The sequence below is a fragment of the Juglans microcarpa x Juglans regia genome, chromosome 2D (genome assembly GCF_004785595.1).
Source record: "Juglans microcarpa x Juglans regia isolate MS1-56 chromosome 2D, Jm3101_v1.0, whole genome shotgun sequence".
Classification (NCBI taxonomy): Eukaryota; Viridiplantae; Streptophyta; class Magnoliopsida; order Fagales; family Juglandaceae; genus Juglans; species Juglans microcarpa x Juglans regia.
In genome coordinates, this window is record NC_054596.1 from 35,341,908 (window position 1) to 35,412,624 (window position 70,717).

The 70,717-nt window shown below is 39.4% G+C and overlaps 5 protein-coding genes across 9 annotated transcripts; 3 read left to right on the forward strand and 2 right to left on the reverse strand.

Annotated features, from left to right (window-relative positions):
- The first annotated feature begins 2,692 nt into the window (after positions 1-2,692).
- Positions 2,693-8,837, forward strand: LOC121251021 (histone acetyltransferase type B catalytic subunit). 2 transcript variants are annotated; one of them, XM_041150312.1, is made up of 10 exons: positions 2,693-2,943; positions 3,088-3,132; positions 5,010-5,119; positions 5,274-5,342; positions 5,483-5,521; positions 5,605-5,681; positions 5,793-5,892; positions 7,530-7,611; positions 7,705-7,865; positions 8,005-8,837. In XM_041150312.1, exons 1-10 carry the CDS (start codon positions 2,865-2,867, stop codon positions 8,638-8,640), a joined length of 1,398 nt encoding a protein of 465 aa, XP_041006246.1. In that variant the 5' UTR covers positions 2,693-2,864; the 3' UTR covers positions 8,641-8,837. The 2 variants fall into 2 exon arrangements, with proteins under 2 accessions (XP_041006246.1, XP_041006247.1); XM_041150313.1 differs by having other exon boundaries at positions 2,696-2,943; positions 3,091-3,132.
- A 264-nt stretch (positions 8,838-9,101) lies between these two features.
- Positions 9,102-14,116, reverse strand: LOC121251023. 2 transcript variants are annotated; one of them, XM_041150314.1, is made up of 8 exons: positions 14,079-14,116; positions 11,777-12,263; positions 11,476-11,561; positions 10,610-10,688; positions 10,411-10,470; positions 10,092-10,213; positions 9,797-9,868; positions 9,102-9,437 (listed from the first exon to the last, which is right to left on the reverse strand). In XM_041150314.1, exons 2-8 carry the CDS (start codon positions 12,191-12,193, stop codon positions 9,335-9,337), a joined length of 939 nt encoding a protein of 312 aa, XP_041006248.1. In that variant the 5' UTR covers positions 12,194-12,263; positions 14,079-14,116; the 3' UTR covers positions 9,102-9,334. The 2 variants fall into 2 exon arrangements, with proteins under 2 accessions (XP_041006248.1, XP_041006249.1); XM_041150315.1 differs by having other exon boundaries at positions 11,777-12,260; positions 14,074-14,103.
- Positions 14,117-25,186: 11,070 nt separating this feature from the next.
- On the forward strand, positions 25,187-42,382 carry LOC121251024 (zinc protease PQQL-like). Of its 2 annotated transcripts, none has more exons than XM_041150316.1 (21): positions 25,187-25,487; positions 33,990-34,236; positions 34,314-34,439; positions 35,170-35,307; positions 35,409-35,543; positions 36,387-36,644; positions 36,831-36,968; positions 37,054-37,123; positions 37,222-37,435; positions 37,656-37,761; positions 38,685-38,918; positions 39,250-39,414; positions 39,495-39,644; positions 39,728-39,819; positions 39,991-40,072; positions 40,190-40,273; positions 40,354-40,470; positions 40,564-40,674; positions 40,911-40,991; positions 41,498-41,692; positions 41,914-42,382. In XM_041150316.1, the coding sequence occupies exons 1-21, from the start codon at positions 25,279-25,281 to the stop codon at positions 41,989-41,991; spliced, it is 3,030 nt and encodes a 1,009-aa protein (XP_041006250.1). In that variant the 5' UTR covers positions 25,187-25,278; the 3' UTR covers positions 41,992-42,382. The 2 variants fall into 2 exon arrangements, with proteins under 2 accessions (XP_041006250.1, XP_041006251.1); XM_041150317.1 differs by having other exon boundaries at positions 25,350-25,487; positions 33,995-34,236.
- A 13,023-nt stretch (positions 42,383-55,405) lies between these two features.
- Positions 55,406-57,519, forward strand: LOC121251025 (60S ribosomal protein L31). Of its 2 annotated transcripts, none has more exons than XM_041150319.1 (3): positions 55,406-55,558; positions 55,877-55,991; positions 57,126-57,519. In XM_041150319.1, the coding sequence occupies exons 2-3, from the start codon at positions 55,909-55,911 to the stop codon at positions 57,403-57,405; spliced, it is 363 nt and encodes a 120-aa protein (XP_041006253.1). In that variant the 5' UTR covers positions 55,406-55,558; positions 55,877-55,908; the 3' UTR covers positions 57,406-57,519. The 2 variants fall into 2 exon arrangements, with proteins under 2 accessions (XP_041006253.1, XP_041006254.1); XM_041150320.1 differs by having other exon boundaries at positions 55,507-55,646.
- Positions 57,520-65,319: 7,800 nt separating this feature from the next.
- On the reverse strand, positions 65,320-68,882 carry LOC121251026 (asparagine--tRNA ligase, cytoplasmic 1). Its single transcript, XM_041150321.1, has 6 exons — positions 68,307-68,882; positions 66,741-67,331; positions 66,163-66,419; positions 65,958-66,087; positions 65,791-65,849; positions 65,320-65,723 (listed from the first exon to the last, which is right to left on the reverse strand). The coding sequence occupies exons 1-6, from the start codon at positions 68,802-68,804 to the stop codon at positions 65,540-65,542; spliced, it is 1,719 nt and encodes a 572-aa protein (XP_041006255.1). The 5' UTR covers positions 68,805-68,882; the 3' UTR covers positions 65,320-65,539.
- Positions 68,883-70,717: the final 1,835 nt, after the last annotated feature.

A 70,717-nucleotide genomic window follows, 5' to 3' on the forward strand; every position in this document is an offset into this window, starting at 1 on the left:
CTTACCTCCAACTGCTAAGGGACTAGGCGGCCTCTTCTGACCCTGAGGGATGGAAGACTCCCTTAGAAAGTGTTGACCCAAGACATAAGAGCGGTCTGGTGTAGAAAGGTATTAGGTAATGTTGGCGTCAGTCAATAGGGCATCCATCCAAACATCGTTGGGATGATCTTTGACCCAAGCATTAACTACCCTAACCGAGCCTCTTCCTGCTCGAACAGAGCAATGGAGATGCTCTTGTCATCCAGGACGACTCCCTAAACATCGCAGACTGGGAATTCCTGATGAGTGGCTTCACCCTTAAAAAATTCCCAATCCAGGCCCGACACAAAAAAGAAGCGCATGCTCCAATCTTTGATATGAGAAAAGTGTGACTCTAAATGGGCGATTTGTTTCTTACCCCGTGCCTGAAAACTACTTAGGTTTCCCACAAGATGCAACACTCCATGGGTAAAGAGAAATTCCCTCGCAGTCAGATCGGGGTACTCCTCCGTCCCGACTCCCAACGTCATGCGAGAAATCATACAGCACGAAACCAAAATCCACCAAGCGTTCAGGTGAAGCTGGGTAGTAACCAACAGGAGGTAATCGAGAACGTCACGAACGGGCAGGCAAAAAGGCAACTACAACCCATTCGCAAACATTGAAGGAAAGAGGGCCACCTTCGCAGTGAAACCTTTTGAATTGACGGCCCCAGAATGAGGTTTAGGAGCCTCCAGAACCACGGAATAGGGAACGTCGTAGGCCCCCCTTAACGAACGGAGGTCTGTAGGAGAGGCCTTCGATGACTAGTTGTGCCCCTCAAAGAACGATGGGCTCCCACAAACCTCAGGGAGAGCTGATCCCTCAAGTTCCCCATAAGGGCCTTTAGGATGGGCATAGCGAGATTTCTTAGGATTGAGGCGTGAAGTGTTCTTAGGAGCCATTGACAGGAAGAAGATGAATGGAGAAGTGCTTGGAACGGCTGGCAATGGAAGGAGGAGGCGAAGGGGCAAGAACTGAAAAGATAAGGCAAGAAAGAAAGTAAAAAGTGACCAGGGGACTGGGGTTTAAATAGGGGCTCGCGCCAATTGGACTACCCAATGCATGGAAGGGATAGGAGCCGCTAGAGAGGAAGCGTCGGAAACGGATCCCGAGATCCTCGCTACATGTAATGATGGAAAACTGAGCCATCGCTCAACCCTCGACACAAAAGAGAGAAACTCACGTGCGTGGTAGACATGGACCAGTCCCTTACCAAGAGTTGGGGTTGGCAGTTGCTTGGCCCAACAAAAGGATATTTCCCTTTTATCGGGACGAGCATATTCCCCTCCTCAAAGGCCCACCTAACTCATGGACGGCCAACCTCTGTGTGCGTAAAAGAGGAAGACCAGGGCTCAGCCCACGAGGTACGTGTGAGGGAGGAAGGGGCTGTCACATCACTTGTGTGTACTGCAGCCCACACGCCCAGTAGGAGGTCATGCCACATTAAATGCGCAGAGACAGCAGTAAGCAACGATCACGGTTAGAGCCTCACCTTTTCCAAAAATTTCGATAGTGGGCGCCTTCCCCCACCTACCATAGGGAGCATACGTGAAAAGGAGCATGATTGCATTCAAAGTAGCGACATGGTGTATGGGGCGGCAAGTAGTCGCCCTGTCACAAGTGCGGCACCCAGTACGGCACACAAACATCTCGCTGATAGTAAGTGGGGCCACTTTAGCCGGGTACATAAACCCACCTCCAGGCTTAGGTAGGGGATCTTTTTTGGCTCTATGAGTTTTTCTTCTTTCATGCACCATCATACTTTATACTAATTTAAGCATCGGAGGTGTCACTCACCACCCCTCACCTCACCCTCAAGTGTCTTGCCGGTCCGTTGGATAGGTCGGAGAAGTTGCCCAGGATATGAAACACGTCATTAACAAGATCCATTAACATTGGGTAATGCCTCAATATCTTCTACTTCATTCACATCATTTCCCTTGGTTCTTATTATTATTGGCCAACATTAAATAAACCTTTTATGGAACAGCCTTCATGAATATACAAAATCCTTCTATGTCAAAACCCCTATGTTTGGAAAATATATGGTAAAGTGTGACGAACAATGAATTAAATTGTGATAAAGAATATTATATATTCTATAAATATTATAAGACTCACTTTATATTTTTATATTTTTATTTCTCTCAATTTATACCCCAATCTTTTCATTCAAATCTAGTGGAAGAATAACATCATTTCCCGCAAAGAAAAATCCCATCTTCTATGGATTATTTTAAATTTTTAGTTAATGATGCACCTATAATTTTTTTTACAATCCCTTCACAATCAATCAATCAATGCAATCATTCCATTTCATTAAAGCTCAATTTTACAAAAGTATGTTACATTTCATCTTAATGTTATAAAATAAATATATCTAAATTTGTAACATAATTATAAAAAAAAGTTGGACAATGTAAAGCCCCAACAAACCAATTTGTTTGAGGTAGATGATGTGTACAACCTTAGAATATGTAAGTCCGTGATATTTAAGAAAAAAAAAAAGTGAATAACTCCAAAATTTACGTGAAAAAATTTATAGTTTGACTTATAATTCAGATTTTTCTATATTAATAAGTCATAATTATAATTTTAAAAAAAAAACTTTATACTCTGTGAACTAAACAATAATCAAGTCCTAATTGCGGTGGGTCTTCGTAGACAAGCGGCTTTTTTTTTTTTTTTTTTTTTTGTCATGTGCAAGTGCAATGCCAATGGGGAATAATCTTCTCCTGCTTGTATAAAAAACCCATCCCCGATTCCTTCACGGTTCGTACAGTATTATTTTCCCGCCTCTCTTCCTCCCATTTCCCGCTCTGGAAAACCCTAAGCTCCCAAGAATGGGCCAGAAGCAGCAACCCACCGCCGATCCCATCGCCGAGCCCAAGAAACGAAGGCGCGTCGGCTTCTCCAACATCGGTGAGTCATCTCAGTTCCCATTTTCGTTCTTCCGGAGCTTCTTCACGGGCTTTCATTTACGTGGTTTTGTTTCCATTCTTTGTTTTCGGAAGCAATTTCATCATTTTAGCTCATTTCCACTGTTTCTTTTGTGTTTGTTCTCAGCAGATGCTGGAGTTGAGGCTAAGGAGTGCATTAAAATTTACCTGGGTAAGATTGAATTATGGATGTTAATTAAGAGTACTAGATTGATTTTGGTTTAACATTTATAGTAATGCAAGATTAGAGTTTTTTTCGTTGATATTATATCCTGGTTGCATAAGGAGTTAAAAAAAAAAAAAAAAAACATGTTCGGTTCTTATCGTGGTTTGTATAAAAAAACTCGGGTATATAGAATTTGAACTTAGACAAAAAAAAAAAGTTGGCTTTGGGGGTTAAATGCTCATGGGCATTGATTTTTTCGGTTTTTCTTAGTGAGATAATGTGGGACAATTAAAATGGTATGGATTTTGAAGATTATGTTCTTTCATTTATCTTTCCCTTTATTTTGGGTTGATGATTAATGTCCTCAATAGAGTCAACAGCAAAATCATGGTGAATAACAATAACTTGATTAATATTATTTTTTATTGGACTGTTAAGTTAATGTTATCAAGGATTGAAAGCTACAATTTTATTAGCTCAGGTTCTTTGGGAATTAATGTGGTTTCTTGAGAACTTGGAATCTGATATGTTGAGTCCATCCTGCTCTGTGGAAGTGAGAGATATAAAGAGTCAGTTGGTGAAATGTGGTTTCTTTGACTATTGTATTCAATGGAACTAGTGTTCATGGTTTCCTTGTATATTTTTCTAGTTCCTTTTTTTTTTTTTTTTTTTGATGTTGGGGAACCTCTCCAAGGTAGGGCCCTTCGGACCCACCCCTGCAGAGTAAACCCTGGTGTGCACCACACCCTCAGAAGTTTTCCTACACTGAACTGGTTAAATCGCTAGCTTTTCAACAGGGGATGTGGTCCCAAAGGATTGTTTGCACCCATGAGGTATTGAACCTTGGACCTTGAAGGGAGTGATACCCCAAGACCAAGGCCTTCACCACTTGGGCCAACCCCTTGGGGTTAGTTCCTAAATTGTAACTAGGTGTTCACTTTTGTATACTTCCTCAATATTTGGGTTACACCTATTTACTTAAGTAAATAAAATCTCATTCTTACTCATCAAAACAAATATCATATCCCTATTATTTGTAATATCTTATATTGTTATCTTTAGGAATTTTCTCTGGGTTAGTTGCTTGGTCTAAAAAAATTGGTAATCTAAAACCTGTTAATGCTTGTGTTAACGTGGTCAATTTGCAAGCAATTGATGCTTGTGCGCATAAGCATGTGTATTTGTGCATGCTCAATAATCTTAATATACTCTGATATTTTGTGGGGCGAATCAAGGTTAGATCCACTTCTTGAGGGCACTTTTTTAATGCTTTGAGGTTATTCTTATTTAAAAGTGTTGGTTCCGGTGAGAAATTTTTCTTATGATAGGAAAGGGCTTTCCAATTCAAGCTCTTGATGGATACCTTGCCTCCCTTGGGAAGCCTCTTTCAAGCCCAAGTCTATTTGGGATGGTGTGGTTGAAAAGATGGAGCACAAATTGACTAACTAGAAAAGGATGTATTTGTCTTAAGGTGGAAAGGAATTATGTAGCTCATACATTTTACATAATTTCCTTGTATTTACTTCTTTTAATTAGGCGTTTTCTTTTGTACACATACTGTGTATTTGGGCTATGCCTCTTGTTTTTATCAATAAAAATCTCGATTACTTGTTAAAAGAAAAAAAAAATAACTGTAGGGCAGAGAAATACCACCCTGGCATGGTTAATGCTCTTATGATAACAATCTTGATATTGCATCACCTTGATTCTTTACAAGTCAAGCTTCCAATTTGTCCTTGTAACTTATCACATAAGCAGCTCAAGATCAGATTTTTTGTCTATTTCCTCTCTAATTTATTTTTTTCTTTCATTACATGTTATCTTTCTTGATTGGTTTGAACTTCATGTCTTCTTGCTGATATAATTGATTGTTTGTGTCATAGTTTCAAGAAAAGAGGAGGTGGATTCTGCAGACAGTTTCTGCATCGACCCTATTGACTTGAGCAGCTTTTTTGATGAAGATGGGAAGATATATGGTTACCAAGGTTTAAAGGTAATTAAAATTTTGTAATTGTGGCATATTGAAGCTTGCTGGTGAAAGATGAATGGTGTCAAACCAATGTTTTCCTTTTTGAGTATATAAGTAGAATGGTAAGTTCTCTACAATGGCCCTTTTGTTAATGCATCTTTTAATGCATTTTATGCAGATTACCATCTGGGTTAGCTGCATATCATTCCATGCATATGCCGACATTACATTTCAGAGCACAGCTGATGTAAGTATCCATGTCTGCTAGAATTGTTTTTGGATAAGCAAGAAGAGTATATCTGTATGGGAACAATATCTTTTACTTGAAGAATCGAAACTACTTTTACTCTTCATCCACATTTAATAATTGGTCTTGTTTGTTGTAAGGGAGGAAAAGGTATCACAGATCTGAAAGCTGCTCTTCAGGTATACATTAATTGTCTGCTGTGAATTATTGCTTCTCCTCATTGTTCCCATAGATCTGCTGATCAGTTGGTCATTTTCTACAGAGAATTTTCGCCGAGACTATTATTGAGAATAAAGATGACTTTGTTCAGACTTTTTCAACAGAGACTAATCTTATTAGGTACCATTTCATGCTGCAAATTATATGTTCAATCTTTTTTTTTTTTTTTCTGCATGCAGTGTTTGGTTTTGGTTCCTTGTACTTTTATTTCCATCTTTTAATCTTTCACAGATCTATTATCTCAAGTGGGGAGATATTGAAGTACAAAGCCTCAAATGGGCACATCAACAATTCTAACAGTCATTTGGAAGCAGCTAACTCAGATGTTGAGGTTCTTTTTGTATATCTTTGTGATTCATTCTCATGAACAAAATATAGTTGCTTGTCTAGAAGTCTGTAATCACAGCCACTGAATGTGGTTTTTTGTCGATAATGGTGGTTGATACCTTATTGTTTCAATACCAAGATTTTCCAATGTCCAAATTATATGACCTAAACCATTAAGAGGTGACCATTATATTAGTAAAGCACTAGATTTGCTTCTGTGGTAAGCAAAGCTTCTCTTCTGCAATACTTCTTTTTTCAGAAGATTTTTGCATTCCCTGGTTTGTGTTTTGTCAGTTGGTTACTGTGCAGAGTTTCCAAAATGTTAGGTTATGCGCTGCCATCCCATAAAGACATTTAAAATACTTACAATTTCTATTTCCAGTTCCCTCCAATGATGCGGCTTCTATTTTTTCCCTGTTGATTTTCTTTATACTTTTTTTGGGTTTTGGGGGGGGGGGGAATGCCAATATTGACAGTTGACCTCAATAATGTAGATGTTTTTGTTTTTGGAGGATATATATACTAGGGGTGAAAACCGACGTCGGTGCAGTTTCAGTCCAAAACCAACGCCGCACCGACAGATTTTTCAAAGGTTTAGAACAGGCCGATTAAGGGGGAGCAAACCGGCAGTCTCGGTGTCGGCGTGATTCCGGTTGGTTCTTTAGTTTCCCATCGGTGGCGCTGTGAATGAGGAGGGGAGCGGAGGGCGGTGGGGCTACATGTGAATGTGTGAGAGAGGATAGATATTCTGAAGAAAGAAGAAGAAGAGGGAGGGGAGGGGAGGGGAGGGGGTATTAAATCACAGTCGAAACGGTGCCGTTTTAAGCCAAATGACATCGTTTTATATAATTTTTTTTTATAAACATCAGGTCTAAAACGACGCCGTTTCATTCACTTAAGTGAAACGTCGTCAATTTATATACGTAGAATATAAAATATATATAATTGGCCGATTCGGTCCTAGGACCGAACCAGCTGACGTCGGTTTTCATTTTTTTTTGCCGCCGGCCGATCAGTTTCAGCCGGTTCTGGACTCTAGCAGCCAGTTCGCATCTGTGATGGCCGGTGTGGTCGGTTATTGTACAGCCCTAATAAATACACCTAATGTGTCCCTTTGTACTGTTATGATACCAACCTGCCCTGGTACACAGAAATATCCATTTATTTTTTGTCATGTAATCGCAGCATGACAAGGCCTTTCAGACCAACCCCCAAGGAGTAAACCCCTGATGCACGATCCTACTTGCCAGAACTCTACATCAGTTAATCCATGGTAACCCCTAGCGCGGAATTGAACCCGAGGTGTCTGAGTTCACAGCTCATCTCAAGCCCGCTCTTTGACCACTAGGCTGCATCCTGATGAGTAGTGCATATAGAAAAGCAATTGTCTTTTTGTTGTTTCCCTTGTGGTCAGTATGACATCAAGGTGCACTTGTGGGGAACTCCTTACGGAGGGCCTGTGCACCCCCGGGATTAATCGAGACGCTATTTCTTGACACCCGGTGCTAATAAAAAAGAAAAGTATCACATCAAAAAGGGTTTTGGAATGGCCATTTCCTTTCATGCTCCTGTTTGCATGTGTATATCTAGGCCTGTTTATTTGAGACTAAGTACCATAGTTGATGTGCTTTCCTGGGTCAGGTTGTCCGAATGGTAGTGGGCAGTACAGCTGCTGGGCACCTTTATAGTTGCTTGATACCTCTTGTTCTTCTTCTTGTTGACGGTAATGCTCTTGCTTGTCTTGGCTGTTGCTACCTTTGAACGTTTTTTTTTACATTATAGCTTCAGGATTTAACAGTGCTATTTTCTGAATTAGGTAGCAGCCCTATTGATGTTATTGATCCACGATGGGAGTTGTACGTCTTGATTCAGAAGAAACCTGATCAGCAGGGCGAGATTCAATGCAGATTGCTTGGTTTTACAGCCATTTATCGTTTTTTCCATTATCCAGAAAGTTCTCGCTTGCGACTTAGTCAGGTTTGCTCTTCTTTATTGTCGTTAATTGAATCTTGCCTTGCATGATACAGAGAATCCAATTTTGGTGCCCTTATGTGAGCGGGATTTGTACTTCATTGGCTCATCTATTTAGCATTCATTGAGATTTTGCTTGTTGCAGATATTGGTATTACCTCCTTACCAACACAAAGGTTATGGCCGTTACCTTCTGGAGGTGCTGAACAATGTTGCAGTGTCTGAAGATGTTTATGACTTGACAGTTGAAGAGCCGCTAGACTACTTCCAGCATGTGCGAACTTGTGTTGACATCCCACGCTTGCTTGTTTTTGACCCAATCCAGCATGCAGTTAGTTCAGTTGTTTCACGCATGAAGGAAGGGAAACTGTCAAAGAAAATCCACATCCCTCGGTTCATGCCACCTCCAAGTGTCATTGATGATGTTAGGAAAAGCTTGAAGATTAACAAAAAACAGTTTCTCAAGTGTTGGGAGGTTTTAATATATCTTGCCCTTGATCCTGTTGACAAGTACATGGAAGATTATGTGAGCGTCATTTCTAAACGTGTGAAGGATGATATTATTGGGAAAGATTCTGGGACTGCTGGAAAGCGACTAATTGAAGTTCCAGGTGATTATGATCAGGAGATGTCGTTTGTAATGTGTAGGTCTCAAGCTGGTGAAGCTAGTAGCGTTCAGATGGATGAAAATGAGACAACTCAAGAAGAGCAGCTCCGGCAATTAGTCGATGAGAGGGTCAAAGAAATCAAGTTAATTGCACAGAAGGTATCTTTGCATTGAGTGAATCGGGGCTGAGGCATCCTAGTGAACTATCTGTGAAGTTCCTTAGTATTATCAAATGATGCAATCATACGAGAGGTCTCAGTGATGCTATTCTTTTTTTAGAACGGAGGATTTTCTGTAGATGATTTGGCTCTACTGTACTTGGAAGTTCTAACTTATGTTAATTTAGAAAATTTATTAAACTATTCGCTGAATTCGAGCATCTAAATGGCTACACTTTGTTGTGGTTAGCATGTATTCTATATGAAGTGCGCTACTACACTTTTTAACTCCAAAGCGAGTAGTGACAATCATTCTAGTCATTTTCACATCGCCCACAGTTGCAGAGGATATGCTTGAGAAACACTGGGAATGAAAGTTTTGAAGATTTTTGTGAAAGTCGTAGGTTTCACCAAAAGCCCAGTTCTAGTTTACTCTACTCCCTTGTGTTATGTCGATGCAATTCCCCAATAATTTTGATAAAGCTAGTTCACTAATTGATTTAAAACTACAACCAAATTATACACCTTCTCTCAATGGCTCCGCCGGATTACTCTTCTCAAGTATGCATTTATAACAGAGGCACATGTGCCTAGCCACTGGCTTTATCCTACAATATCTTCATTCATTGGTCTTTTGCACCCAAATCTTCCCGTGAAATCAAGCGAGTGGAGAAGGTAGCTCTATCTGAGACAAGTAGCTGCTAAGTGCACTAAATCTTGTGGACGCTGAAGCCTGCATCCTCTGATGTCAAGTTCTCTTTCCAGTTCTCAAATTCGGATCCACCAAACATCAGTTGCTTGATTCCAATTATGCTGTTAAATCAAAAGACAACAGGGGTAAAAGAATAGACAAATGTGAGTTCTTTTTTTTTTTTTTTCAAGTCCACGTAAAAATAGGGCCTAAGACCAACGAAGAAACATCAGATTCAAAAGTATCCAATTAAGACCAAGCCAAGAACAATTAAGGAGCTGAAAGAGTGAAAAAAAAAAAAAAAAAATGGGAATTCTAGCCATTAGCGTATGCATGCCTGTCTTAACCTCACATTCCTATGTAGAAACACAAAGATGCAGAGATAAGTTAATCAGTACTTCCTGGCCCAAACCTTAATTGGTGAGTCACTACAAACTAAGAAGATAATTTGAAAAGAAATAGAGAGAGATGCAGAGCTTACTCAGAACTTAGTTGTGTCAATGAATTTATCAGAACATCCAGAAGCAGCGGTTCACGGGTCCCAATATCCACCCTGTTAAAATTGAATTTTTTTATAGTCTGTTAAAATTGCTACCATTTCTATTAGCAAGATCTCTCTCTCTCTCTCTCTCTCTCAATGTATGTATATAAATACTTCCATTGCCAATTACCAAAAACAATCAGCACACCTATATTGAGCATTATCCAGAAAAGAATATTAAAAAAACATAAACACACTCGCATCCATTATCCATAATTTCAAAATGGTTCCCTACCAGAATCGTGCCAAGTTGTCTTGAATCTCAAGATCCCCAATATTGTAAAATGTAGTTGGTGTCGCATTTGCTCCCTGAACAGCATCATAACTAGGTCTTTTATCCGACTGAGATTGTGACAGCTGCAGGAACAACATTGTGTACTATGTAATTAACAAAGAACTTTTGTTTTTGATGGGTAGTGTAATTAAAAAAGAACCTAGATGGCTTAAAAATTCTCCTTTAAGTTTCCAAGTAACTTGCCATCCATCCATGTCCACAACTTCCTATAGGGTATGGCATGAAATATATATCAAAATGTTACGAGAATCAAACTTACTTGCATATTCATGGAATTGCATCCACCAAGACGTCCAATAATGTGCCACGATCGGATGGTCTGAAAATAAACCAAATCAAGTCAGGCTTCAAACTAGGGAAAAAAAAAAAGGGGGGGGAAGGTTAAAGAAAGAAAAAGAAAAGGTCAACAACCTCATCTTGTGAAGAGGTCACTGTTAAGTTGAAGAGCAGTCACTTACATCACAAATTAGGGTAATATCTTTCCCCAATGGAACATTGTAGAACTCGAACCATATGTATGAGTTTGAGAAATCAAATCTGGATATGTCAGTCGACAAAGAGTAAATTGACACCAGAATACTGATTAATTGCACACCTATTGGAAAGCTCAATGAAAGAGACCAAGTATAATACAAGAAACAGCAAATGATGAAACAGTTGTAGTCACATCTATTATAGGGAGTTGATGAAAGATACCGTCTCCAGAAACAAGAAACATGTACTTAAAATATTTCGGCCCTCAAGGAAAATTTAGGTTCAGCTACAAACATGGTGGACTCTGCAACCATTCATGCGAATGCAAAAACACTTATGGACTCAATTTATCACTTTGAATTCAATAAGTCCAATTGTATCTGGACCCTATCCGGTCTAAAATGAAAAAGATGAAATAAAAAACTAATTGTTAAAACATTTACATTGGAAAAAAAGATCAGTGAACATTGAGTTGCGGTCCATAAAGCTTAAGTAGGGATAAAACTGTGTTTGAACATGGGGATCTCTCCTAAATTCTGCACCCATAATATTGGTAACAATGCAAACTTGCAAATGTCATCCTATACAACCCTTTTCTTTGCTGAATCAGTAACACAGAAGAGCATTGCTCTTATGAAACAAATTGAAGTGATATCTAACGTAGGTTCAGGTTCAAACAAATTGAAGAACAAATTAAAACTCGCATATTCTTATGAAAAGCAATCACGTGAGGATAATTAGCATATATAAAACTATTAATGCATTCTGCATTTCATTACGCACCACAAAGTTGCATTAGTTGAATGTCCCATTATGCACTACATAATGTCCCATTGTACTCCAAACTTACTTGTTGAATGTCACTTTCATTGGTATTGCTGAACCAGTCTTTGTCTGCAAAATTTTGTTCCTCTTCTTCCTCAACCTCTCCTCCATCTGCGACTCGACAAATCCCCTTTTAAGTCACACACGAAAAATCCCAAAAAGCTACTACTAACAGCTCCAAAACCATACCCCCTATCCGCACTATATCTCAACCACTTCCACCAAAACTAACACTCAAAACTTTAACTTGATAGTTTGTTTTTTTATTTTGGAAAAAAAAAAAGAACAGGAATTGAGCAAAGAAATTCCGACGATGCATTGCTTACTTTGGACCGTGCCTTTTGCGGGTCGTCCAGACAACTACCGAGGATTTCAGCGAACTCGGGGTCTCTATCGTAATCTTTCTCTTCTTCTCTCCCTCGGTACCCACCGCTGGCTGAGAATTCAAATTCATTCTCATCTCTATCGTCATCTTCGTCGTCGCCTTCTACTTTTTCTGGTTCAGATTCTCTCTGCAAGTTTTGGGTATTCAGTTTCTGTGTTCGACTCGATTTAGCGGTACATAGGAATGTTCTGGTTCGAGTACAGGCCGGATTGGAAAGATTAAAGGCCGGGAAGCGGCGGTTGAGTGAAAAAATGGGGTACGGGATCGGAATGTTTGGCAGTGAAGGGGATGGTGGGTAGGGGCGTAGGATAAGCATCCTTTTGGGGAGCTGGCCGATGTTTGCAACAGATGATTCCATGTGCTGTGAAGGCTGGTGTCATCGTTTATCCATCTCCTGCCGGCTTTCCTTAACCTGCGCCTCTTCACTCTTGTTAGGCACCCCGATCTTATCTCTAATATTAAGGACCACAAGCTTGTCTTAGTGAGAATGATTATCGAGTAAACTTATCAAATTGTTTGGCCTTTAACAATGGGATAGTGTTTGAGTGATGAAATAATAGAGATGATAATGAAATCGAATGTTCTAAGAGATGAATAATGGTGTTTGATGCTAGGTGAAGTGGCTTGAAGGTTATCCTTGATGTTGGGACCACTTAGAAGATGATTAGAATTGGTATGGTGAAGTGTAACTATGGTTTTTTATGGTAGCCAATGATGATTTCAAGATTGAGAAGAGATGGATTAAGGTTGGAGTCTTAGATAAGATGCTAGGATTTAGAAAGTGTTTGAATGAGTCTAGGGTTACTCCTTGACTTTAGAGATTATGAGATGGAAGATAGGATTTGAATATGGCAAGATAGAATTGGGATTTTTGGTTGACTTGAGTGATTATAATGAATGAGAGATTTGAAAGATTGGATATAGTAGATGAGATGGAGTTTAAATGAGTCAATGATTGCTCATTGACTTTAGGGATTGGCTAAGATAAGATAAGGAATATATGATTTGGATTTGAATATGGCAAGATGATAGAGTCTTTGGTTGATTAGGTCTATGGAAGGAGTTGAGAAATTTAAGGAATTGGATGAGTAATTTGAGAGATTGAGTGATTCTAGGGAAGTTCCTAGAATCAAGCGATTGGCATGAGATGAGTCAACTTTCCTTGAGTTAAGGAAGTTGCCAAATAGGTCTCTTGATGGACAGCTATGGTTTGTGTGAGTGGATGGAGGCAAGACTCCTAAAAGGAATGAATTACCTTTTAGAGATTTGAGGTGAACAGTTAGGATTTTATGGATGGAAGTATTTGGTGTGGCCAAATATGTAAGTGGAGTATATGGACTAGGGTTTTATAGATATGGAAAGATTTACAGGCAAACCACTTATGGTAAGTATGACTCACGGCTAGGGTAAGTTGGATGATGGGAAGTGGCAATTTCGGTTAGGTCAATGAATATGATGGATGAAAGATAATTATGGGATGTGGCCAATTATGGAAGGTAGGGCAAACAATGCGGTAGTCGAAATTTGTGGGTGACAAGGATCAAATGGATGAATAATATGGATGAACACGTATGAACATTCAAGAACACAATGATGAACAACTTCACCACAAAGTCAAGAATGCACAAAGATGAATGGACTCAACAAAGGAATAAGAAGACCCTTTTTTATTTATATGGATATTTAGATATGCAAGAAAATGTAGATGAACAAGATGGATAATAAAGATAATGGAATGAAACAAAAGATAGCCAATTCAAGTATGATTCACGAATTGCACATAGATGAAATAAACCTCTTTATTGATGAACTTGAAAATAACAAAGGTAACAACAACTTGGATTCACGAATTGCACCAAGTTGCAAGAACAAGATAAGTTGAATCACACCTATTCACGAATTGCAAGGTGATGATTCTCTATTAGGGATTCACGAATTGCACCCAAGTAGCCCAAATGGCTAGCACCGAAAGGGTGATCTCAAGAACAAGTCTACCCACTTAGGAAATTTGCCAAAGGTTCAAAAGATGTAAACTAAATGCCTAAGGATCCTATTTATAGATAATACAAAGTGGAAACCCTAAAAGGTCCCTTGGTAAATAAAGATAAATAAATAAATAAACAAGTGATAGTGGAGTGGAACCCATGGGGGCCCACGACATTGGCCCTTGGTGGCCTTGGTTGGTCCATGCATGCCTAGGACCATGTCCTAGGCCGGTTTTTGATAGGGTCTTGACAACTCTTCAGTCCTCATAGCGTAGTAAGCCGAATTATTATTACAAAACCGCTTTGCACGGGTTCGGCTGTTTCAAAGGGATTACCATTCTCCAATAATAATCTGCCACGTCAGCCATTCCGCACAATTCACATGAGGATCATCACAGTCGAATGCCCCTGCAAACTAGATATCTTCTTCAGAAACTCAACCTAGTCGAACGCCGCGTCACAAATTTCAAATTCGTCGCTTAGTTTAGTCAGCCACCAGCTTCGGCGCCAACAATTCTGTCGGCCACCATCTCCTATTATACATATCCCACCACACCATAGAAAGTGTCTACAATTATGCGAAGAGCAGCCTTTTGATTATGAAGCTGTCGATTTTCGATTGCCTTTTTCTTTTCGAGTTTTGTCTGTCTATTCTGATATCTTCTACTGATTTTCACCTAATAGTGATCATATTTGTATCAATTTTCATACACAATTTGTACTATATTAACTCTCAGTCTGCTTTTAAAAATTGAATTTTCGATTTTGGGGTTGGGGTCGTAGTTTAAAAGTAAATACAAGAAAGAAAAAAGAAAATTGACTCTCGATGTTGGGTGTTGTGGTTTGTATTCTGGATTTGTTGGTCAAGGTTTGTATTTCTTGTATTTTTTAGTTTTATTTTTGATTGAAAAGAGTTGTGGTTGTGAATCACATGGTGGCAGGGCGAGTCAATGTAGGATAACAGACTTATATAAGCCCTCCGAAAGAGAGTATGACTATTACAGGAATGATTCTTGTGGTGTGGAATACAATAAGGCCTGTGATCGTGTTGCCAGCGATAAGAACGGGCACAATTATTCATCAAAAACTTGTAATTCGGGGTTTAGAAGAGACAGGTTTGGCTTTAGGACTGAAGACCGAAAATTGGATGAGTTTTCTATGGGTAATGAGCTCATGGCTCACAAAGATGGGGTGTAGATGCCTCCATTCGTTGGCTAACAAGATGAAGATGAGGGTTCGCAAAGGAAGGAGATGACTAAGACGAAGGTCTACGACGCAAATTGGAAGGGGCTACAAGGCTATCTCCTACAATGCAGTCACATTGGTGTTCCAATGAACCACCTATGTGGCCCTCATTTATTGGTGAGATGTTTTTTAGTAGAAGACAGACGGACCGGTTTGAAGAGTATCTCTTATTATTATTATTTCGAGCGTTCTCGTATGAAAATATGTATTACAACTTTTTGTACAATTACTTATTAAAATAGAGAAAACCTTAGCACCAATCCATCCAATATTATCCAATTAACAGCCCACCAATAATTAAGTGACACGTAGGCATCCCACCACAACTATCATGGAGATGTTATGCATCTCAGCCCCCACTCATTTCTCCATTTACACTCGTTTCTCCCTTTGCATAAAAGCTCGTCTCCCACCGCGTCCTAGAAAACATCTAATGGAAACATAGAAGTGCTGTTGTGATAGAGAACACGGTGTGCATACAAGGTGTTTGCTAAAATGTAGAAGAGAAAATCACAAGTGTATTGTATTGCTACGGGATTTCACTCTGTCTCTCTCGATAGATCCAGCCATGCCCTAGGGATGCAAAGGGGCAGCCATGCAACAGGGATGCGAAGGGGTGACGGTGGTGCGAAATCCATGTGGGCGACGCTGGTGGGAAACATCAAGGTAGGCAATGGATGGTCAATCGATGTCGGACTGAGATGGTGGCGGTGGAATTGACTTCGCTTTTGGGTAGTGGCATCAGACTAAGATGGTGGCGGTGGAGCAAATGAATTTCTGACAGAAGAGATGAAAGGGATGGGCTTATAGGTGAAACGTCTTTCTTCTATTGTGTGTGGTTGAGACTATTGATGCTTTTGTGTTTCTGACGTGGTAGCAGTGCAGAGGGCTGGTATACTTCAAAAAACAGCCTGACCACTTAGAAGCAGGATTGAAATATTAAATATTTAGGATCCGTTCTAAAAAATTGATAAATATACAATCATTTTTATAATACTTTATACAACTATATTTTAAATAAAAAGTATTTATAAAGAAAAGACTTATAAAAACAACATCAATTCACATAAATACACACATTTTAAAATATGGTTATATTAAGAATTAGATTATGCGTGCATCGTTACTCAAAAAATTAATCAAAAACTAATTTAGGTTGCGGGTGGGAAAATAGGACACTATCCCTTGTTTTAAAAAAAGAAATTAAACATATTTATTTAAAAAAAGCTTGGTTGTCCTCTAAATGTACCCTCCAAAAGTGTCCATAGTACATTTTTTTTGTTTTTTTAATGTTTATAAAACTTATTATTAATGAATTTGTGCGTGCATTTTTTTAATGTTAAAAAAATAAAATGCACTAGGGGCACATTTAGAAAGCAACCTAGCATCATCCTTTTTATTTTATTAATTTTAAAAAAATTATAAAAAAAAATTGTCACCCTAATTTATGTCGCCAGCATGGGATCCAAGTTGACTCATAATTAGTGGAGAATGAATCAAAATTACAAGTGAAATGTGAGTTGATAAAAGCATTTGAAGTGAGAGAAATGGGCTTGTGAGTGAGATGAGATGATAATTTTGTGAATAGTAGTCAGATAGTTTAAATTGATTATTTTTTTGGTTTTGAGAAAGGAGAGAAAAAAATTAAATAAAAAATATTATAAAGTTAAAATATTGTAAAAATATAGTTTTATAATATTATTTTTGTTTGACATTTAAAAAAGTTGGAATTGTTTTTTATTTAAAAATTTGAAAAAGTTGTAATGATTAGTTTGAAAAAATTGTAATGATTAGTTTGAAAATTTTATATTTGAATTATGTTTGGAAATAAGTTGGGATGAGATAAAATGAGATTAGATAGGAATTGCATGTCTTATCTCATGCCCCAAACCGGTAGAAAGATATTTAAAAACAAATTCCATGGCAAGGGGGCGATAGTGATAGGACAAAAACACAAAAATGAGTAAATAATAACAATTCTTATGGATTAATGGTGGATGAACGGAGTTGTTTTGTGTGTGTATATATATACACGAGCTTATTTTTTATATCATAATTAAATATTAAGTTTTATTTTTTTATTCACCAGTAATCTCTTCTTTATAAGAAATTCTGATTGGTTATGAACTTAGATTCAAGACAAAAATTTTGATTAGAGGTCCAAAGTTACTTTAACATGGATCGTGGTTACAATGAAAAATGAAAGAAAAATATGAAACAGAGAGAAAATAATGTATCAAAAATAGGATATGGAAATAAGAATAATTCAATGACTGAAAATATATATATATATATATATATATATTTAGGGATTAAAAAATAAAGGGAAAATATGAGCAATCCAACTTCTTTAAAGTTTTATTTCTTTTATTCCAAAAAAAATTATTAAAAGTCCAGTTACAATGAAGTGGATCATGACAATCATGGCACTTCTCTTTTTATTTTTTACTTTTTTTTGTATAAAATAAAAAAAGTAACAAAAACCCTTATATTCTTGTTCTTGGAAAGATGAGAATCCGTTGTTTTCTGGATTTTAGAAAAAAGAAAAGAAAAAGGAATGGGACCAACAGAACCATGGTAAAGTATGACAAAAATTCAACTCTTAAAAAGGATGATACAAAGCATAAACTTAAAACAACCCACCATAACATTAAAATTCTGAAAACACATAAAAGGACAAATTGTGTCTGATTAAATATTCTTTATGTAATATTCAAAAAGAAATATTCTTTATGTAATATTTTTGTGATAAAATAATATATTTTTGTTTTATCAATTTAACTTTTAGTTGGTTCATAAAGGATTTAACTACAACAATATTTCATTTTGAAGATAGTTCCTTTGAGAGTATGATATTTTGAAATTTTAATTGAATCTTCAAGAAAATTCGCCTAATGTTTTAGTTATGTTGTATAAATAAACTAGGGTTTGTAGAGTATAATGATCCAAAGATAATATTTTTAAAAAGAAAATTCTATGCCTAAGCGTTGGTTTTTAATACACTGGCCACACCTCCATGCTGGCAGTATGTGAAATGACCAAAAGCCATAAATTATAATGTTTCATTTTCTTTCCCCCATGATTAGGCCTTCCTCAACAAACTTCTTCATTTCTCATTGTGTTAAAGATCCAACCATTGATTCAAAAGTCTTGGGACTGTTGAATACTAATTTGGTTAAACATTTAACCCTTATGATTATAACATTCCACCATACTTCTGAATCCGAAGTCCACGACGGCCCACTCTATTGACACTGAGTCCATGGAAGCTCTTTTTCTTTTAATTGCTTCACTCGTCTATCAGTATTCAATGACTTAACACTATACCCATACATAGTACCAAGACATTTTAATTCAACCTATAGGTCGTTCCCTCCGTGACTGGAACTTGTGATGTAGTCCCTGCTTTAATACCAATTGTTAAAGACCCAACCATTGATCTAAAAGCCCTAGAACTATTGGATACTGATTTGGTTAAACCTTCAACCCTCAGGATCATAATATTAATTTGTAACACACTTGATGGAAGGTGTTTGGATGAGTAAAAAATAAGAGAAAATGCAAGAAAATAGGGTCAAATCCGAGGATGACCCCTAAATGGGCCAAGGCTAACCAAACTAAAAGCATAAACAAGAAAATAAAACTAAGGGTCCAGGCCCACTTACAATCCTATAGTCTAAATAAGATGTTGAATCAAAATAAAAGAAATTGTTAATGAAACTAAATTGGCCTATGGCTTATGGCCCATGTACTTAGTTCTTGGATTGTGAAAAATCATCTCATCGAAGCACCTTGCCCAAAAGATGCATGTATTCTTGCCCACAATTGTCCCACCACCCGAGTCAAAAACGAGAATTTTCTTTTTACAAGTAGACACTCAATGTTTCACAACAACAACACCATCAAGGAGTGTTGCTCCCATCATATCAACAAAGGCCTCATCTTCAATGGTAAAACCATAGATAATAGCACCAAGACCTACCGTAACATTATCCTCAATAATAGTAGGTGAGACGCTTCCACTTAGGTTATACTTTGCCACATGCACAAGGGAGTTTATGTTAGGGACATCGGTTAAGTCCCTAAACACTATGATCTCCATGCATAGGATCTCCTTAAGATGACCGAAAGCTCGTTCCTCTCTTGCTTGATTCTCGAACAATGGTGGTCAAGATGACCACTTAAGTATGATGAGGTTAGGTGTTTAGGCTTGAATTGGTGTACGGGATGATGGAAAGGTTTGATGAAGTGTATGGTTACAATGGTGGAAAGGGGCGCACGACAATGGAGGACAATTAGGGTTGGCGCCACTTAGGGTTTAGGTTTAGGGTTTGGGAAGATAGTGATGGATGGCTAGGGTTTAGGTTTAGGGTTTGGTAAGGGGTGGCTAAGGTTGGACGAGTTTGGGTGTTGAGTGATTTTAGGAAAGTTTCCTAAAATCTTGGAACTCAATATTGGAAGTGTATGGCCAGCTAGGGTACGGGATTTGATCAACTAGGGTTCCTAAAATGTAGGAACACTAATTATGGCAATTGTAGTGGACGGCTAGGTCAAATTCAAATAAGGCAAAGAAGTGCCGAAATTTGAATTTGAATTCAAATGGGATGGGTGTTCGGCTAGGGCAAAAGATGATGAGGCAAAACAATTATGAAATGTTGACAAACACTATGGTTGGTTGTCTTCTAGGGTTTATTGATTTGGAAGAGCAAAATTATGATGAACACCAAGAACACAATGAAGAACACTCAAGAACAAAAGCATTAAACTTAAGAACTTGAATGAATAAAAGAACAATAATGATAATTCAACACTTGATTCACGCATTGTACAAGAATTGAATAAATCTCATATATTAATAAATACAACTTGGATTCACGAATTGCACCAAGTTGCAAGAACAAGATAAATGGATCACACTTATTCAAAGAATTGCAAAATGTGATTCTCTCTTTGGGTCTTTAGGATTCACAAATTTCACCCAAAAAGCCAAAGTACAAAGGCACCGTTTATGATCTCTCAAACAATAGTCTTCCCTCTAGGAAATTTTCTAAAAGATTTTATGGCAAGTGAATGGAGTCCTATTTATAAGTAATACAATTTGAAAATCCCCAATAGGTCCCTTGAAAATAAATAAATAAATCAAATTAAATAAATAAACATGATAGTGACATGGACCAAGCTTGGTCGTTGCATGCATGGGCCCATGGTGGGCTAGGCTGGTGCATGGTGGTTTTCGGGCTGGTCCATGGTTAGGTGGTGCGGCATGACTTGCTGATGGTGAGCCATGTGTGTGTGCTGCATGGCCTAGGCTGGTGGCCTAGGCGCTGAGGCTACAAGGCATGGGTTGGAGCCATGCGCTGGATGGCATGCCTGGTGGGCATGCCACTGGCCTAGCTTGCAAGGCATGGGTTAGGGCCATGCGCTGGATGGCATGCCACTCACCTCGCTAGTGTGCGGTAGGGGCTGTGCGTGAGCGCGGGTGCGCGCGCTGGCTGGGTTGGCTGTGCGGCACTTGGCCTTGCGGCACATGGGCACGCGCAGGGCCACGCGACCCATAAGCGTGCGCATGGGCCTGCGCACTGGAACGTGCATGAGCGCGCGGAGTGCTGTTGCATGCAATGCCATGCGCAGCACAGTGTTGCGCGCATTGTTGAGCGCATGAGCGCACGGCGCATGCCTGAGCGCATTGTCGCGCGCACAGGCAGGTGCTCACTAACCTCGTTGGCCCGCATGCTGGGCGCCCCGTGTGTGCCTCGCGCGGGCCAAGGCATGCATGCATGCTGGGCGCCCCATGCGTGTCATCCCACGAGCCAAGGCATGCTTGTGGGCTAGCCAAGGTGCATGTCCCCACCATGACTAAGGCATGTGCGACATCTCTAGAGGCAACTCGACGTGGAGGTCTAACAGTTTATCTTATGTGTTAGTTCCAAAACCCACAATGATAATGTTAGCATCATCTCTCAGGACACATCCATACCAAACAAATGATCCTTTTCCATCTTGAACATCCCTAGAATTTGTCAAATAATCACTTGTAAACTCCATTTAATTTAATTATTTCTTCTGTCTTCTTAAGCAAAAGTTTCTTCTAGTTGAAGTCAATTTTCTCGTTCAATCCCACCCAAAGTTCTGGGTATCCTCAAGTTCACTACCATAAGTAGCTGCATACACTGAAATCTTTTTGGGAACACAATCACGAATGACGCACGTTCTACCAACTTCTCCAATAACCACTGAGCTGATTGGATGAAATGGAAGCTCACAAATCCCCACCTTGGCTCCATAATTAGCAGAAAATATGGCCGCACGGACACCGCCATTTCTAGCTCCAATGACAAAGAAGTCAAAGTCATAGTGGGTCTTTTGGCTTAACTCGCCATCAAATAGGAATTGTATAGCACCCATTAATGCGGTTTTCTCATCAGAGACAATGTCCAAGGTAGTAGCCTTGAACTGGGTAAGCAGTCCTTGTTTTCTAAAGGGTCTCCATAGTTTTCACTCCATGATGACATTATAATTGTCATGTCAATTGCCAGAAAGCCTGCAACAACGTCAAATGATGAAATGGGACCAAATCCCAATGTATCAACTAATAGATTTCCAAACAACCCAGATACAATGGTGACCCGACCATTGCCTAGAATTATTGCCTTAGAAAAATGTAATTAAAATCCATTGTTGCTTAAAGTCCCTCTTATTGTGCTTTGCAACAAGCCAAGACTTAAGCTGAAAATAGAAGAGATGTGGCAGTGCCTCCCAATATACGCCCCAACACTAAAACTTTGTACTCATGAGAATGTTTAGTAATGCAACTTAGAATATAAGCTATGTAGTAAGTAACCAATGCCCTATTTCTAAGTCCAATCTTGATCATAATATTATATTTCACTTCAGCCAAAAAATCTCTTCCTCTATCAAAAGGCTAAAAAATACTCTTAAGTGATAATTCATCAAACAACTGAGGAGCAAAATACTTACCCTTAAAATTCCAAGCAATGGGGTAGGCATTGATAATATCAGCATATCTGACAACCAAGTTTAGTGACATACACAGAGGAGGAGCTACAACATAGCATCTGATCGTATTTCTCTCAATGTTTCATAACTTTCCCGAATTTTGAACTACCACCATTGTCAACAGTGCAATCTCCCCTGCTCCTAGGAAATGACTAGTAAATATCAAGGTATAACTTGGGTTCCTTTCAACAAATTCCCTCAAAACTTCACACTCTGCATTGAAAACCCACCTTGTCGCTTTTAACAACCCATTGTGGACATACCCACCACCAAAATTTGTCTGTCCTAGTTTGTTATACAGTAAAATAGCATAATCACTTTCCTTTGCTAAATTGAGTACGAGTGGTGTATTTGAGTGCTGGAGAATTTGAAATAACCTTGGGAGACGAATGATGTTCGGTTTTGCAATTAGATGAAACAAAAATGGTTGAACATCATCAAGAGTCTCTAGCTTTCATAGATTCAGAAGTAGCACCCCAATCTTCTCTTCCATGGCAAATCTCAGGACAACATATCAAGTCCCCCGAATGGCAAGACCATCGAGAAGCTTGTAACGGAGTGACTTAGGCTAGGAAATAGCGCAGAGCTCTCTTTTATTAACTTCCTCAGCGTAGAGCTCCACTTTGTTCTATAGGAACTTGAAGCACTTTTGTACCAAAGAGGTCAGCTCTCTAAATCCTCGTTCCTTTCTCATCGAGAGCGTTTTAGGTCCAGGTGGCTCTGATGATTATCTCAGTATGCATCATAATAACCTTAACCTCGACTCCGGAGTAACCATCTTCGGCTAGCTCACGAGTTAGTACCTCATTCAGTTCAGCAAAGAAAAAACCATCATCTATGAACTCTTTTGTGAAGAAAGATTTGAAATGCTACAATGCCATGATTTTGGGACAAGGACGAAGGCAGAAAGCAATAATGGTGTTGGAGATGAACACAAAGTTATCGGGGCAAAAGATCTTGCCATGGGGGCTCAAACTACTACTGTCCATGGAGCTCAATTCAAGATCCACGAGCTTAGCCCTTGGAAAATAACCATTGTTCTTCTTCTAGATCTTGTACTCCTCGTTTATGAGCCTCTCGAGAACTACCCCATCGGGATCAAAGTCCTTTCTAAAGTGTTGGGAGTAACTATTGGGGTGTTGGGAAGGCCAAGAGAGACTTATCTCGCAGAGAGGTTGCCACGAGAGTGACAATAAGATAATTGTGAAGTGAGTTACGGATTTAGCTGAGGATTTAGGAAGATGGTGCTAGCTTGGATGAATATTGGATTTGGTATGAATGTTGGGAGATCCGAGTGGTAGAGTTGATTTCTCTACCATGTGAGAGAGAGGAAGAGATGTTTTACTAGGTATTCGGCCTTCCACTTCCTCAATGAAGTATTTGGCACGGCCATTCTTGCTAGTGCCACTGTTAACCCCTGAATTTTGACCTTTTTCTATTTTTGTACCCTTGCCGGTTTTTCATCTTCCTGCCTCGCACAAACCTCACAATCCAGATGGCTTAAATTTTCTTGGAGGTTGATCCGATATTCCTTCAATTTCTACAGGATAACTTCATAGCATTGCTAATTTTGTCCACCAACTGCTTGATTTTGAGTAATGATGCAAGAATTTCTTCTATAGATTTTGATAATGCAAAGACCGGTATCTGTCTTATATCAATTTGTAATACACCTGATGGAAGGTGTTTGGATGAGCAAAAAACAATAGAGAATGGAAGAAAATAGGGTCTTTGAGGATGACCTTGCCTCCAGAGAAAAAGAGAGAAATTGAAAATGTATTGTATTAAGCTTCTGGATGCTGAACATTAGAGCCCTTGACTCGTACATAAACAGGATGATCCCTACATGCGCCAAGGCTAACCAAACTAAAAGCATAAACAAGAAATTAAAACTAAGGGTCTAGGCCCACTTGCTATCCTATAGGCTAAATAAGATACTGAATCAAACTAAAGGAAATTGTTAATGAAACTAAACTGGCCCATGGCCCATGTACTTCGTTCTTGGACTGTGACACTTTGCTCTCACCCTTGGTTCGACGATAAGATTTCGACAACGGTGACTCCTTTAGGTTGCTGCAACCCATCACTCGATGACGACTTCTGCACTCGACAAAGACTTTCGTTCTTCAAACCAAAACCACCCATCACTCAAGGCTAGGTCACTCGATGGAAATTTTCTCAAACCACACCAACGCAAGGACTTCTTCAGTCTGGAGTAATCTGGGTACAAAGTTCTCTTTCGAATTTTATTTACATACTGGTTGATTAGTATTTGAACCATTTGATTTCCATAGATCTTGATTTGCAAGGGAATTTATTTGCCCATTTGTAAACTCTTGCATTTAGATTAAATTGAGATTATTTTATGTGATATCGATTTGTGAATTCAATGTTGTTATGTTGTAGTGATAGACATTTTTGAACTCTTGGAAATTATTTGCCCATGTGTGAAATCGTATTTGGCTCCTTGGTTTGGGTACTTTTTTATTTTTCTAAATATACGCCAATGTACACATTGGCCTGTGTGTTAAAATTCAGTGTGCTCCGCAGTAAAACTCTTAGCACAATATATGTACAGTTAAATAATAATAATAATAATAATAATAATAATAATAATAATAATAATAATAATAGAGAAATACTACATACACAAATAGATTACACAAACTAAATCTACAAATTTATGTGATTTTATGAGATTCGTTAGATTTACTTTACAATAAAAGTAACTTTACAATATGATGATTTAATCGTTAGATCTATTTTATAATAAAAATAACTACATCAAACCACACAGTTTATTTGTTTACTTTTATATAATCTTTTTGTGTCTCAAGTATTTATCATAATAATAATAAAAAGGATCGGAGTAATAAAGTAGAGAGAAATACTACTTATCATCTTGACACTTTATCTCAACATATAATTTGTTTAAATATATATATTTAGACATCAATATATATATTTAAATAACAAGATAAAAATAATAAATTAATGTCTGTAGTGGGCAAGCACATTGGAAAACTTTCGCTTCTCTTGACCGCCGTAAGATTTTATTTTATTTTTTTATTTTCTGTTTCTTGGTCGATAGAAAGAATTAAAGAAACAATATAGTGGGCACGACCGGTGCGCATAACTAGACTTTCTCGGGTTTATTCCTCTTTGGGGGCCCATTTTTTTGCGCAGAGAGAGGGCAATGGATTTGCTTCCGGCGGAGAACTCTCAGATTGCCAAGAAACACGGGTTCAGGTCGCTGAAGTTGGTGAACGTGGACCTGGACGATGTTCTGGCTGAGCAACCTGTTGGAGTTGACTACGGCCGGCTTGACAATGGTCTCTATTACTACGTCCGACGCAATTCTAAACCCAGAATGAGAGCTGCTCTTGCACTTGCTGTAAAAGCCGGGTATAACTTCTTCTTCTTCTTCTTTTTTCTCCTTTTCCTTTTAAAGTGCTTTGCACGGTTCCTTTTTTTTGTTTTTGTTTTTGTTTTTTGGTTTTGTTTCAAATATCTGAATGCCACAACGGTTGTCGTTTATTTATTTATTGTTTGTTTTGTCGCTTTCGTCTCGATTATGTGTGGTTGTGTTTTGAATTCGTGGTGAATTGGATAGTAATTTAGCTTGCTCTATAATATGGGATATTGTTAGTCTCTTATATCTCAATGATTTATTCCATGGCGTTTGCCCCACTGTTGCAAGATTTCAAAACTCGTGGGAAAAAATGAGCAATGTAATGTGTGGATCAGTGATGTTAATGCCTTAATTTGCACAATAGACCGGAAGGGAGGAAAAAATAATTCCTGGCTCACGATGGTGATTTGGGTGTTGATATAGTGTTCTTCGCGTTCATCCATGAAATAAATAATAAATAAGGAAATAAAAATAAATAAAGAGAGACAAAAATTTACGTGGTTCGACATAATGCTTACGTCCGCGGGTTGTTTAGGGGCAAAATTCACTGTGGTGGGTGATTTTACAATCTTTCATGACCTCACATATTTCACAGTATAATGGAGGAATTTAGGGAAGGTCCTTTGGAGATGCTATGTGTGGTGGAGTTTGGCGTAGGGAGCTTCTGTGGAGAGCCTGTGTGTGGAGTTTGTGTAGAGTTTGTCTGATTTGTGGGAGATCTCCTCTTTATATAGAGGTCTATTTTTTTGGAGTGATTGAGTCCAACTTGTCTTGTGAAGATTTTTCCTTTTAGAAGCATGAGTCCTTTTCCTTTTAAGAGTTTTGAGTCTTTCATTTTAGGAGTTTGAGTCAACTTGTCTTATTTCTTTTTGGCTTTTATCTCTTAGTTTGATTTTAGGCCTTATCTCGAGGCTAAATTATAGGCTGATGATTTGACCTTTACAGATGCTTGCGATTCTTAAGGGAGATTTGCTGGACAAGAAGGCCTTGAGAATCTTCAAGTCAATAATCTTTTTTTTTGATAAGTAAATAAGGATCTTTATTGAATAGAATGAACTAGGCAATGCCCAAGTATACATGAAGTATACAAAGTGAGACACCTAATTACATTCTAGTAAGCTGAAAAGAAGATAGAAACTCATGGACATTCCCACCCTTCAATACGATAGCAGAAAACCACTATAAAACGGAAAATATAAAAAAATTCCATATTTCCCCCACTTCACGCTCCTTATTGTTAAAACATCTATCATTCCTTTCCGACCATAGACACCACATTAAGCACAAGTGTATCATTTGCCACACTGCTGCCAGTTGAGTGCTATTATGCCTCATGTTCCAGCACGCTACTAGCTCCACCACACTCTTAAGCATGACCCAACTCAGCCCGGCTCTATTAAGGATACCATCCCATAACTCTCTAGCCACCTCACAATGTAAAAGCAAATGATCTATCGATTCTCCATTCTTTTTGCACATGTAGCACCACTCCGTGACCACCAAGCCCCGCTTCCTTAAATTATCAACCATCAAGATCTTCCCAAGTGCAACTGTCCAGGTGAAAAACGCAACTTTAGATGGCACTAAAACCTTCCAAATACTCCTCCACGAAAAGAATGTGGGCTGTCGGGCTGTCAAAGCCTTGTAAAAGGATTTAACAGTAAAATTTTTTCTCCTCGCGTGAATCCACAACATACGGTCACCCCCACTTCCTCCTAACTTTGCTGAATATAAGTAGCTGTAAAAATCTGCCATCTCGTCAAGTTCTCAATCCTGAGCATTTCTAGTAAAAGTGACATTCCAAGTGACCGTCCCATTGGCACGACACAACAAATCTAAAACTGCCGCTTGTTGGTTTCCAACCAAATTAAATGCAGCTGGAAAAGTAGTAGAAAGAGAGCTCTCCCCACTCCAAGCATCGAACCAAAAACGGATTCTTGCTCCGTCACCCACCTCAAACCTAATATATTTTTCAAAGGTGTTCCACCCCTTTCTAATGAATTTCCATATGCTTACTCCATAAGACCCTCTACCCTCTACCCTCTACCATACCTATGATCAATAACCTCTCTCTACAATGAGTCTCCTTCCATTTGATACCTCCACAACCACTTTCCTAAGAGTGCCTTGTTGAAAATGCTTAAGTTTCGCACCCCTAACCCGCCATTCGCAATCGGACAGCTCACCCTTTGCCAACTTACAAGGTAAAATTTGATTTCCTCCTCCATGCCACCCCACAAGAAAGCTCTAAACAACTTTTTGATACGGTTAGCCACACCCACCGGTAGTGGGAATAGAGAAAGATAGTAAGTGGGTAGGTTGGAAAGAGTGCTTTTGATAAGTGTTAACCTCCCCCATTTTGATAGATAGAGCCGCTTCCACCCCGATAATTTTTTCTTAATCTTCTCTACCACCTCATCCTAAATATTCTTTGCTTTAAAAGATGCCTCCAAGAGAAGTCCAAGATACTTCATAGGACGGGAAGCAATTTTACAACCCATCAACTCAGCAAGAGAAGCAATATTACTCACATTCCCCACCGGTACCAATTCCGACTTCTCCAAGTTTACCTTAAGTTCCGAAACTGCTTCAAAACACAACAAAACTGCTCGTAGAGCTTGAATCTGGTCACTGACAGCATCACAAAAGATAAGTATATCATCCGCAAATAATACGTGAGAAATCAAACTGACACCATTACTGTTGTTGCCCACTGAAAAACTCACAATAAATCCCTCCCTAACGGCAGCCTCCGCTATACGGCTCAATGCCTCCATTACTAAAACAAATAGGAAAGGTGATAGCGGATCTCCCTGTCGCTAACCCTTGAAGGTTGAAAGAAACCACAATATTTTCTGTTGACTAAAATCGAAAACTGAGCGGTTGAAACACAATGTTTAATCCATTCGCACCACCTATCCCCAAAATCACGTCTTCTAAGCAAATAAAATAAGAAATCCCAGCACACATGGTCATAAGCCTTTTTCATATCTAGCTTTCCTGCAATGCCTTCTCTTAACTGACTGTCCAAACACTCATTTGCTATCAAAACTGAATCCAAAATTTGTTGACCATGAACGAAAGCATTTTGAAGTTTGGAAATGAGTTTGTCCATCACCAAACTCATACGGTTAGCTAGCAACTTTGATATGATTTTGTAGATCCTACCTACCAAGCTAATAGGCCGGAAGTCTTTCAAAGCATGAGCACCAACTATCTTTGGGATAAGAGCAATAAAATTAGCGTTTAATGACGTCTCAAACTTAAGGTTAGAATGAAAAGCATGGAAAATCTGCATCACTTCCTCCTTCACTATCTCCCAACACTCTTGAAAGAAAGCCATAGAAAAACCATCCGGACCCGGGGCTTTATCCTTGCACATACCTCTCACCACTAAATGCATCTCCTCTTCCACAAATGGCCTGTCCAACCAACTTGCTACCTCCAAATCCAACTGGTCAAAAATTAGGCCGTCGAGTTTGGGACGCCATTCTACTTTTTCAGCTAGAAGCTCCTTGTAGTAAAGCACTAAATGTTCTTGGATCTCTTCGGGAGACTGTAACACATTGAACTTAAATGGAGGACTTCAATAGCGTTGTTGTGCCTGTGAGAGTTAGCCACCTTGTGAAAGAACTTGGTGCATTTATCCCACTCTTTCAACCAAATCGCCCTTGATTTTTGCCTCCACGATATTTCTTCCATCAACAAAACTTTCTCAATTCGGTCACCACCATATTCTTCCTTAACAAAGATCCTCATTCACGTCCTCTTCCTCCAATGCTTGCAACTTATCCCAAAGAATATTTTTCTGCACTTCTGTATGTCTAAACACTTCTTCATTCCATTTCTTCATATTAGCCTTTAGTACTTTAAGTTTGCCCGCCATTATGAAACTAGGTGTACCCTCAAAAGAGTAAGCTTCCCACCATGCCCTTACCTTCTCCACAAATCCTTTAACTTCCAACCACATTCTCAAATTTGAAAGGATGCCAACCCCATGAATACCTCCACAATCAAGCAAAATTGGAAAATGATCGGAACATACCTGTGGCAACCTTTTCTGACATAAAGCTAGAAAGTGCATCTCCCACGAAGAAGAGACTAGAAATCTATCCAATTGTGACCACCCTCGACTGTTGGACCAAGTGTAGGCCTCCCCACCAAAGGAAGATCCACAAAATTCAACTCAAAAATCAGCTCTGAGAAGTTTTCCATTACTCTTGTCGACGATGATGCCCCTGCCCTCTCACTAGGAAACCGAACAATGTTGAAATCACCACAAAAAATTCAAGGTAAATCCCATAAAGAGTGCAAACCAGCCAATTCCTCCCACAGAGAGCTTCTTTCACTATCCACATTGGGCCCATACACCTCCGCAAAAGCCCACCTCCACCCATCCTTAATATTCCTAAATGATATAGCAATAGAAAAATCCCGATACGATCCTCTATTATCCCACATCACCAACACACCTTCTGAAGCTTTCTTCGAAGCTAAAAAGCACCACCCCACAAAGGAGCAACCCACAAATTGCGAATTATGTTTCTATCAATGCCACTCAACTTAGTCTCTTGTAAGCAAACAATATCCACTTTCCAACTACGAAGAAGGGATCTAATACGAAGACGTTTATTCACGTCATTGATCTCTCTTACATTCCAAGACAGTATTTTAGGTTTCATCAACAAAAGAAGAATCCCTCCCTTTTACTCTGTCTCTCCCCGAAGTTCCCTCCTTATTATTGTAGTTAATGGAACATTGCAAAAGTTTCAACTTTCACTCATTTCTAACAGTTGACTTCATGGCCGTGGACCGACGAGCTTCAATAGCTACTAGGGAGCCATGAATTGTTCTTCATAGCCATCATAGGATATTCCCACCCAACCTTGAAGCTTCTCCACCCTTTTTAAGACCCATTCTGATGCTCTAGGTGCAATCTGTGGTTGGAGCATCTGTAAGGGTGACAAACTACCCATTTCCTCCTCATCACTACCCTCAAAATTCACAAAATAATTCAACAGACTAGTAACCTCCCCCACTGGAATTATCTCCTTTCCCACAACTTTTTTACCCACTGCATTTTCCACACTTTCCCCTTACCCTACTGCCGGCACAAATGGCACCACCTTTAACCCTCTTGAAGCTTCCTAAAAAATTATTGGGACTTTCTGTATCGGGACTTTCGACAGAAGTGGCCGAGACAGTCTTGTAGGAACTGTGTTGTCTATTGCCACTGCTTGCAGCCTTTCCACTGCTCGCATACTTCACCTCTGGCCTCGTCGCTGTTGTGTATGCAGGTATTGGGTCTTCGTGAGCAAGAGAGACGGAGGAAATCCTTCCTCTGTTCTCAAATATTACAACCTCCAACGACAGGACCTCCATCAGGGCTTCTGCGAACTCCACGAGGTGGTCTGTGCTTTGGCAACCTCCCGCGGAGTGGTCTACGCAAATACTAGGTCATCGTGAACAAACGAGACGGTAGAAGCCCTCCTCCAAGCTCTGATAATACAACCTCCAGTGCCGGGACCTCCATCGGGGCTTCTACGACCTTTGAAGAGGTCTTTTGAGGCTTCACCAGCGACGGTAGCACAGCCCCACTCATCAACGGGCCACCTACCTCCTGCAGCTTCTTCCAGAAAGGGCCTCCCACTTTCTCGGCCCTCTCCTTGGGCTGAAGCCCAAAACCATCGACCTGGCCTTTACCTTTAGGCCTTTTTCCCGTCCCTTGCTTCATTTCGTATGGGCCCATCACACCACCCAAGCCCGAGCCCAGCACAACCTCCCACTCAACGCATCGTATAAGGTTTAAAACTGTCATTGAGCTCCCCCAACCAGCACTGCATATCATGCAACTCCTTGAAGATTTTTCCTTCTTTCTGCCCAGACATCCCCCTGCCATCTCCCCCTCGACTCTGAGCAGTTGCCGAAAGAGGAAATGCACGCTTTTGCATATCTGCCATGACTGGTTGCTGCGCGGCTCGAGGAACCACCAAAGCCTCCTTGTACAACCTCGATGGCAAGGCTACCGCCATCTGAGATGACAAGCTTCTCCCCTACCTTCCTTGTTTGCCCATGTCCTTCTGCACCGCCACTAGCTTCCTCCACCCCGTTCCAACCCTATCCTCAGGAATAAAGATGAAATTTTGGCGACCTCCCCTCCATACTCCACCAAAGCTAAGTAGGAGCCACTAGGATTTGAGCACCTCGGGGTAGTGAAGCCTCTGTCACCTTCCCTACGGGCAGAGTAGTACCCTTTCCTTCCAGCCTTCAAACATTCCTCCAACGCATTTACCACCCATCAAATGGTGTCTAACCCCAGCCTCAGGCAGCTCACACCTTTCCACCCTTTCTCTGTAATACACACCATACCCCCATCTCTTCTCACCTTAAACACCTTTGACTCAATGGCTAGATAGCTAAAGAGACTCATTTCCTTGCAACAATACCAACTATCCCGTCGTCAATAACCCACAACCACCATCAAGTCAATAATCTACAGAATAAATTTTGAAAATTGGTCCTTGGTTTCCTGTTTGGTCCCTGATTTTTTGTTTGTTTTGTGCTAAGCAGTGAAGAACTCAGCTTTTTCGTGGTCTTCTGATCTTCGTGCCCTTTTTCATGGGCACGCGAGTCTTTGGACTCGTCATTGATCCTTAAAGTTCACAGGGTCTTCTGACCTCCGCTCTCTTTTTCATGGGCACCGCGAGTCTTTGGACTCTTCATTGGTGTTTACCCACTGGCTTCCAACTCCTGTGGGGTGCCTATTGCTCGCCACAAAGGTAGCGGGCCATAGGGAGCTTCGACGAGCTTGGAGGGGCTGTCGCGGCCAAGAATTTTGTTGCCGGCGCCAAGCCATGTCTAACTGTCTGTCCAAGTGGTTGGATTTGGGCCACGCCATGCATGGAGGTGGCTGGCAGCAATGTTACTTCGCAGAACTGCGTACGGCGACATAAACCATCGGGAGGGGCCTTCATGGCCGAGGACTACCTCACTGGTGACAGAGAACTGCGGTGGGTTAGGGGGCGGTGTGTGGTGGTCTCGCCAGCTTGCGGAGGTTTGGCTCGCGAATACCTAGGGTGCATGGAAACGTGCTTCCTCTACACGCACTGCGCACAGTGGCCATTGCTGCGAGTGACCGACAGTGGAATTCTCGTCGGCCTTGTCTGGTCGTACGTCCTCATGGTTGGACCTGGTCTGAGCCACACACAGAGGCGGCTGCCTGTGGGTTCAACCCCGAATATGTGGCCTTATGTACCTTGTGCATGGGACGTGCATGCTGCACGTGCAACACATGCTCGGCCCTTGGATTCTCTCTTTTGTAGCAACAATATTAGTGAAATAAAAATAACAAGCAAAAAGTTAATTTGAGAGGAAACTTATCTCGCTCGCCGGGGACAAGCTCGTGAGTTGTAGAATCGTCCTTCTCCCCTTTCCGGTACAAAGAATAAGAAATCGATGGTGATTTGGGCTTCGATACAGTGTTCTTCACGTTCATCCATGAAATAAATAATAAATAAGCAAATACGAATAAATAAAGAGAGACACAAAGATTTACGTGATTCAGCATAATGCCTACGTCCACGGGTTGTTTGGGGACAAAATCCACTATGATAGATGATTTTACAATCTCTTATGGTCTCACATATCTCACAGTACAATGGAGGAATTTAGGGAAGATCCTTTGGAGTCGCTATGTGTGGTGGAGTTTGGCGTAGGGAGCTTCTGTGGAGAGCCTGTGCGTGGAGTTTGTGTAGAGTATCCGATTTGTGGGGGATTTTCTCCTTATATAGATGTCTATTTCCTTGGGATGATTGAGTCCAACTTGCCTTGTGAAACTTTTTCCTTTTAGAAGTCTGAGTCTCTTTCCTTTTAGGAGTCTGGCTCAACTTGTCTTATCTCTTAGGTTGATTTTCGGTCTGATCTCGAGACTAAATTATAGGCTGCTAATTTGACCCCTACAAGTGAGACTTGTGCTTTAGTTTGAGACCAATTACATGGGAGATCAGCATCGCTTACGAGAGCCCAAGAGGGCTATGGATATAATTACTTCCACACGAGATGATGAAATTTATAAATTTGCCAAATGCAATTGAAAAATTGGTCTTTGACATGAACCCTCTGAAAATAGAAAAACCCAGTTTACCCGCCGAGAATATAAGAATTTAAATCTATTCTTATAAATAAATAAGAATTTGATTTTCTCATAAGGCCCTATGATGGATAGTAGGTTGTTACGTCAGATCACATAGGAAAAAAGGCTTACCTCACATATAATTTCATTTCTAACATGGAGGTTGAAGTTCACATATATTATATTTACCTTTTGGCTAAGCAGTGGAGTGTCCAAGCCTCTAGAGATTACTTCTCCAGATTCTTCATCTCTATTCTTATGTTTACCAAAGCATAATTTTTTGTTCAATAAAGTCTCTACGTCATAATTAATATTTGTACATCCATATGTATAATTACAAGCTCGTTTACTGCTTTCATGGCAGATCAGTTTTGGAAGAGGAGGATGAACGTGGAGTCGCTCACATAGTTGAGCACCTTGCCTTCAGTGCTACTAAGAGATATACAAATCATGATATTATCAAATTTCTTGAAAGTATTGGGGCTGAATTCGGTGCTTGTCAGAATGCAGTAACTTCTGCTGATGACACTGTATATGAGTTGTTTGTTCCTGTTGACAAGCCTGAACTGTTGTCCCAAGCCATTTTGGTCTTGGCAGAATTCAGTACGGAGGTATTAATGAGGGTTTTGCCATATATAGTAATAATCAAGTTTTTGCTTCTTTCAGTACATAAACTTGTTCCATGCAGGTTCGAGTCTCAAAAGAAGATTTGGAAAAAGAAAGAGGAGCTGTCTTGGAAGAGTATCGAGGGAATCGGAATGCAACTGGAAGAATGCAGGATGCACATTGGGTTCTGATGATGGAAGGCTCACGGGTATATAGGGCACAATAAGTTTTGTTTTGTTTTTTCCTTCCTGTATTTATGATTAATTTCTGCATCAGTCCACTGTTGATGCTCTTCTTGCTGGTATAATTTGCCCATTTATTGCATAACCTGTCACAACCTTTTTTTTTTTTTTTTAATAAGCAGTCAAAGATTTTATTAAAAAAAGGCAAACAGGCAAAGTCTAAGTACACAGGTAGAATACAAGAAGAACACTTAATTAGAAATAGGAAAATATATAAGAAAATCAGGGAAACTTGGCCCATTATATTCTGTAGAAGCTACTCAAAGGAACAAAGTATTAAAAAAGACAGTTCTAAATTCCTCGTGCCTCTGCTTGTGATCCTCAAAATGTCTATAATTCCTTTCTTTCCGAATACGCTAAACTGGACAAATAAGGACCATCTTCGACACAATTGCAATTTGTTAGCTGCCATGTAACCCGCTCTCCAATTGGTGAGGAGATCTACTGTCCTTTCTGGGCATAATGTAAGCCAACTCAACTCGACTGAAGAAGTCATTCTACAAGGTTTTGGGAATCTCTTGATGGTAATGGAGCCAAAAACAATACCCTTTTCCTGTGATGAGATGTGTTTATCATTTTACTAGCCTCTTTTGCAATGTTTTATAGGAGGACTACATTACAAGTATCCTTTTGGCCTTTTATCTGCTTTGTTTTTATCAAATTTATGTTGTTTCTTATATCAATGATTGATTGCAGTATGCTGAGCGCTTACCAATTGGATTAGAGAAAGTAATTCGCACGGTTTCTCATGAGACTGTCAAGCATTACTATAGGAAGTGGTACCATTTATCCAATATGGCAGTGATTGCTGTTGGAGATTTTTCTGATACACAGGTTTTTATTGATTTGTAAAGCTTCATATTGCAACTATAACAGTAAGTCTTCCAGTTAAGATTTCTTGACAACCTCTCTCGTCCTCTCTCTTTCTCTCTCAGAGTGTTGTTGAGTTGATAAAGACTAATTTCGGGCAGAAAAGATCAGCACCTGAACCTGCACTTATACCAAAATTTGAAGTTCCATCTCACAGGGAGCCACGTTTTTCATGTTTTGTTGAATCTGAAGCTGCTGGGGTGAGTACAAAATAAGGGCTCGTTTGAACAATTAGAATATCTCATAATTATGTGAATAGTATTCAAATGATTTGAGTTAAGATGTTTTATTGGGTTTTGGAAAAGGAGAGAAAAAGTTGAATAAAAATATTATAAAATTAAAAAATTGTTTAAATATAATTTTTGTTTTGAAATTTGAAGAAGTTACATATTTTTTTTTTGTTTTGTTTGGAAGTTTGGGAAAGTTGTATTGGGCTTTGTGTTTAAATAATGATTAGATGAAAAAGTTGAAAATTAGAAATTGAAAAATGTTGTGTTTGAGTGATACTTGTGAAGTAAATTATGAGAAGTTTTGAAAAGTTTTGAGAATATATGAGAATATTGGGATGGTTTGGGAAATGAGATGAGATGAGAATTTTATAAATAATAGTAAGATGATTTGTGAATAGTAGTGAGATAGTTTGAGTTAAATGTTTATTGGGTTTTGGGAAAGGAGAGAAAAAGTTGAATAAAAAATATTATAAAGTTAAAATATTATTAGAATATAATTTTTTAATATTATTTTTGTTTTGAGATTTGAAAAAGTTGAGTTGTTTTTTGTTTAAAAGTTTGGGAAAGTTGTAATGTTTAGTTTGAAAGTATTTGGGGTTAAATGACTTATCAAAAAAGTATTTGGGGTTAGATGATGGTTGGGAAGGAAATGAGATGGGATGAGATGGAAATTGTTTCCAAACATCTCCTAATGTCCAATCATGCCCTTAGTCTTGGTCTTTTTCACAAAACATTGATAAGCAATGAGACTGAAAAGCTTTCACATGGAAATTGTAAGTTCTTATAGTATTATCTTTAATTCTTCCAAAACAGTCTGCAGTGATGATTAGCTACAAGATGCAAGCAGATCAGCTGAAAACGGTGAAGGACTACAGGGATTTACTTGCAGAATCCATGTTCCTTTATGCTCTGAACCAAAGGTTCTTCAAGATCTCTCGTAGAAGGAATCCAGCCTATTTCTCATGCTCAGCTGCTGCTGATGTTCTAGTTTGTCCACTGAAGGCATATATAATGACTTCATCTTGCAAGGAAAAAGGGACTATTGATGCCCTAGAGTCAATGCTGATTGAGGTTTGCTTTTAATCTTGTTTTGAGAACTTTCTTCCTATTCCTCTCCCTTGTTTGAACTTTTACCCTTTGGATGAAAACTATGATGTTTCAGGTATGTGTACATGGGCTTTGCCTATACATTCGTTACTAATAAAATTAATTTGTACTTATTATAAAAAAAAAAAAAAAAAAACTATGATGTTTCAGGTTGCAAGGGTAAGACTACATGGGTTTTCTGAACGTGAAATATCTATTGTCCGAGCCTTACTGATGTCGGAGATTGAATCTGCCTATTTGGAGCGAGATCAAATGCAATCAACCAGCTTGCGAGATGAATATTTACAAGTACATCCAAATTGTAGCTTTCTTGGAGCTTCTAATTGTTAATTTGAAGTTTTCAAGGCAAAAAGTCTCTTGTTTCATTTTGCAGCATTTTCTTCGAAATGAACCTGTCGTTGGGATTGAATATGAGGCTCAACTCCAGAAAACTCTATTACCTTGTGAGTAATATTATTTAATCTGCAAATGTATTGGTTGATTTCTGAAATAAATCAATTATGAGGATAATTTATCTTACCATGATCTCTTATATGCATAGATATAACATCATTAGAGGTATCCAAGTATTCGGAGAAATTACAAACATCATGCAGCTGTGTCATAAAGACAATTGAGCCTCAAGCTTCTGCAACAGTAGATGATCTTAAAAATATGGTATTGAAGATTAATAGTATGGAGGAAGAAAGGAACATCTCTCCTTGGGATGAAGAAAACATTCCTGAAGAAATTGTCACTACAAAGCCAAATGCTGGGTAAAGTTGGACGATTAATCTTTTGATTTGTTTTTCTACTACTCTTTCTATCTGCTTTGACTACATTTGCTGTATCTTTGGATTAATTCTGATATTTTACTGCATTTACATGCACCATTATTCATTACTAGCCCAATGAGATAGCTCGTTTGTGCTACGGCAGATCACTTTTGTAATATGATTTTCCGAATCTAATTTTTCCCAAACAAATATGCTTCAGGAATATTGTGCAGCAGTTGGAATATCCAAATGTTGGAGCTACTGAATTAATTCTATCAAATGGTATGCGAGTTTGCTACAAATGTACAGACTTCCTCGCCGACCAGGTACAGTACCATCTTGTATACACTCTCTGTAGTCGAAAGAATTATCCGTTGACATTCTGCGTAAAATATCATTTACACTAGCTCATTTGTGGTCGTTATCTATTACTTGCTTGCTTGTAGTTTCTTTTTTGTTTATTAGGTATTGTGTAGCTATCAGAAATTGATAAATTGGCACTTACAGCCAGTGATGGGATAGAATTAAGAGAAAATAGAAACAAATCATTCAATTTGAAGCCTGGATATGTCTCTTTTCTATGCTTAAGGTGATCCATTTTTATTCGAAGATCCAGCAATCAAAATAATAACAATAACAATAATAACAATGAAGAAGAAACAACAGAGTGGTATAGACGTGTAAACTCATCAAGGAGTTGTAATTAGTGAATTGGTCTGGTCAACCATGAAAAAAAGAGAGAATTTTTGGAGAAATGTCGTGTTAATAGTTCAAAATCAACAAGTACATTTTATAGGACTGGATTCCTTCCATTCATATCGAGAGCTGGTATTCATCTAATTTAACTTTCTTATATTATTGTACTTACGTAACCGATAAAAAAAAATATTATTGTACGTGGCAAAACAAGGGATCTCGAAATCAGTCTATCATATATGGAGGGTAGATCACCTTACATGTGGACATTGAGGGTTAGGATCACCTTCTTCATTGTCATTTGCATGGGCTTGTGAACTCGATTCCATTTATGCTCAGTATTTGCTGGAGTTTTGGGAGGTTAGACTGATGTCAAGTTTGAAGCATCTAGAAACTTCATGTTCATTTTCATATGTTTTCTTTCCTCCTTTTACATTCATGTATATTTTGTCATTCCATGGTACATGTAAAAGGAGACTAATCATTATTGAGAGAGCTTGAAGGCCCATGTGGAGGGGCATTTACCTATTATTTTGATTCTTTGTTTCAACAGGTTATTTTCACAGGCTTCTCATATGGGGGTTTATCAGAACTCCATGAGAGTGAATATTTCTCTTGCTCAATGGGTACAACCATTGCGGGAGAAATCGGTGTTTTTGGTTATAGACCATCAGAATTGATGGATATGCTTGCTGGCAAGAGAGCTGAAGTTGGTGTGAATCTTGGAGCATACATGAGAAGTTTCTCTGGTGATTGTTCACCGTCAGACCTGGAAACTGCCTTGCAGGTTTGCTTCACTCAATTAATCATACCCGAAGTCTCATCTCTGGGAACCCTACATGCTCTCTCATATAGGGAACTGTACTAAAAGAATCTATCATAAATCTTCAATCTTAATTATAGCGTTGCAATTACCTGGCACATCTCCATATTTAGATGAGACAAAAAGGGTGTTGCTGGCTATTTTGTCGCATCCATTACTTATCCATATATGGGTTTAGATGGGTTGTTGGATTTTTTTTTTTTTTAAATTTTATTGTCCTAGTGTAAATCTCCTTAATATGCTGCTGTGAGGGGGTTATGACTGTCAATTTTTTATTATGTTTGTTCCATTACAGCTTGTCTATCAACTGTTCACAACAAGTGTAACTCCGGTAGGAGAAGATGTCAAAATAGTGATGCAAATGGCAGAAGAAGCAGTTCGTGCTCAAGAGAGGGATCCTTACACTGCTTTTGCAAACCGTGTGAAGGAGCTTAACTATGGAAACTCATATTTCTTTAGGGTGAGACTGATTTCTGTTTTAATTTTACTGATTCAAGACATGCCCTGCTTCTAATTTGGGGTTAATTTCTTCTCCTGCAGCCCATTAGAATACGCGACCTTCAAAAAGTCGATCCATTAAAAGCTTGTGAATATTTCAACCACTGTTTCAAAGATCCATCAACTTTTACTGTCGTAATTGTTGGGAATATTGACCCTACAATAGCAATTCCCTTAATATTGCAGTATTTGGTAAGTTTTTAGCTTCTTTGCACTTCTACTTTGGCTTTGGAAAAGTAAGTACTGAGGGTTAAATGGGTTTGTGCTGCATGCAGGGTGGAATACCAAGGCCTCCTGAACCCATCATGCATTTTAACCGTGATGAGCTCAAAGGCTTGCCCTTCACTTTTCCTTCAACCATAATTAGGTAATTGGTTCATAAAGTATTCTCTTCTTTTTTTGGAAGGAACAGCCTTTTAGTTCCACTTCCCTCTCTCACTTGGTAGGTCTTAAATTTGAAACATCCTGGAGTTGCCATGTGTGTGAATGCATTTTCTTAAGGATTCAATTTCCTTCTAACCCTTGGATATGCTTGTAGAGAAGTGGTCCGCAGCCCCATGGTGGAAGAACAATGTTCAGTCCAATTGTGCTTTCCTGTGGAGCTGAAAAATGGAGCCATGGTGTGTGACTCTTTGTAGATCTGACTTTAAATGCATTCATAATGGATTTGTGATCTGCTTGTGTGATTTTTATTTTCCCAACAGTCTATAATTAGCTTTTTATGGGAAAAATGGCAGGTAGAGGAGATTCATTTTGTCGGGTTCCTGAACAAACTTCTTGAAACAAAATTGATGCAGGTTCTCCGTTTCAAACATGGGCAGGTGTTAATGGATGCCATTTGCCTTTTTATTGATTTTAATATTTGTTGTCCCAATTCTTAGAGTTGCTCCTGTGTGCCCAGATCTACTCTGCAGGTGTTTCAGTATTTCTTGGTGGTAATAAACCTTCACGTACTGGCAATGTTCGTGGTGATATTAGCATAAATTTCAGTTGTGACCCAGCAATCTCCTCAAAGCTGGTAGGTGTTGATCATTTTATTTTTTTTCCTGATTTTATGTTCTGATGATTGCCAACCTGCTCACTTTATAGGTCTTGCAATGCTTCTTAACAGGCTGATCTTGCTCTGGATGAGATATTACGCCTGCAAGAGGAAGGGCCTTCTAATGAGGATGTTTCAGCCATCATTGAAATTGAGCAAAGAGCCCATGAAAATGGACTTCAGGTGAAACTTTATTAGCAAATTTGAATGTTTTATGCTATTATGGCCCATATGGTTAAGATAGGGGTAAAGCCTATTTGATTACCGTCATCAACTTTAAATTGTAGAACTTTGACCTTTCTTATGACCTATTTTAGGCAATCATCCTGCATATGGTTCATGGATGTGAGAAATTACAGCTAAATATAATTTACTGTTACCACTCATTTCGTGTTGCTGATTTGCTTTTGCTTTTTCAGGAGAACTACTACTGGCTCGACAGGATTTTACGTAGTTACCAGTCTAGGATATATGCTGGTGATGTTGGCACTACTTTTGAGGTTGGTGGCTGTGACTATGTGCCTACCAGTCTATGTTGTAGTTTTCAGTTTGCATATAAATGTGTTGCATTTCTATTGGCCTCAAGGGAACAAAAATATGCAAGATGCAGGGATAAATATATGGTGAGAGACAGACTCGAGAACAAGGAGCAACTTTTCTGGGTTGCCAAGAAAAAACAGTTTTTCTTGATTTCAAGTTTAATATTGTTTTCTTTAATCTTCTTAGTTGGTAAATAATTCAACCACAACTGTTCTGGTCACATAAAAATTAGTTCAGTCTACTTGTGGTAGTTTGGATACTTTTCTATTGCTGAATAATCAGGATTTAGTATCTACCATACCATAGCGCTTTGTCTTCATGTCCAAGCATCCATTTGTTTGCAGCCATTTGTGACTGTAGAGAAGCGTATTTTACTCTTGTTCTTGTTAATATATGAAAGAGTTGATTACTCATAAAAAAAAAAATATATGAAAGAGTTGATTTGTGATTGTTTTTTCCGATGCAGATTATAGATGAAGCGCGGTCCAAAGTTAGAACATTACTGACTCCAGTAACGGTACAGTTGGCACTACAAAGGATACTGCCATATCCTTGCAGAAAACTGTTCACTTTAGTGATTCTAATGCCCCAGACCTCCCGCATTAAGTTGTTGAAGTCATTCTTCAGGCCTACCCAGACCACTTATCACAGAGATGCAAAGGTTAGTTTTGCCACTGCCTGTGCATATAGGACATATTCTAATTTGTACCCGTGTTTTTCTTTTTTTTTTTGGGGGGAGGTGGGGGTTTCAGGAGGGTTTGTTTCCATGTGAGCAATCGCCCATTGTCTATTGCATTCCAATTTGTTCTTGAAATTTGTATCTAAAATTCCTTATGATCATGAAAAAGCTATATAACTCATTGATTATGTTCATTGTGGCAGATGTTAGCTGGAATTGCTGGTCTGGCAGTCTTAGCTGTTAGCTTGTGGAGATATTCTCGGAGTACCCTGAAGTCTTAAGAGACTTGTTTTAGGAGAGTTCCATATACATGAGAAGGAATTTAGGGAGACTTGTACCGGAGTTTCATATCAATGGGAATCATGAAGGCATCCAACACAAATCAGGATTGCATTACCACATCGTTGGCGGATGCGACGTTCATGTTACCTTCAATTAAGACATATCCCAAGTGGGTCAGAGGAAAGCACACTGCAAACTCATATATGACACCTATGAAGGCTTGTAGTATAAAATTTGTATATCCATTTTTTTAAAAATCTGGCCAGATGAACCAGTTCTTCAGATGAAAGTGCTGCTACACTTGTATTATCATTGCTTAGCCGTTGAGAAAGAAAGGTAATGAAACTATAGCCTAAGGCTCAAAAACTTGAGCAGTTAATTTGATCAAAATGGGACCACTGATTATGATGCATGACCAAATTGGTTTGCCCATTGGTTCCAAGAAAGAGTGGAAGAAAAAGCTGATTTAGAATAGAGCCATAGGTTACTTCTTCTTCTTCTTTTTCCTGATTGAAACATCCATAATACCTCTTTAATATACCAAAATCTCCAAGCACTTGTCAAAACTTTTCTCAAATCCATACCTGGAAACTTCTGCTTTATATAAAAAATTTGAGTCCAAAGTTCTGTTGTTCTGAAGAGACTGAAGCCATCGGAGGGTAGATCTGCTGCCAAACTTTTTTAACATGGTGACATGAGAGCAATGCATGGATAGTATCTTCCTCCGCCTGTCTACATGGATCACAAGCTGTATCTTGCAAAACATGTTTCCTTGTAAGAGCTTGCTTAGTAGGTGAAATACTATTGCTTACTTGCCATGCAAAGTTTTTAATTTTGTTTGGCAGTTTAGAATTCCATACACTGACCCAAAACTGTCTCCATGCTGTTGAATTTGAGCTCTCCCCAATTTCACAGATTCTACAAAACTTTAGAGCTCTGTAATAGGCACTCTCTTAACTGAGAACATATCATTCTTGTTATCCCCCAAAATTAGTTGATCTTCTTGTAAGTTGTGGCTAAGATGAATTTTCAGAATTTTATTGACATCATTCTTTGGGACAAAACTGCATGTCTTCTCTGTGTTCCATATATAAGAGCCCTCTTCCGTCAGTTCATTCACCTTTGCATCTTCTGTAAACTGTACCTGGTTACTTATTTGCAATAAGTCTACCGACTCTCCACCTGCGTCCCTCGCATAAAATACCCTTATTCTGAATACCTCACCATGCATAAGAAGGGTTCCTACCCAAATCATCTTCCAAAAAGGATATAGTGAGGAAGCATATTGCTATGAAACCTTATACATCTAAGATTGGGGATTTTATAGCAATCTTCACTCCTGTTTAGTAAGAAGTGCCGTGTTAAAAGCTTCCAAGTTTCTAAACCCCATTCCACCATAGTGCTTGGATTTACACATCCTTTCACAACCTATCCAATGAATCTTCCTCTTATCCCCCTTCTATCCCCACCAGAGCCTTTTCATCATACTTTCTAGTTCTTTACATAATCTTGAAGGAATGTTAAAACAACTCATAGCATATAGGTTGGTATGAATTGAGCAATTGCTTTGATTAAAACTTCTCTCCCAACTTTTGAAAATAATTTTTTTTTTTATTTTTTTTTATTTTCCAGCCTTGCAACTTTCTCCATACTCGGACCTTATATCATTAAAGTTTGTCTTCTTGACTTTCCAACCAATGAAAGGGAGCCCTAAATATTTGCCATGGTTTTGAACCGTCCACACCCCCAATAGCTTTAATCAAATTATTATATTCTTTGCTTGTATTTTTACTGTAAAACATGGATGTTTTCTCCCAGTATTTGCTGTCTAGATGCATCTCCATATAATCTAAGAATGTTCTGAAGATGCTGGTTGTCTTCACTCGTAGTTCGACAAAATAAAATACAATCATCTACAAACATCAAATGATTTATCCGTGGACCCTTTCTGCTAGTACTTATACCAGATAGCCTCCTCTCATTTTCTGCAATATAAGAGAAATCAGTCCCTTAGCACATAACAAAAATAATTATTGTGAGAGTAGATCTCCTTGATGTAAGCCTCTAGAAGGAGTAATTTGGCCATAAGGTTTTCCATTTATCATTGATCACACCAAGCCCTTTGAACTACACACGGATGAGTCAGACTATGTCACAGTCACTAAGTATGATACAAACTTTATACACATCATAATCCATGAAATCCATTTTCCATCGAAACCCAAGTGAGATTTTCTTCTCCAAGAAAATTCACTCAATTCTATCATAAGCTTTGTTCATGTCTAATTTCATAGACATTAACCCCTTCCTGCCATGCCTTTTGTTGTTAAGAAAGTGAATCAGTTTAGATGCAACAAAAACATTGTCTGTGATGAGCCTTTCCTATACAAATGGACTCTAACTAGGGGATATGATTGCTTCATTGCCCTTGTCATGAAAGACAACTTTACTTTGGGGTCTCCACAAAATTCTCATCAGAGTTTTCAATGCCTCATTGTTATAGTATTTGTTCATAAGCGCCGCAATTTCAGGAGCACGCATTTTCACCTTGTGGCATTGAATTTTATGCAATATCCATCAATCAGCAATTCCTTAGTTTCACACTCAGACAAAGAAAATGGCTTCCACTTCATCCATTGAAACTATGAAATAAAATTCTACTTCAAATAATTGAAGACAATCAATCCACCCCCCCCCCCCCCCCCCCCCCCCCCCCCCCCCCAAAAAAAAAAAAAAAAGCTCCTTTGGCCTAGTTTAGATTATCTAGTTAAATTGATAGATGAAAGAGAAGTGCTATAGTAGAAAGAAATTTCATAAAAATAAATTTGTAAACTAACATGGCTTTAAGTGACATGTTACATCTACTTTATAATAAAAGTAACATTATAATCCGATGTACCACATCAAACCCTATCAATTTGTGAGTTTACTTTTGTGAAATCCCCTTGGGCCAAAATATTTCTCTAGATGGAATGGTCTTCCAACATCAAAAACATGAAAAACAATCGAATTGATCATTTTTCATGTCAATGGTGATACGAACATGATATATTTTGGGATATTGGAAGGGGCCTAATCCTCTCCAAGGCCTGTCAGGTCATGTCGTGGGCTTGGGCTATAGCACAGCCCAGCCCAATAACCCAATCAATCAAGGGCCTAGTCCATTTCAAGTATATAAGAGTCATCACTGAAAGAATAACTGCCCGAGGACTTCAGTAGAAGGGCCATCAACTTATCCAAAATGAGCTAAGTTCCAATATGCCGCGGGTGGAATTTCAAATAATGGATGAGATGGTTATCGCATAGCAACAGAAACATCATGGGCTCCATTTATACCATCCAGGTATGGCAGTGAAGATTATCTCATTCATTAGCTAGAGAGAGATCTCTATTATTCTTACTGACTTAGGCATCAAAGACGTTACCTCGAACCCCCAAGCCACACTCTTCTTTGGTTGCAGATGATCGTGCTTAAGAAGTTGTGAAACACGTCCATAACAGTTGGTGCCACCTGTGGGATTAAACAGAGACCAAGAAGTGACGTCAAGAAATACGGAGGGAAGGCTCGTAGAGATGGATGAAGTAGTGAGGAAACTATTATGGTGGTACCGTTGCCACCAAAGTTCAAAGTTCCCGCGATAGATATGTATGATGGATCCAAGGACCCAGTAGAACATTTGGAGACCTTTAAAGCTCACATGACGCTTCATGGATTTCCCGGGGAGATTTCGTGTAGGGCTTTCCCTTTGACTTTACAAGGAATGACTCGAGGATGGTTTGGAGCATTGCAGTCGGGCTCCATCGATAGTTTTGAGGAACTGAGCAGGAAGTTCTTAACCCAGTTTATGTCTAGTCGAAGGTGAAGGAGGCCAGCAACATACCTATTGACCGTGAAACAGAGAGAGGAGGAGAGTTTAAAGGCGTATCTGGCACGGTTCAATAAGGAGAGAATGACAGTTGATGACCAAGATGAAAAGATCATGTTGGCTGCTCTGTTAGGGGGTATTTGGCCAAGAAGCCACTTTATGGCTGAGTTGGCGAGGAAGACCCATTCCACATTATGAGAATTCATGGATAGGGCAGACAACTTCGTCAATGCTGAAGATACACTAATTGCCTTAACGACTAGATCGGAAAAGAAAGAGAAACAAACATTTAAATGAGGTTTGAAAAAATAGCAAGACGGAGGGCCAAAGGCGAGGATAAGCCAACACGAAGGAAGGCGGGACTTTCACATAGGGAATCACAGTAGCACTCACATACACTACTCTAGTGTGCATGTACAAGATAAGGTCAAAGAGACTAGGCGTGGCGAGGAGTGGGGGTAGCAGGGGTGATAGGCCCAGAAGTATTGCATGTACCACAATGCGAGCGGACATAGAGTCGAAGATTGCCACACGTTGAAGCAAAAAATCGAGGATATGAAAGGCAATGGCGAGCTAGAAAGCATTGTCACTAGGGCGACAGTAAGCAGGAGCACAAGCGCCAGCGAAGCGAGAGCCCACAAAGGAGGGGTACACCAAGGAGAGGGAGGAGATCATAGGAACCACAAGAGCGCCATCCTAGGTAAGACGTAGATCGAAGGAACCCGCCTGTAGGCGAGATACTGACGATTGCCGGGGGATATGCTGGGGGTGGACCCACTTCCTCTGGGAGGAAAGTATATGCTAGATGGGCTAGGTATGAGGAAGTGTACAACTTAGGAAGACCGGTCAAGCAACCTCGAGTGCAAGTGTCTCCCACCATCTCTTTTGATGATGATGATTGTCGAGGAGTAGTCTACTCGTATGATGACGTGCTAGTAGTGACAATCTTGGTAGCAAATTACATTATACGGAGGATATTTATCGTTAACAGGAGTTCTGCGGATGTCCTGTTTTGAGACGCGTTCTTAAGAATGGGAATCAGCGTAGACTAGCTACGTCCAACACCGACTATGTTGAAAGGGTTCACTAGGGAGGCAGTGCAACCCATGGGATACATCATGCTACTAGTGTCAGTAGGGATAGACCCCCACCTTGCCACCACCATGACAAATTTCTTTGTGGTAAGGACCCGATCAGCGTACAACGCTATCATTGGTCGACCCATGTTAAGTTTCTTAAGGGCAATCACCTCCATCTATCATCTGAAGATGAAGTTCCCCATGAAGGCGGTAATTGATGAAGTTCGTGGTGAGCAGGTGCTTGCCCGAGAATGCTACGTTTAGGAGCTCAAACAAGGAGAAAGATAAGTAAAAGTGGTCGAATCGCGATAAGGTACTACCACGATCCCCCCGCCACCGCCGGAAGTACTAATGACCGAGGCAAAGCAAGAGACAAAGATGCTCTACGGCAAGGGGAAGTAGACAAACCCTTGGAGCTTATCAACCTCAATCTAGCCCAACCAGAGAACTATGTGAAGATCAGAACCAGAATGATGAATAGTGAAAGGCGACAACTGAAATAGGTTCTTACTGAGCACAAGGACGTCTTCGCGTGGAGTCACAAAGATATGCCAAGAATTGGCGAGGAGGTCATAGAGCGCAAATTGAACGTCAGTTCAGGTGTGCGGCCAATCAGACAGAAGAAAATGAGTTTCAACTCCGAGAACTATAAGGCAATTGTGGAAGAGGTAGAACGACTGTTAGTAGCCGGATTCATCAGAGAAACTTAATACCCTGAGTACTTGTTGAACGTGGTGTTGGTGAAAAAATCCAAAGGAAAGTGGTCCATGTGTGTGGACTTTACGGACCTTAACAAGGCTTATCCAAAGGATAGCTTTCCTTTTTTGTGAATAGACTTGATTGTCGACGCCACAGCAGGACACAAAGTGTTGAGCTTCATAGATACCAATCAGGATACAACCAAATCTGGATGAGTCAGACCGATCGGGAGAAGATAACTTTCATAACTAATCGGGGATTGTACTTCTACAAGGTCATACCTTTTGGCTTGAAAAATGCAGGAGCAACATACCAAAAACTGATAAACAGGATGTTCAAATATCAAATAGACCGAAGTATGGAAGTTTACGCGGACGACCTGCTAGTGAAAAGCATGGAGTTCAGACAACATATGAAGGATCTGAAGGAAGCCTTCGGGGTGTTATGCTAGTACAAGATGAAACTTAATCTGACGAAGAGCGCATTTGGAGTGCAATCAAACAAATTTTTGGGGTTCATGGTGTTGGAGAGAGGTATCGAGGCAAATCCCGATAAGCTATGGGTGATCATAGAGATGAAGTCACCCACGAATTTAAATGAGGCTCAAAAGTTGACGGGAAAGATAGCAATCCTCAATAGGTTTGTGTCTGGATCGACAACTAGGTGTCTCCTTTTCTTTCAAGTTTTGAAGAAGGCCCAAGGCTGGGACTCTAAATGTGAGGAAGCATTTGCATAATTGAAGGAATACTTGACGCATCTGCCGCTACTAGGCCAAACTAAGTAAGGGGAACCTTTATCGTTGTACTTAGCTGCAACCCCATACACAGTATCTACCACGTTGGTAAGAGAGGAAGGAAGGGAACAAAGAGCTGTGTACTATGTAAGCAGAGTGTTAGGAGGAGCTGAAACACTGTATCTAAAGATAGAACTAATTGCTTTTGCCATTGTTATAGCTATGCGATGCTTACGACCCTATTTTTAAGCCCATCCAATAGTCGTTACCTCATCACCCTTACAGAAGGTGTTGCAAAGGCCCGACACCTTAGAGAGGCTGGTGAAGCAGTCCATCGATTTGAGCAAATATGACATCAGTCATGTTCCAAAACTGCTGTCAAAGGACAAGTCTAGGCCAACTTTGTAGTAGAATTCACAAATTTTCAAGAAAAAGTACCCAAGGCTCCCGCAAAGACGTTGTGGCAGGTGTATGTTGATGGGTCATCTTGTTGAACAAGAGGCGGGGTAAGAGTGCACATGGTAATGGGTGACAGGGTCAAGTCGAACCATGCGATACGGTTGAACTTCAAAGTAACAAACAACGAAGCTGAATACGAAGCAATACTCGCGGGGTTGGCCGTAGCAGAAGCTTCAGGAGGGAAAAAAGGTTGAGATGAGGGTAGACTCGCAAGTTGTGGTCGGCCAAGTCACAGGAGAATATTTGGCAAAAGGAAAAAAACTAATAAAGTACCTCCATCAGGTTCAAAAAGGGTGCAGTCGCCTTCAACATTTTCAAATCGAGCGTATCCCTCTGGTTGACAAATGGAAAGCCGATCAATTAGCACAAGCAGCTTCAGCAAAGCAGGAAGAAACGTTGTTGTGGGAGGTCAGCATCCGAGCAGTCGACACACCAGCTATAGGAAACGAGGTCTTGGGGATAGCAAAAGGGCACACCAGAGTGGGCATAAGACATAATTGAATATCTGGAGACTGGAAACCTTCCTACCTCTTGTGAGGAAACTGGAAGGTTAGGAGCAGGGAGGCCCGATTCCCTATGATATTCGGGATGCTATACAAGCAAGGCTTCTCGACCCTATTATTAAGATGTATCTCGAAAGAGGAGGCTGACTACGTCATGAGAGAGGTGCATGAATGAGTGTGTGGAAACCATTTGAGAGGGAGATCCCTCGCCGTGAAAATCATGAGGGCGGGATACTACTGGCCAAATGCCCTAAGGGATGCAAAAGAATTCGTAAAAAGATGCGTCCAATGCCAACTACACGCACCAGTCCCAAACAGCCCTCTTGAAGAATTGAAGTCGATAACCTCCCCTTGGCCATTCACTTAATGGGGTGTAAACCTGGTTGTCCCTATGCCTCCAAGCTAAGGAGGCACAAAATTCATCATTATCTCTGTCGATTACTTTACCAAGTGGGTAGAAGCTGAAGCAATGGCGACGGTGACTACTCAAAGCGTGACTAAGTTCTTATGAAAAGCTATAATATGCAGATTTGGGATAACACAAAGTATTATCTTCAACAACGGCAAATAGTCTAACTCCGAACACTATCACAAGTGGTGTGCCAACTTAGGATCAATGCCAAATACTCATCTCCACACCATCCACAAGCGAACGAGCAAGTTGAAGCAACCAACAAAACCATTGTAGGAATGTTAAAGAAGAAAGTAGGTGAGAGGAAAGGGACATGGGCGGACGATCTCCTTGGAATCTTGTGGGCATACAGGATAATGACAAAAATTTCAATGGCATAACATCTTTTGCCTTGGCTTACGGAAGCAAAGCAATGATACAATGGAAGTGGGGTTGACGAGCTGTAGGAGGAAAGGCTTCGATGTCAAAGGAAATGACAAAACGCTAGAAGAAAGTCTGGACTTGTTGGAAGAAGTGAGAGCAGACGCTGAGACTAGAGTGGCGGTCTACAAAAGGAAAACGAAGCAGTACTTCAACAAAAGGGTGAGACCGAGTTCCTTTAAGCTAGGTGACCTAGTTCTACTGGAAACCATAGTGACTAGAGCAGAGAAAGGGAAACTTGGGCCACGGTGGAAAGGGCCATACGTCGTGGTGGCTAGTTATCGCCTGAGAGCCTATCACCTTAAAGACACTGAGGGCAGTGAGCTGCCCCACCCTTGGAATGTTGAGCACTTAAAAAGATACTACATTTAACTCATGATGTATTAATTTCGGTACAATAAATTATTTTCGGTGGGAAGCGTGTGATTCTATCTCATACTTTGCACATTTATGTTGATTGGTTTGATTTCAAAGCATTTTATTGTGTCTTATTGCTTCACATACCCTTATCGCCAAGGTTACACGGTCGAGGCATCCTCCCGCTACACCAATCTCCACAGTTATGCACGAGGCAACCTCCTGCTACACTCTTATCGCCAAGGTTACGCAGTCGAAGCATCCTCCTGCTACACCAATCGCTAAAGTTACACGGTCAAGACAACCTCCCACTACACTCTTATCGCCAAGGTTACGCAGTTGAGGCATCCTCCCACTATACCAATCGTCAAAGTTACAAGGTCGAGGCAACCTTTCGTTACACTCTAATCGCCAAGGTTACGCAGTCGAGATATCCTCCCGCTACACCAATCGCCCAAGTTACAAGGTCGAGGCATCCTCCCACTACACCAATCGCCAGAGTTACGCGGTCAAGGCAACCTCCCGCTACACTCTTATCGCAAAGGTTACGCTGTCGAGACATCCTCCTGCTACACCACTTGCCAGAGTTACATGGTCGAGGCATCCTCCCGCTACACTCTCATCGCTAGAGTTATGCGATTGAGGCAATCTCTTGCTACACTCTTATCGCCAAGGTCACGCGGTCAAGGCATCCTCCCGCTACACCAATTGCAGAGTTACACGATCAAGGCAACCTCCCGCTACACTTTTATCACCAAAGTTATGCGGTTGAGGCATCCTCTCGCTACACCAATCGTCAGAGTTACGCGGTCGAGGCAACCTCTCGCTACACTCTTATTGTCAAGGTTACGTGGTTGAGACACTCTCCCGTTACACTAATAGCCAGAGTTACACGGTTGACGCAACCTCCCACTACACTCTTATTGCTAATGTTACGCAGTCGATGCACCCTCATGCTACACCAATCGTCAAAGCTACACGGTCGAGGTCAAGGTTACACTAATGATACACAATTCTCAACAAATGTCTAACAAAAACACCATTGGGAGAAGCCTCCAAGTGAAAAAAAAAAGAAAAGAAAAAAAACAACACAACACAACAACATAACATCCATCGAAAGAACATTCACATTATCAAGATCATGATAGTTCTTCAAAATATAGTTTTCCAAAACATATATAGTATCTCATTCCTAATCCAAACATACAAAAGTTTTTTTTAGGAACTGCGTGGAGGAGGAAAGGCGTCCGGCATGGTGTCCCTCCCAAGGGAATCGAAAACATGATAAGCAGATGAGCTGACTCGGATTGACTTCTAGTCCAAAGTATGAATATTCGTCTCGGGATGATTAAGCAGGAATTCTTGCAACTATTTGATCTTGAGCTTAAATCCAAGACCCCAAGCTCGGCTTCGAACGGTGTAGGTAGCTAGCTGTTAATTGAGGGAGAATGCAAGCAACCTCACTCTAAGAGCGAGCTAACTCGACATTCAGCTCGATCACTTTTGATTCTGATTCCGATAGCTATTTTTTGTGGGACTCCAAGATCTGGTTCAGCTACAAATAATGGTGATCATGTTCCATAAGTTTTTTTTTTCATGACCGCCAGATCTTGTTCCCCCTGGCCTTCTCACCCTCCACTGTGCTTAGTCGGGTATTGGCTTCTCGGCGTTCTTCCTCGGAGTTTAGCAGGCGAGTGGTGTAATAGTCTTCACCTTTTTAAGTTCCTCAACCTCTCTCTCCATTTGGTTGACGCGGGTGACTAAATTGTCCTGTTTTGTTCCACTGGCTTCTACTTCACGTTGAGACTGGCTGGCTTCATCCAAGGAGCTCATCACCTCCAATCTAAGCGAATCAACCTGACCACGCAAGGAGGCCACCTTATCCTCGAGCTGGTGAGAGTGGAACTTAGCTCGAGATAACTCCTCAACCATCTCCTCCTTCTCGGCTCATGTGGCGAGGCCAACACTATGAGCACTACCGATGAAAGACTGCATGGATTGGTTCTCTTCCTCCAACTCCAAGCGGTCTTCAACCAAAGCGGCCACCAGATGACCAACTCCTTGAAAACCCAACCAAGTCAAAAGCAACAGGGTAAGGAAAACAAAAACCTTAAGGCAAAGGAACTTATCGGCGAAAGGATGCTTCGAAGGTTACGAATGGTGGAGTGAAAAGCCTCTTCTCGATGGGCACGCAAAGGTCGAGAGGAACTATTTGGGCGAGAGCCCAGCAAACCATAGGGATTAGGGACTCTAAAAGACACCATAAAAGCCTTCCGGGGTAGGGAGGTCCTGAACAAGCATATGTGAAATAGTGGAGGGATTATAGAAGATAGGAGGTGGAGTACTTGTGTTCACCTGAGTAGATGATCTCGCCTGTTGATCGAGAGGAAGCACTGCATCATCTTCCCGAGCAGGTGGCACTTGAGAAGGATTGGCGTAAGGATTATCTATCGGGAAAGTTGGATAAGGTTCCACCCTAGTCGGGGAGATGCTAAAGAGCGAGGAAGGGATTGAAACCCTACTTCCACTAGCGAGTGATATGGTTGGAAATACGAAAGGCATCTCGGGGGTGACCCAGCCTGAGACAGTCGAGGCGAGTGGTGAGCCAAAGACAATGATAGTAGCACCTGCTGGTGGATCTTCAACATCTTCGACTCGTAGGACCTCCCCAAAGACATCAAAAGGAGGAAAGCTTCTTGGTACAGTGGGGGGCACACTTAGAAACTCTGGATTTGGGGTCATGATATTGTCGTCCTCATCTAAGTTAACATAATCTTCTGTCCGTTGAGCCACTTTAGGAGGAGCATTGGGCGACAAGGCAGACTCAGCCTCTATCACCAACTTAAGATCAGCCTTAGCCTGGGCCATAAACTCGTTGAGGGAGTTGGTTATGGGTACTTGGGGACGATCTGGGTCCTCTCCGCCACTTGCCAAAGGTGGTGGTAAGGGCTCACCCCTTGTGGAACTGGACTCATTCAAAGGCGCCACCACCAAATGAGCCTTTTTCTTTTTCTTTCCTCCTGCCGTTGGTGGTGGGCCTCTTTTCAATCTGCCCGCCAATGACGAAGCACCTAGGAATTCGTGACCGAAAACGTGTACCCTGCTAGGCACCATCAAGAACCTATCGATGTTAGAGGGAGTTAGAATGACATCTAACCAGGTAGAATTGTTATTGTGATCTACCCAAGCTTGTACCAACTGGATGCAAGCCTCCTTTCGGGTAGAAAAGAGGATCTTAAAACCACATTCATTAGGAATCGGAGACCATGAAGCCTTAATGGGGAACTCTTGGTTTGCAGCCTCATCTACAGAAAACTCCCAACCATCACCTGATATAAATAAAAATTTCTTATGCTAATCCTTGGTGTGGGAATATTTGCGCTCCAATTGAACCAATTTGTTGTGAGCCCTAAAACTACAAAGGTTTTCTTCCAAACGTCTGAAGCCGTGTAGGGAAAGGAACTCGTGAGCCATCAGAATCTGCCAGGCGTTGGGCACAAGTTGGGTCGAAGCAAGCCCCAAGACGTCTAGCACGTTGCGAAAAGGTCGTACAAAGCGCAAACAGAGCTCCATCATAAACATAGCCAAGTACAAGACAACAGAAACGACCATACCTTTCACATCGATAGCTCCACGACGCTGGTCAAGCAAACCCAGAGCCACCGAGTCTAGGATATTGAAGCTATCCCTCGCGAAGTCCAATTCGCGACGGGAAACGGTTGAGGACCATCGATGGCCTTCGAAAATCAAACGAGGAGCAGACTCAGCAGTAGGGTTAACAGACACCCCCCCTAGGGCAATTAAGAGAGTCACGAGGCCGTGAAGAGCCAGCTCCAAGGGATTAAGACAGAGGGTAACTTTTAGAGGTGGCTATGGACTCACGACGAAAATTGAGAGGAAATGTAGGGAAGCAGAGTGCTTGAAAAAGGGGAGAAGAGAACCAAAAGAGAAGAAGTGGAAAAAATGGATGACTAAAAACAATAAATACTCTCGACAATTAAGTGGAATATGTGAAAGGGAGCGAAGATGAAATGACGCCTTGACAAGAGGGCACGAAATGATGGAAAACCCAGACAACGAAGCGATGCCATGATTACAAGTCCCATCATTCTGAACGTAATGAGACTTTGTGTGGGAACTGGAATGGGCCTCATCCGCTCCAAGGCTTGTTGGGTCGTGTCTTGGACCTGGGCTATAGCACATCCCAACCCAATAACCCAATCAATGAAGGGTTTAGTCCATTTCAAGTATATAAGAGTCATCACTGAAAGAATAACTGCTCGAGGACTTTAGTTGAAGGGCCATAAGCTTATCCGAAATGAGCTAAGTACCAATATCTTGCGGGTGAAATTTCAAATAATGGATAAGATAATTATCACATAGCAACAGAAATATCGTGGACTCTATTTATACCATCCAGGTATGGCAATGAAGATTATCTGATTCATTGGTTAGAGGGAGATCTCCATTATTCTTATGGACATAGGCATCAGAGGCGTACTCTCGAACCCCCAAGCCACACTCTTCTTTGGTTGCAGGTGATCGTGCGAGAAAAATTGTGAAACACGTCCACAATAGATATTATTGGCAATGAGATTTTAAGTGAAAAATTATATTTATAAATTGAGATATGGTAAAATTTAATTTATAAGAAAAAATTAAAATTAAACTCTCTAAAAAATTAAATTACGAGACTTAAAAAGAATAGAGCGGAGGCTAAACTGGGCCCTGGCCTGCCCAATTACCTGGTAGAAAGCACAAAGATCCAAAACCACAAGGAGTTTTCCCAAGTTTCAATGAGAAACGACTTCGACTATAGGTTTGTTGGGCTGAAAGTCGAAGTCAACCCACCACATCCAGCCCAAAACCCTAAAATGGTCCATTCGCTATATCATAGGCTATAGTTTTTTCTTATAGAAATAGATTATGGACCTTTATTACCGTATGCATTTGTAGGGTTTTGTGCTTCATATTTAGCTGAACGTTCGCCTCCGCTCTCGCCCCTGTCCTGCGGCACTCGAGAGTCGAAACCCTCAAGGTCTCTCTCTTTACCCTCTGTTTGGTATCCAAGGAAATTTGGAAAAGAAAATAAAATGATGCGCGGGATTTAATTTTAACTTCCTTTTGTAATTCCCTATATCGCTTCTTGTTTACCTTTGAATATTTTATTATTATTTTTCTTATCATTGTTATTGTTGTTATTGGTGTTGATCTTGTATATTACTTTTGTTTCTGCTCTGAATCTGAAAGGATTCTGAGTGTCTTTCTCGATTAAGTTTTTTATTTTAAAAGGAAATTTAGGCTGATGTTGTAGTATATAAAGTGGCGAGTGGGTGAATGACCTGACTGGTTGCAGGAAATACTTTTCGAGGAGAAGGGCGAGTGAAAATGGTGGAGAAGACCAAGGGGAGGAAGGAGGAGGTGGTTACCCGAGAATACACCATCAACCTCCACAAGCGCTTGCATGGCTGGTAACCCTTTTTCATTCTTTGCCATTCTCACCCATCTTTGATTATATTTTTTTTTTCTCTTTTTCCCTTCTGTTTTTATCCTCTTTAACGCATCTTACTATTGGCAATTATCTTGTTGGGTCTTCTCTTATGCTGTTTCTTGGTTATATAGCTCACAGTTGGAATGGCAGAATGTCGTTTGTTTCCTATTTGGTCTTCAGGGTGTATTAATATATAGTGGGGGTTGTTCTTTTTTTTCTTTGGGGAGGCGTGGTGGTGGTTACATGTCATAGGCTTTTAGAGGCCATCCTGTTTATGAAATTTGGATTTGGATTTGCGTGTGATAGGTTCTGAGAATTGGGTTCAGTTATTTGATCAAAATGCCTTGTTATCATGATTTTAAGTATGGACTCGAGATTGAATGTTGGATTTTGGAAACTCTTTTTTGAGATGTTCCTTTGACTGAACGGTTCCTTGTTTACTTCTGTTTGGTACTGAGCTCATTGATAGCCTTTCTTTATCCATTCACAATAAAATGTAGGGACTGGTGACATGCACAAAGCATTCGTCAGTAGCTGCAAAAAAACTTGATGGTTTAGGGCTGTGATAATGTAAAGGGTTGGAGGCAGAGAATTGCTGGTTTGATGATGGCAATTAGATGTTAGTGCTTGGGAATGGGCAGTGGTTTCCGATAGTGATAATAGAACTCAGTTCTTAGGTTGCTGGAAAGATTCAAGGGTAGGTTCTCAGATTTTGGTGGACTGGAGTTGGAGGAGAGTTTTTTAGCTGGTGTTTGTGCTGTGGGGAGGGGGGTTATCAGCTGGGTGATTGTGGTTGAGAGAGAGAGATGGTTATTAGGTTAGATGCTAGACTTGGGAAGAATGAAGGGTGAAGTTGTAATGAGTGTGAATTCCTTCTCAGCCCCTAAAAAAAAATGACATAATTTCTTCTTGGACCTCCTTCCCCAGCCCCCAAAAGAATTTGAAAGAACCCTTTTAACCCCCAAAAATATATATAAAATTCGTATTTAAAAAAATCTAAAAACTAAATCTACTTTGTTTCTTACAGCCAAACTATGATTTCAATTACTATTTCTACTTATATGAGAAAGGATCTAAGTTGTTTGTGTTCTACTGTCATTCTAACAAAAATCAGCACATTCAAGAAGAAGGCTCCGAATGCAATAAAGGAGATCAGGAAGTTTGCACAAAAAGCCATGGGGACCAAGGATGTGAGAGTGGATGTAAAGCTGAACAAGCACATATGGAGCAGGGGCATCCGGAGTGTTCCAAGGAGGATTAGGGTTCGCATTGCACGAAAGAGGAATGATGATGAAGATGCAAAGGAAGAGCTCTACTCTCTTGTCACTGTTGCTGAAATCCCACCGGAGGGATTGGGGGGTTTGGGCACCAAGGTCATTGAAGAAGATGATTGATTTAATCAATTCTCTGTTATAAGTAAACTTGCTGTTTATTCGGTACAAGGATTTTAGATGAGGATTTTATCTGGAATTTTAAGTTTTATGAATCAGACTACTTGTTTTGTTTTCTTTTTTGGAGATTTATGGCTTGTTCTTCCCTAGATTTTCCATCGGTAATTTACATTTGGGTTAGTGAATGCATTTTTTCCAATTGCTTCTTTCTTGAGATCTATCCGCCCCATGGTGTTACTGCCACGCTCACAAATGCTTTCAACGAAAGCATCTCACAGAGTGAGTGGCCTGGCTCAGAGTAAAACTCCTGCAATTTTTTCAACTTCTTAAAACCAAAACTAATAAGTTTGAAAGACAACCCTCATCTAATGTTATAACAAAAACGGGTTTTCCATGAATTGAAACTAATCTCTCCCGAATAACCTTGAAGCCACACCGTTTCATCATTTCCAAGCTTCCAACAATGTCATTCATCCGGCTTTCTAAGGGCTGTAATAGTGGATATATAGACAATTTTCAGGTTAATATTAATTTATTTCTTACCCTTTGAATTTAAAATAAGTTGGATTACCACTTTCACATAGACAAATGGAAATATTCGTATCTTTTCATTCAATCCCTTTTTGGAGTTATTGCTTTGCAAGTCTCAGTTCTTATACACTCAATAAACTGTTGATTTAAAAACCATTCATCTCAACTATCCTAAAAAATAATTGGTATTTTGACTTTTTTAAAATTATAATAGATTGATGTTTTAACACCCCGACTTGTACGTAGTAAAATTCTATTCAAAAAAGATCATTTAACCTTTAAATTTGTTCTAATTAACTCTACCAAATAGAAGCACGTAGCAAAGTCAGTCAATCTAAAGATTAATAAACCAAAAAAATCTAAAAGTAGTAGCCAAACTAGTCGGTACAAGGTAGGGACGCCGACTTTTCTATAGACTAAAGGATACTCCTACTCTGTCCCATGATTTTATTCCCTCAAAATTATCACTAATGCAATTGTAATTTTTTTCCTTTTTCTTTCAAACATATTTCAACATTTAAAAAAAATACACAATTTCATTAATAGTTATTTATTTAACTATTAAGTAAAAAAATAAAAATAAAAATACACTGACGGTAAGTTTGAGGGGACAAAATGATGAACCAAGTATAATTTTTCTAAATTTAAATGATCGTTGAGCTTATCAATAAATTCTAATAATGGAAGAAAATGTTCAGGAAAATTAAATTAGTTGTCGAAAAAGTAGCAAATAAAAAGATTGTATATCTTTATTCTCCATTATTCTCCGCAATCCCATAAGATTCCATTTCGAGTTCACACACACATATATATAATTTCTTATTAGAAGAAGCGTTTTAACAATGATCTATTTTAGCATTGAGAATGCAAGGCACTGTTTCATTATAATGGCAGATACGTACATGAGAGATGCATTTTTCACTTGTCATTCTGGCGCACTTCAGAATTCTCCCAGTACAAATTGAAAGGAATCATCTTTTGTGGGTTGCTGGTAGCGGTCTCGTTTGCATTCAAAACCCATCTCAACTTATTTTATCTTATCATTACAACTTTTTTAAATTTTTACACAAAATATAATAAATAATTCAACTTTTTCAAATTCTAAAATAACTTTTTCAAAATTTCACATAAAATATAATAAATAATTCAACTTTTATTCTACTATTCACAAACCATCTCAACTTATCTCTGAATCTAAACCACTCCTAAGCTTATCGAAAGAGAAAAAATTGAAATTAAATTAAGAATTTAAGAAAATCGAATCACTATTAATCTATTGGGGATCTAGGAATTTTATTTTTGAAGAGGGATAAAGTACTATAATAAATAATTATATTTTTATATATTTTTTTCATAATGTGTATATATATATATATTTTGTATGATACAAAGATGTTATAGAAGCAACTCAAAACATAAAGACTATTATCAATATATCAATTTAAATGTTCTAGCTGTTATTGTAGTAGAGGCAAATGGGTCATTTGTTGTGTCAAAGTAAGAGAGTTAATTGAAAAAAGTTTTGTAATTGAGACTTACTTGTACTTGATTTTCAAATAACAAAATTAACTTTTCTAAGTTTGGCTGCCCCGTAGTTTTACATTTATAAAGTTCTTTAATGGATTTTCCATTATTACCAATCTTGGTGTTATGCAATATATTTAATTTATATTAATATTTTCTTATCGTATAATTGCATGATTGATGACTAACCAATTTGTTGCATGGGGAAAACTATGCTTATTGGAAAGTTTGTATAAAGGCTTTTCTCAATTCTTTGAATGAACGTGTGTGGTATGCAGTTGAACGATGATGGACTAAGCCCGAGACAACTCTTGATGCTTGAACTAGAGATGAGATCAATAATTACAATTGGAATAGCAAATGACTTAACTCTATTTTCATGATTGTATCTCTCGATGAATTTAAAAGAATCTCAATATGTGAAATTGCTAAAGAAGCGTGAGATATTTTGGAGGTTACACATGAAGGTACAAAAATTGTAAAAGATTCGAAATTGCATATGCTAATCTCAAAATTTGAAAAGATATGCTGGAAGATGAGAGTTTGAATGATTTTTATACTAAACTTAATGAAATTGTGAATTCCAAATTGAGAGTGTGAAAGATTCAAGAGTCGTGAGAAAGATTTTAATGTCCTTGCTTGAGAGATTTCGCCTAAAAGTTACAGTCATTGAGGAAATCAAAAATTTGGACTCTATTAAGGTTGAAGAATTAGTCGGCTCCTTGCAAACATATGAATCCTCACTTCCTCAAACAATAAAAAGTAGGTCATTGTTTTAAAAACTGTTAAAGAAGATCGGGATGATTTTTCTGATGAAGAAAATCTGTACAATGAGAATATAGATCTCATTGTAAGAAAATTCAGGAAATTCTTGTTTAATAAGAAAGCTAGTGGAAACAAAAACGAGATAAGGAGTTTCCTGCAAAGAAAAGTGATAAAGAAAAATAGAATAAAGAAAAATATGATAAAAAAGACAAAGTATAGCGTCATGAGTGCTTCGGCTATGATCATATTAGAGTAGAGTACCCAAACTTTAAGAAAAATAGGGGAAAAACACTGAATGTCACACTTAGTGACATTTCAGAATCTGAAACTTCTTGTTCATCATTTGATGATGAAAATTCTTTTATGACTTTTACCATTGCTATTGATAATTTTTCTGAAATTGTGCAAACAAAATCTGAAAGTGAATTTGATGATAGTGACTCAGATATAGCTCTGTTGATGCTGATCATGAGCTAAGCATACAAGAGGCCTATACTGATCTATGTGAAGAAGTAGTCTAGCTGAAAAAGGTTAACTAGAAGCTGCACAACAAACTCACAACAATGGAGAATGAAAAGAATAATCTTTTGGAGGCACTGAGAATTTATGAAGTTGAGATCTCGAGATTGAAGGTTCAAATGGATGCACTAGACAAAGAATTGAATAGTTTTCAAGAGTGTCAACAAAAATCAGTAACTCAGAAATTGAATGAGATTTTAAGTAGTTAAAAGTCCATATGTGATCGTACTGGTTTTAGGTATACAACTTTCCTAGACAAAGATACTCAAGTTTCATCATCCATTGCCACTACTTCTAAGAGTATTGTCTTTGTCAAATGAAGTCAAGAGTTAGATGTTCCAAAAGAAGTCACTTTAAAGTCAAATCATTTTGAAAAGCTACATGGAACATCAACCTCAAAGAAGCTGAATTGAGGTAAGGTTGGAGGTAAGTTTGTAACTATTTGCCATTATTGTGATATTTCTAGTCATATAAGGTCATATTGTTTTAATTAGAGTAAAGTGCAGAAAAATAGATGTGAAAGAAAATCAAAGAAAAATGTAAAGACACTTGGAAACCAAGTCCAAGAGTTAAGCCAACAAAATAAACACTATAAGCGCCAATGTATGTGAGTTGTTTGAATTTTGTCCTGGCAACAAGGATAAGACTACAAAAAGTTGTTATGATGTAAAGTTCACCTCAAAACTTAAAACAAAGTGGGTGGTCAATGAAGATACCGTGTGACATTAATTGATAGGATCACTTGCATGTTCTTGCATTTATTGCATATCATTAGTTTAGGACATGCACTTCACATTCTTTTATTTGTTTGCGTCTATTTTTGTTTGGTTTGGTTGAGTTGTCCTCTATTTTTCTATGTTGTTCTATAAAACAAAAAATAAAAAAGGAAGAGATCATTTTTGCCTTGCCAAGTCAAGAGTACTCAGACTGTCACACTTCCTATACTTAAAGTTGGAACATCTCTCTATTGTTTATATAGTCTACAATGTGAGTGTAGACCCCATGGTTCATATTTGCCCAAAGTCACATTCTAGTGCACTATGAGAAACTTATTTATAATATTTTATTCATTATGTATATTCCATAAAGTCTCATAGATGCTATCCAAATGGGGAGTCTATACCTTAAATTGACTAATACTAGTTGAACCTAGTACTAAACGTCAATAGGTCTCTTCTTACCAAACATAGAGGTTTGATCCATATAAAAAAAGTCGATATTTCTTCATTGCGGAAAAAGGCAAACACCATACACGGATCTTGTTCCTTGAGTCCTTATAGAAAAAATCATTGCTCTATTCATTATGAAAAAATATGGGCAATAAAATGGACATACAAAGGATTGAGCAGCCTTATGTTCGGAGGAGATACTTTTTACAAGTATCTAGGCCCTAACATAAAGTTTGATTTTTGAGATCAAATATAACCCATTTGGAAGTATCTATGTGAAAGAAATATATATAAAGAAAAGAAGGCAAAATAAAAAATAACAAATTTAAATATTTAAATATTTGATGATGGTAATAAGTTGCCTCACTCACACACTTATATAGACTTTGGTCTTGATGAATTTGTGATGTGTCTACACTTATTGTTTGTCTCTTTATTTCAAATAAGAGTATGAACCTCTTTCAAAGTTGGTTGTGTGATTGGTATATTGTGCTTGGACACTTAGTGCATTTAGGGAAGTGATTTGGCTTCAAAAAAATTAAATTGCTTAAAAAAATACAAAATTTACTGCTCATTACAAATTAGTGTTGGATCAGATTTTTTGACATATGAGCATTAATTTTGCACCAAGTCAGTACCAGTTTTTTTTTTTTTTTTTTTTTTTGAGTTCTGATAAGCATGCACAGGCTTTTTTTTTTTGGTTGGTATATGGACATTTTCTGCATTTTTGTTCACATGGGTTTGGGAGTTGTGTTTGAGAAGGTATGTTTTTTGTTTGAAAAATTAAGTCCCAATAGAACTCTGAGCCTTAGGCATCTGAAAGTTTAGGTCCCAGTGGGACTCTGAGCCTTGGGCTTAGTGCATGGCACGGTTACATAGTGTCACAACCCCCCTCCCCCCGGGAGGCGGCAGGGGGGGGATATTCCGTCTCACACTCTCTCTCAATCTCTTCATGCCCTAGCCGAACTCAAGGTCTCATTTTTCTGAGTGATTGAGATCACCTCGTTGATTAGAAATTGCGCAGACCTCATCCTCTACGCAAGTATCAGTCACGGTAAGTGCTCGATCCATTTGTCTCCTCCTCCTTTCTAGTTCTCGGGCTCGGCCTCGTCTTCCAAAATGCTTGCATATCTCTTGGCCTTAATAAATCCATTTGCACCATTTTTTGGAACTAGATTCTAAGTTACAGGTAATGAATTATGCTTTTGTTATTGGATGCTATGTTTTGTTGCTCATTACTGTATTTTATATTACGTGTATATATGCTCTTTTTTTGGCACATATTCTATATTTTGTTTAGACTATAGTTGATTTACATTCTTCTTCAATCTCATGTATAAGAGAATACATGCATTCTTATCATGTATTCTTTATTCTCAAATGCATTTTATTTTTGTTTTTGCCTCTTCATTTGTTGGATTCGCTAGATCTCATCTCTGTCCCGGTTTGAATTTATTAGGTACCCATTATAGCACAAAGCATTTGCTGAATTGCATTTTTTTCTTATGTGTTGTTGATAAGGTAGTTCTGGAGATTCTAGCTGCTTAAAGGCCGAACTTTAAAAGATACAAGTAGCAATAGATATCGAAACAACACGACATTGACTAGAAATAGAGGTTGAGAGGTGCAAGAGAAAATTAGAGTCTCATTTTATGTATAGTAATTTCAATGTCGTGGATACTTTATTTGAGAATTGTTTTTTGGAAAATTATGATAAAAAAATGTGTGGAGGATGTAAAAGCAGACCTATATAATATATATATATATATATATATATATATATGTATGTGTCTCAGGCAGATGCATTTTACATTCTACATGCAATGATGTTGTGGCAGTGTCTGATTTGGTATATCTGATCATGTACGTTCCTGTAAATAGCGAGGAAGTGAGTAATGAAAAGTGGTTAAATTAGTTAAATTATTAGTCAAAACTTGAATACTCCTTGCATTCTAAACCATACGTACAAAGAGTATTTGATGTTCGACAGATTTAGTACAAAGATTATATTTGGAGGACAAGGGCCCAGGCAACCTGACTATTTGATATTGTTCATGGAAATAAGCAATTTGAGACAATTTGAACAGCTTCTTGGTTGGAAATAACATCCCACATCTGAGAAGAGAAGAAAAAATATCACATACAATTTGAAGTAACTCGGATAGAGAGCATGCAGTGTGATTTTTTTGCACAATACTACACCAAAAAATGATCATCTTCAATTAAAGATATATTCATCTCCACCAACAATGAAAATCCCAAATAATAGTCATTACAAAAAGTACTTTTTAATATCCAGCAAAAAATATCCAGCTCCACAAAACTGCATCATTTATAATTAAACGTGTACATCATCGTCTTGATCCGCTAGATGCAATCGAGAAGACTGCGCGAAAGAGTTAGAGACAGTAGTAAGAATAAATGCAAAATTAAAAGCATTGTGAACTTGCAATTAGAATAAAGTTTAGAATTAAGTAGTTAAGCCCACCTGCTATTTTCTTCTAGAAAGAGAACCGTGTAATCAATTCACAACATTAACCTAACAACAAGTGTGAACTTGCAATTAGAATAAGTTTAGAATTAATATTCCTATTGTTTTGGAATTATTCTTTATACAAATATGAAAAAAAGGTACTTTCAGAGATGATAATAGCTGGAGGTATCCAAAAGTGCACAAACTTCCATTTCCAGTTGTCCAGCGGTTTAAAATCCACAAACATCAGGCGCAAATAGTGAGTATAGTTAACGATTCTCGAGCACTGCAACTTGAACCCCTGATGCTTGCTTTTATAACCATGCACTACTACAACATCAGCAGGAGACGCTGATGTTTCACAAAGATTTTCGTGTAAAGTTTTAGTGATTAAATTATTCAAGTTTCGTGTAAAACAAACTTGTTTCTTGGCCGGCCAGTGTCCGAAAAGGGGCACTCTTTAATCCAATTGAGCACTGTATATCACTCCCCACTCTTCACCGTCCACTCCCTTCAGCCATTTTGTACTCTCTCTCTCTATAAAAGCAAAGCCAGCATAGGGAAACTATTCCTCCCCTACAGCCTTTTCACCATGGCTAATCCCTACTCAAATTTCTCCACATCTTGGCCGGCCGTGCCGGAAATGGGTCTGACGATAAAATCTACGGAGAGAATATCGTGCAGGATAAGCAGGAGCAGCCATCGGGAGGATTAAGCAGTGGCTGTAGAAGCGGGAGCAGCCATCGGGAGGATTATGCGGTGGCTGTAGAAGCACCCTTTATATTATATTATGGCAGCATTAGTTTTGGACTTTTGAAGGCCAATTATATATGTATATGGCCAAATGATTTCATCGCACATAACATTATACCTTTGAATCCATATATATTACCTTTAAAAAAAAGGAAAAATTGAAACATCGGCATTTCATCCATCTCCGGAAAATAAGGCATAAAAGAAACACACCAGAAACACTACAAATAAAGTTTACGCTTATACAAGGTAGACACAAATTTCAATCCTATAGTTTTCCTGATTCACTTTTACTCTCAATCAATCAGGTACAATTATAACTTCAGAATTAGGAAATACGGAATGACTCCTTTGGAAATCTAGACGCCAAGTATTCAAAGTTCAATATAAAAATGAATAAGGATCAAAGATCTGCTCTCCCAGGATATCTGGGGAAAGGAATAACGTCTCTGATATTCTCAATGCCAGTGGCGAAGAGAAGCATTCGTTCAAATCCAAGACCAAAACCACAATGTTTTACTGTTCCATAGCGCCGCAGGTCAAGGTACCATTCATATGGCTCAATAGGCAGCTCCATGTCTTTTATTCTACAATAAAAGTACAAATTGTGTGAGAAAAAATAAAACTGATAATAAGGCACAGAAAGCCTCGTACCTTTGCTGAATGACATCATAACGCTCCTCCCTTTGGCTTCCCCCAATTAACTCTCCCACCTGAAATATAAGATATCAATTTGTTCACATGCAAAGAAGATGCTAAAATTAAAATAACAATATGTTGACAAAGAGCAAACAATAAACATGTATGGTAAGACACCACACCTTTGGTACAAGGACATCCATAGCAGCCACTGTCTTTGAGTCATCATTCAGCCTCATGTAGAATGCTTTGATATCTTTTGGATAATTATAGACAATAACAGGCTTCTGAAATTTTACCTCCGTCAAGTATCTACAAAATTAGCAAACCTGGGACATAAGTAATTGCAATACATGCAGAAGAAACACATAAGAGACGGTTGCATACCTTTCATGTTCGGATGCTAAGTCAATTCCCCATTCCACTTTATTCTCAAACTTCCTGCCCCCTTTCACAGCCTCTTCCAGAAGTTCCACAGCTTCTGTATAGGAAATCCGCTCAAAAGGTGTGGAAGCAACCATCCTTAGACGCTCAATGCAAGTTTTATCAAACTTATCAGCCATAAATTCCATATCATCAAGGCAATTATCGAGTAACCACTGACACAGAAATCTCACATATGCCTCTGCACAATTCATATCATCCTACAAAAATTGGCACTTTGATCATCACATATATGCATGTGCACAACAAAAAGATGAATGAAAACGGATATTAAATAAATGCATTGGAAGAAATCCCATAATCATGGAGTTTCATAGCTCAGAAAAAGCTATTGCCGTGGTTGCTGTACTTGCAACAATATTAAATCATTAAATGCAACTGGCCACACCAGGATTTTCCAGACATAGGAACACCTATGCACATATTCATTTATGGGATACAATGAAATTTCAAAAGCTTTTGATAAGCCTTCTCAAACACCAGATAAACCAATGTGCATACTAGATATAAATTTCACATACCTTGAGTTCTGCAAATGCAATTTCAGGCTCCACCATCCAAAACTCAGCCAGATGCCTTGAGGTGTGAGAATGTTCTGCTCTAAAAGTTGGACCAAAAGTATAGACACTACTAAGACAACATGCATACGATTCAACTTGCAATTGGCCAGAGACAGTCAAAAATGCTTGACGTGCAAAGAAATCTAGTCCGTAGTCAATCTTCCCATCCTTTTTGGGGATACCAGGTTTAAGCTTTGATCTCTCCTCCAGCTTTGACAGATTCTCTTTTTCCTTCTTTAGTTCGGCCACAGATGCATTGATATCCTCCTTTTTCGCTTTGGCAGATTTCAACTGGGCAACAATCTCTCCTTTCTCCTTGACAAGAAGCTGAGCAGCTTCTATATCGGCTGCTGATGGAGGAGGATTCTTGATCAAATCCTTCTCCAGCTTATCAGCTTCACTAATCAAAGTAGTAACTTGAAACATTTCACCAGCACCCTCACAATCACTAGTGGTTATAATCGGAGTGTGAACATAAAGGAATCCGTGCTTTTGGAAGAACGTATGCGTAGCATATGCAAGTGCATTGCGGATTCGAGCAACTGCAGATATCTATAAACACAATACACTATGTTTAGATAACCAAAAGATGATGAAAAAAAATTACTGCAGAAATCTATTTGATAAGAGTTTTCGACACATCAAAATGCAATCAAGGAAATAAAACAACAAAGCAAAATGCCCATATTGTATTCTTAAGTCATTTAGCAGGTAAGGAGTGGATTAGGAGAGACTGACAGGTACCCAAGCATTTTAGAATACCAAAGATGTTTCAAACTACAACTTCCTTACATATCAAATACTTCATTCCTGTATCAAGTTTTTTCTCCTGAGTAAATTCTTGTATTAACTATTAAGTGGGGAAAAAAAGGATTAAGAAATATGCGGAGGTGGAGAACACCCTGCAATTAGATGGCCTTGAATCAGTCTTATATTTAGCTTAAAGATCATATCCAGAAAAAACACACTTCTCTTCTCTACATAATGAAGACGAAAATCTCAAATTCCAGCCAACATTAACACCGAGTAGGCCAAGTTTGTAAGGATAAATTAGGCAGATATCAGGTTTAACATCTGACATTCAGAATCGAACCCGAGTTTCAGAATAACTGAAAAAATATACGTTTCCCAAATTTTAAGCCACAAAAGTGAAGAATGTGGACCGTTCTCATTGCAAATACTGGGGTAATTATCAAGTAGCCGAGTCTCTTGAGTTTTCTTACCTAACATTTATATGCGAATAAACCAAAACTAATCACAAACAGAATGCAAGAGGGGAAAAAAAAGAGAGAATACAAATCTAATCTTTTATTTAAAACCCAATTCCAGAAACTCTCCAAATTCAACACCTATTGAGGGCAACATTTCTATACCAAAACCCAAAAACCTCAACTACCAAAGACCAAACACAAGTTAATATATTTGGTAAGAAGAGCGAGAGATTTTGTGCGAATTCTACAAAAGACAAGCAAGTCATGCGGAAACAGACATTAGCAACAAGGAATAAACAGAGACGGAGGCATTCACCGTATTGGTTCTAGGACGAAGGTGCACGAAATCCCTGAGAAACTCAAGCGTCAGCCTGGTCTTCGGCAATGGGTACTTGGCCGGGTCAACAGGGCCAACATGGACCACCTTCTCGACCCTAAGTTCCACCTTCTGCTTGGTCCCGGAGGGAGGAAGCTTCAGAACGCCATCGACGGCGATGCACGTGCCGGTCGGCACGAGCGGGCTTAGATCCGAAACGGACGCATCAACGATTACCTGCAGGTTCGCCGGGCACGACCCGTCATTGAGCTCCAGGAACGCAAACGCGTCCTTGTCAGCTTTCCGTCCCGTCTTGACCCATCCGCCGATCCGAACCCGGTGGCCGGCGAGCCCCACCCCGCCGTCGGGCCTGGAAACGATAGATCGTATCGGGACACGGTCAGAAAATTCGGCCTTTGCGACGTCAGAGGAAGAAACGGCGTCGTGTAGGGTTGTGGCTGCGAGCTGGCCCGATAGTGAAGCTGAGTCGTCAGCCATTCTCTGAGAGTCTGAGGCCTTCACGGAGAGGGTGTTTTAGCCGATAAACCCTAATCTCGTATCCTTATACGCGAAAGAGAAATGATCAACTGCAGCAAGATCTATTGTATTTGATGACCATAGTAATGCCCTAGTACGAATAAGACACGTGTCTCTGGACTCATACGAGATTCCTTCTCCGAAAGCTAGATTCCGGGTGTTAGTTCTATGCCCGAATCAGATTTGTCGGAAGGAACGACGCTAGCGTGACCATTACGTCCTCCCACTTGAAATTATGTTCGCACTTTGTTCGGGCAATAAAGGTCGAAAAACAATCCTAGAATTTTGTTAACCCCTTTTAATCAACACTATCATATATCTACTTTATATATAAGTGCGAATCTCGAAAGGTTAGTATTTTTATCTAACATTTTTTTTTTATTTTACCCCTAATTCTATTTTCAAATTTCTATTTTGCCCCTTACTCCCATTTTGCTCCTACTTTTGTTCCCAAATTTCCGTTTTGCCCCTGGTCTTCTCCTCTCTCCTCCGTCCATTTCTTCGTCTCCTGTAGTGACACGCCGCACACCAGCGTGGCCAACACTACCCCACACATTCTCTTCCCCTCCGGCCGGCGTCCCTCTCCCTCCAATCTCAACCTCTCTCGTGCTGTTATTAACCACCATGAGGGAATCCAAGCCGTAGCCCGTCCGTTTCTCCTTCCCCTCCAGTGCCCCGCTACACGCCGATGTGGCCAACACCACTCCACCCATTCTCCTCCCCTCTGGCCGGCGTCCCTCCCCATCCAATCTCAACCCCTTTGGTGCCGCCGTTAACTGCCACAAGGGAATCTAAGCTGCGGCCATTTTTCGTTCCAGCGCTGCCGTCACGCCACTGGCCACCATCTCTTCACCACACCACCATCAGCCCTCCAGCCACCTAAACCACCAAACCTTAGCTCCGATCCGCCACCATTGAAGGCCCTCTAGCTCATTTTTTGATTTGGGTATTTTGGCCTCCAACTGCCGCCCACACCGCCACCCGTGGCCAACCACCACCATCATTTACTTCACCAATACCTCTAAGCCCTTATCTAGTCATCCCAAGTTTTAGTTTGTTCTTATTCAAAATTTGGCATTTTGAGATCTACGACCATAGTCCAAAATACAATGTTACGTTGTTGTGTTGCCACCTCTTACACCTCATTGATTTTCGAAAATTATATTTCATCATTGTAAAACTTTGTGAGATTTGAATATATTTCTGCACTAACAAATTTTCTACAGTCTGGTTAGTTGTGTCAGATTGTGAGTTCGAAGAGTATGAGGGGTTGGTTGGATGTGAGAATGTGTTGTTTATTTAATTGAATTATGCTTGTGTGCATTTATGTTGTGTTTGGCATCATTGCATTTATTGCATCATTTCATGCATGCTCATGTGTCATGAATGAAAACTGAGTTTTTATGTGAGAGATGCTTTTTGGGTATGTTTGAAAGAATGGATTAAAAAGAATAAGAGAAAGGAAAATGAACTTTAGGGATGGTGGTAAGCAAAAACGGTGGTAGAGTCTTACCTATAATTCCCACTTACGATGCACGTAGTAGGGATGGTGGTAAACAGAGATAGTGGTAAGTCCCGGTTGTGATTCCCACCTACAGTGTTAGCGTTATGAATGATGGTAAGCAGGGATGGTGGTAATCCCGCCTGCGATTCTCACCTACAATGTTTAATAAATGAATATGTTAGGGCATTTTCTGAAAAAATGGCGGTTTATGGTTTAATGGATGTGAGTACCATTTTCTGAAAAAATGACTGCTTTGTGCTTGGGCCATTTTCTGGGAAAATGACGAATGGTATTTAATAGTATGTTTTGGGTCAAATAAATTAATGAATATTAAATGATATTTTTAAAATAATAAAATCATTTAAATAAA

Coding starts and splice junctions, on each gene's coding strand:
- LOC121251021 (XM_041150312.1), top strand. CDS start 2,865: ATGGGCCAGAAGCAGCAACCCACCGCCGATCCCATCGCCGAGCCCAAG. Junction 5,343..5,482: donor CATTTCAGAGCACAGCTGAT/GTAAGTATCCAT, acceptor GTTTGTTGTAAG/GGAGGAAAAGGTATCACAGA. Junction 5,893..7,529: donor CAGCTAACTCAGATGTTGAG/GTTCTTTTTGTA, acceptor TTCCTGGGTCAG/GTTGTCCGAATGGTAGTGGG.
- LOC121251023 (XM_041150314.1), bottom strand. CDS start 12,193: ATGGAATCATCTGTTGCAAACATCGGCCAGCTCCCCAAAAGGATGCTT. Junction 10,689..11,475: donor ATGAAAGTGACATTCAACAA/GTAAGTTTGGAG, acceptor TGACATATCCAG/ATTTGATTTCTCAAACTCAT. Junction 9,438..9,796: donor TTGACACAACTAAGTTCTGA/GTAAGCTCTGCA, acceptor TTGATTTAACAG/CATAATTGGAATCAAGCAAC.
- LOC121251024 (XM_041150316.1), top strand. CDS start 25,279: ATGGATTTGCTTCCGGCGGAGAACTCTCAGATTGCCAAGAAACACGGG. Junction 25,488..33,989: donor GCACTTGCTGTAAAAGCCGG/GTATAACTTCTT, acceptor CTTTCATGGCAG/ATCAGTTTTGGAAGAGGAGG. Junction 34,237..34,313: donor TGGCAGAATTCAGTACGGAG/GTATTAATGAGG, acceptor TGTTCCATGCAG/GTTCGAGTCTCAAAAGAAGA.
- LOC121251025 (XM_041150319.1), top strand. CDS start 55,909: ATGGTGGAGAAGACCAAGGGGAGGAAGGAGGAGGTGGTTACCCGAGAA. Junction 55,992..57,125: donor CACAAGCGCTTGCATGGCTG/GTAACCCTTTTT, acceptor AACAAAAATCAG/CACATTCAAGAAGAAGGCTC.
- LOC121251026 (XM_041150321.1), bottom strand. CDS start 68,804: ATGGCTGACGACTCAGCTTCACTATCGGGCCAGCTCGCAGCCACAACC. Junction 67,332..68,306: donor TTCGTCCTAGAACCAATACG/GTGAATGCCTCC, acceptor TTGTGTTTATAG/ATATCTGCAGTTGCTCGAAT. Junction 66,420..66,740: donor TTGCATTTGCAGAACTCAAG/GTATGTGAAATT, acceptor CAATTTTTGTAG/GATGATATGAATTGTGCAGA.